The following is a 60,948-nucleotide window of genomic DNA, read 5'->3' as shown; positions in this document are numbered from 1 at the left end:
ATTAGGGAAATGAACTGTTGCAAAATGCCAAATATACTACCCTGATTGTAAATGCCTACATATATATGGCTCAAAAATAATACAAACATAACTATGATATAAACTATTATAAATATCAAAATAAGGCTTAAGATAGCAAGAGTTGACAATAAAGTGAATAAATTCTTCAGATTTACTTATAAGCACTTTTAACATTTCAGTCAGGGTATCATTGTGTTAACATGCAATTTCATATTATGGACCTAGAAGAATGATTGAGTCACTGAATGTAACACAGTGAGAAAAAAGAACCAATCAGATATATGAACATATAACTATTCATGACCACGGGTTAAGTGATTAAGTAGTGGCTACATGGGCATTGAGGATGGTCATTCATAAACCTTGTCAGTCAGTGGCAGTGGCTGATCAAACCACAAAGCAGATTTACTGAAAATGAGAATTTGATCTGGTGCATTTTAACATCCATAAGGTCTTCCAAGGGGCTTCCCTCGTGGCTCAGTGGAAAAGAATCTGCCTGCAATGCAGGAGATGCGGGTTCAATCCCTGGGTTGGGAAGATGCCCTGGAGAAGGAAATGACAACCCACTCCAGTATTCTTGCCTGGAAAATCCCATGGACAGAGGAGCCTGGCAGGGTACAGCCTATGGGGTCACAAAAGAGTCGGATACAACTTCGTGACTAAACAACAACAAACAAAGGTCTCTCAAAGCTGAAGTAAAAATGAAGGGGACTTTGGTACTCATGGCAGAGAAATTCCTTTCAGAATAGGGCAACCATCTTTTTATTATAGCTGTTAAGTGAAAGAAGGTCTCACATGTCAAGGTGTAGAGACTTTAGAGTGTCCCTCAGTGAATAAGTAAGCAGTGTATTTGCAATGCAATCTAGAAAAAGAAAACCTCAGTTTTACAATGTAACATATAGAGCCTCTTATTTCACAATTGTATATGGAAAATTTTTCCTACATAAATGGCAAATAATTGCAAGAAACAGAATTAGGAAGAAAGAAGACAAGACTGTGAAAAAGAACTTGTCAGGTACTGGCCCTTCAATATTATAGAAAGAACTTTGTGAACTCATTACCACCTACTCATCCACAAAATAGGATGCATTAGCATTATTATCTCAGCTCCTTCTCCAGCAAACTAACACAAAGGAAAACTAAACATGCTTGAGCTACAGCACTATAAATATTTCTCTATTGGCTCTCATTTCCACAGACAGAATGGGACTTAAGTTAGTCATTATGCATTATGGTCAGTATGTTATACAGTATTGCCTCTTTGAAGATTCTTTTAACCTGTGGAAACTGGAAAGAAAACCTATACATGTTGACTTTATACATTACTGCATTGACACAGCATTTTTAACCACTAGGAATAATGCACCTTAAGATTCATCTGCCTTGTATTATTAAACTTTCTGGGTAAATTGATAATCCTTTTAGTTCCAGGACTTAGGCTGGCTAAGAACTTTACACTGATTCTCTCTCAAACTCAAAAGCTGTCCCCCAGCTACAGATGAAGCCTGGTCCATGGTGCTTTCCCTCAGTGGTAGGTTTTATTGTTGAGTCCAGCTCTCCTCTTTCATAGGTCCCATGTCTCCTGGAGAGCCCCTGCTCCAACATCCCACATCCCACCCCCCCAACCCTGTCCTATATTTCCATACCCATCTGCACATTCTGGATCTGGACTCTCCTATACTTAGAAGAGTCATACAAATGGCGTCATCACAGCAGAAGAATGGCGCAGTCCTTGGATAGCAGCATATGGCCCCTGCTGAAAGTAGTGATGATACCGGGGCATGTGGAATGAGGGGAATGTTGGGCCACTCCCCTGCATGGAGCTGGCAATGGCTGATGGGGTCAGAGGCATCCCAAGTCGGCTATATGGTGGCAGAGAGCCCTGTATGGGGTGAGGAATGGGTGTTGCTATGGATGCCGTGCTGGTGCCGAGAGCAGTCAGGGACTGTGGGTGCTGAAATGCAGGAAAACTGGATGAAGACGATACCCAGGAGCTAAGAGACAAATTATCAGATGTTGTAAAGGCTGATCCTGAAAGGAAAAAAAAAAAACTCATTAGACGAGAAACTCTACTTCAACATGCTAATCAAGAATTACATTATCTGTAAGCGTCAATTTAAAAAAATATATATAGATATAGATCTACAGTTTTAAAGAGAAACAGTTCAATCAGGAGGCATCTCTACCTTTCCACACAAGAGGATATCATTTATAGCATATATGGAAGAGAGAATTTGATAAATAGAAAAAGACCTACTCATTAGATTCCCTGCATACTCTCTAAGAGTGGCTACAGTGCTAGCACCCTGCCTTAAGATAATGACCTGATTCCCTTTAAAGAAGTTCCAAATAGCTGATCACTGTCGTAACCTCCAGCATCCCCATAAGTAAGGCTGGACAGATAAGCCTCAACAAAGCTACCTGGTTGCCAAAGCCATTGTGAAAACCCACAAGAGTGCTTTTCTTTTCTTCTTTAATTTTTTTTTTTAGCTTCTATAACCCTTTTCTTTTTGAAATAATGAGAATATTTACTATGTTGATTATATTTAAGACAGATACACAAAAATCAAACATATTTTAATGTGCCAGCTATACCCAGAAGTTGAAATGTGGGAATAATAAACACTACCAAAAATAAACAATAAATACTTAGAAATGACTCTAAAAAATGCATGATACTTACTTCAAGTTTTTCACACAACTCTACTGAAAGATGGAAGGAAAGGTTTTAATAATTGGAGACACATGCCATATTCTGGGATGAAAAATAAAATGTCTCTTTAAAATTCATTTATTCCCAAATTAATTTATTGGTTTAGTATAAAGCCAATGAATGGCTTCCCTGGTGGCTCAGATGGTAAAGAATTTGTCAGTAATGCAGGTGACCTGAGTTCAATCCCTGGGTTGGGAAGATCCCCTGGAGAAGGAAATGGCAATCCACTCCAGTATTCTTGCCTGGAGAATTCCATGGACAGAGGAGCCTGGTGGGTTACAGTCCATAGGATCACAAAGAGTCAAACACAACTGTGTGACTAACACCTTAACTTTCAAAGCCAATGAAATGCCAAACGTTTTTCCACGTTCAACTCAATTTGCAAAATTATCAGGACAAATAATGTTTAGAATATTAAGATATTTTTAATTGTAACAAGGATAGATTTTCCCTACCAGATATAAAAACACATTATCATGTTTTAAAAACAAAATACTGTGTTTATGAAAATAGCATAGTACTGAGCAAGATTAGAAGCCACATCAATAGAAAATAACAAATTGTCACAATATAATATATACGTGTATACTGTATTATCATATACTTAGTATATTGTAGGGGGACTTCCAGGTGATGCAGTGATAAAGAATCTGCCTGCCAGTGTAGGAGATACAAGAAATGTGGGTTTGATCCCTGGGTTGGGAAGATGCCCTGGAATAGGAAATGGCAACCCACTCCAGTATTCTTGCCTGGAAAATCCCATGGACAGAGGAGCCTGATGGGCTGTATGTAATCCATGGGGTCACAAAGAGTCGGACATGACTGAGGGACTAACAGACATTCAAAGCCTGAGCACACATGCACATCATTACAGACTATGAGGAATGACAGCTTAGTTTCCATAATTTTTTATTAGCTAATTAACAAGTTGCAAGAGTAAGTTTTTCTTATATCACAATATCTATCCAGAAGTTTAAACAAAGGTTGACAGTGAATTTTCCAACTGCATAATTACTACTAGCTCATTTGGATTTATTTACAAGAGATGTCATACATTCTGTCTGTTTATGCTATTACTTATCATGGACATAAAAATATGTCCATATAAGACTCTCCCTATACAAACATCCCTGTGCCTAGGCACCCTCTAGTCTCTTTTGTCTGAACTCCCAGATGCAAAGGGCTCCTCCCTTAACATCTGCAACAGAGGAACTTTTTAATACTCCCGGACTCTCACCACCCAGGCCACCACCTCCACACAATACGCTCCACTAGGAGAACCTTCATTTTTCAAATATTTTCCATTCTAATTATTGATCCTAATAAGATATTCCTGATAGAAGTAAAACAGATATATTCCCTGATTTTCAGATTGTAAAACAGATTCAGAAAGACTAAGAAACTACCCCTCAAATCCACTAGTTCTTTGGTAGTAGGTAACAGAGAAATCGGAGAAAGCAATGGCATCCCACTCCAGTACTATTGCCTGGAAAATCCCATGGACAGAGGAGCCTGGTAGGCTGCAGTCCATAGGTTCATGAAGAGTCGGATACAACTGAGCGACTTCACTTTCACTTTTCACTTTCATGCATTGGAAAAGGAAATGGCAACCCACTCCAGTATTCTTGCCTGGAGAATCCCAGGGACAGAGGAGCCTAGTGGGCGCACAGAGTCAGACATGACTAAAGTGACTTAGCAGCAGCAGCAACAGAGAAATAACTCCTAAGCCCTGACTCAGAGGCTCAGTGTCCTTTAACTGGAAAACAAGCCACAGGAAAGCTTCAGGCAGCATAATCACTTAAGAGGTAAAGGCAAAATAATGATCAGCCTCAGGCTATCCCTTCCTGAAGAGGCTCCTGAAATACCTTGGGGCCATCTCTCTTCTGAGGACTAGAAGTCTCATCACCTCCCTGTCTTTGTTCTCCATTGGGCACTCTTGCTCCTAGCAGTTGCATAGCCTGGAAGCAGTCTTACCTCGATTTTGTGTTGTCTGAACCTCATCCCCCAGCACATCCTCTTCTCCTCCATAGGTACGGATGGGTGAGCGGGCATAGGAATGCTTTTGAATCAGGCTCTCCACACTTTCCCTAGGTTAGAGAATGACACATGGTGAGTAAACCAAAAAGTTAAGTAATCAGAGGAGAGGAGTCTTAAAAATGATTTACTGGTCAGTAAAACCCATTTTTATGCGAAGAGTTGACTCATTGGAAAAGACCCTGATGCTGGGAGGGATTGGGGGCAGGAGGAGAAGGGGACAACAGAAGATGAGATGGCTGGATGGCATCACCGATTCGATGGACATGAGTTTGAGTAAACTCCGGGAGTCGGTGATGGACAGGGAGGCCTGGCGTGCTGCGATTCATGGGGTCACAGAGTCGGACACGACTGAGCAACTGAACTGAACTGAAAACCATTTTCTCAAAAAAACCACCACTTCAGAGGCAGACAACATTCAAAACATACACATTTCATTGTAGACGCCTCAGAAACATGACCTCAAGCATACAAATATGAGAAACTTTGAATTTGTTTCTTATAAATACAAAGAAACAAATAGGACAGGATATGGACAGTCCTCCAAAATTCTACAAAATTAGGGGCAAATGTGAACAAGGAGCTATAAAACATAACCATAGGAATATAGAGTTTAAATGATGTTTAAAAAAAATATAACAATGAATTTACCACAAGGAGCTGCAGCCCTGTGACTTTATCAGTTAATGAACACAAAACACTCACCTGATATGAACGGCATTAATTGAACATCTGATGAAATACTGGCCCATAGTTCAAAATATCATTAGTCATACAAATACTCCGTGTTTACTAATAAAACCAGTAAGTGCATAGAGTATATGATAATTGCTGAGTCACTTACTCAAGGTCTTAATTCACTATAATATTAGAGCATGACTGTCTTTCTGGGTAACTTGGGTCATTAAGAAAAAAGTCAATTGAGATGCACAAACTTTAATAAAATGACAGCTATAATATTCAAGCTGGTAAATCTGATTAATCTAATTCAAGCTTTTAATCTAAGCCATGTGTCATACTGTTACTATTTAAAATGAATTTAGGAAAGAATTAGTTATTTTCACATGAGAAAAGAACTTGCTTCAGATACCCTGGAAGACAGCTTCTCTTTGTAAAGTTATAAAGGCTTGACCATCAGTGGGCTGAAATCATGGATGATGTATTTCTAAAGTGTATTCTACTGCCCATCCTAGGCATTTAGACTGTTCTCTCTCAGCATTTAAGTTCAAAAGCAGAGTGTAGTATCTGCCTCTCTAAAAATGCCCTAATATAAAATCATTTAAACCTTTTTCACATACACCCAAGAAAAACTGTTTAAATAATATAATAAATCATGGCTTTGTGAAATATTTTGCTTCTCTATAAGAAGTATATTATATTCATTTTTTCCTTGGAAAATCACTGGTAGCATTACTTATTCTCATCTCTAAGAGGGAGGAAAAAAAGGATTTTATTGAAGTGATTTATTTGTGTCAGGCCTGGAAGTGAACTGAAAGCAATGGCAGTTCTTATATAAAGGATGGCATAATTAAATTATTGCCTTTTAAGTGATTGAAAACAGTGGTGCAAATCAGGGCCATCTCTTCGAAGATGTTACAAAGAATAGACAGCCCATGTTGTTTACTTTATGTCTAATCCCTGTTTCCAGTAGGATGAAAAGTGCAAAGAATTTGTTTAGCCTGGAAGACTATTGTGAGGATTTCTAGACTACTGTGCTCTGGAAAATAAGGGATGACTCATTTAATGAGTTAAGTGATTTAGGTATTACAAGCTAGGACAGTGCCTTGTAATGCTCAGTTCTGTTATATCCCAAAGCAAGAGACAGTAGTTACTTTGGATTTTAATAGATAAATAAACTGGGTAACATTATTGAAGGTTGACTTTTCAATATCTAACACTAACTTATTTTTCCAGGCAAAAAGAATACATCATTATCTTAGGTATCTTTAAGAGATCTCTTCTGACTAATAGGTAAGCATCAATTCCAAGAATAATATACATGTGAAGGACACAATCATAGCCAGAAGGTGGGCAAGATAATAGGATAACTGCAGTTATAAGTTGATTCTGCAAAAATGCTCCAGAAATACTAGAAGTCATCTGAACTATTTGTTCAAACTCCAGATAAGCAAAACCAACATACTCTCATCAGTATTGTGAGTTGACTGCCCTTCCTCTATCTCTGAAACTTCAGTACAAATTTCTTAATGCTCAAAATGCAAATCTTCCCTTTTCCTTCACACTCTCCTTTGCACCACTGCTGTACCTAATATATTCCTCTTTAAATGCATTTACTAGATGGATGGCAATTATGTGTTTGCATGATCATCTCTACCACTACACTGTTGGCCTCTGATTGAGGGAGAGAACAATGCTTTATCTAGGCAGTGGTTCTCAAACTTTAGTGTTTTATGAACTGTTTATGTCCCCCAAATTCTTGTTGAAATCTTAATCCCCATTGTGATGATTTTAGGATGTGCATTCTTTAGTAGACAATTAGGTCTTAAGGGTGAAGCCCTCATGATGGGATTAGTACCCTTGTAAGAAGAGAATTTGCTTTAGCTTTCTTTTCCTCAGCCGTGTGAGGACACAGTGAGAAGATAGCTGTCTATGAACCAGAAAGCAGGTCCTCATGAAAAACTGAAATCTGCCAGCTCATTGATCTTAGACTCCCCAACTGTGAGAAATAAATGTCTGTTGTTTAAATCACTCACAGTCTATGGCATTTTTGTTATAGTAGCCCAACCAGACTAAGACAGTGTTCATCAGAATTGCTCAGAGGGCTGGCCAAAACACAGATTTTTGGACCCCACCCTCGAGTTTTTGATTTAGTAAGTCCAAAGTATGATTTCCAGTGTGTTTTCAGGTAACACTGATGCTGCTGATACGGAAGTCACACTTGGAGAACCACCACCCTAGTGTAGTAGTTACTGGAACCTGCTTAGCTCAAATCCTAGTCCTGCCACTTGTTTTGTGTGCCTTTGGGCAAATCATTTCACTTCTCTGTGCCTCAGTTTTGTTATCTGCAACATGAGGATATTAGGTCTTAGAATTATTATTAATTCTAATGGGAGGGAGGTCTGGGAGGGAGGGGACATGGTGTGCCTATGGCTGATTCTTATTGATGTATGACAGAAAACCACAAAATTCTGTAAAGCAATTATCCTTCAATTAAAAAATTTTTAAAAAATCTCACTAGGATTACGTGATACAGGCTTTAGACATTAGTCATCCTTGTTACTCATTTCACTTTTGTTAAGTAGTGCAAGTAATTAATTTTCTGTTCACTGGAAACTTCTCACCAATTATCTTTTGTAATTGTTGTGTTGGTTGTAATTGTTGTGTTGGTTGTAACAGAGATGTGGAGGATTTGGTATATTTAATTAAATCAATACTAGACTGAACTCAAAGAATAAACAAAATAATATGACTTAAAAAAAATATTGAATGAGTTAAACACACAGAGTTTATATTGGCATTTGGCATATAATAAATGCTCAGTAATGTTTATAGGTAACAAAATTAAGTTACTATTAAGTATCAAAATCATATTCCTAAAGCTGGCTACATAATCATAATCATTTTAAATTAAATTGAGACTTCTAGTTGCTATAACATGCTATTCTTCATTTAAACCATCCTATAATATATATGGGGTCGCACGAGTTGGACACGACTGAAGCGACTTAGCAGCAGCAGCAGCAGCATAATATATATGTCACAGAGAAAATTAAGTAAAAATTAAATGTTATTTCAATTTACATTCTAACTTTCTCTCTTTCTAAATATAGACCTGGAAAAAAGCTGCATTCAGGGATAAAATGTCAGATTTATTAAAATCAAATCTAATTTATAGGAAACAGAATATTTAAAGTTATCCTTGCTCATGAGTTTTCTCATGTTTATATCATGTCTTACTGAGCCTTTATAAATAACTTCTTGTCACAATATTTTTCTAAAGATTTATGCAGATAATGTTATAAATTACCATTAGATAATATATCAATATTTGTTGCTTCCACAAACTACTTAATAAATGAAAACTTTAGATAATATAATTGGAGATGTATTATAAATCATTAATTTTAATTTGAGAATAGAAATACACACAATGTACTTTGGAAAAACAAAGTAACTCTAATCTTTTTAAAAGCTCTTTCAGATTTTTGTATTTGACTTAATCTTACTAATTTTTCTTTTCAATAGTAATCTGTGTTTCTGGTTTTATATCATTATTAGCAACTTAAGTAAACTGTACCACTGTTGGGGAAAAAATAGTTCCCTAAGTCTAACCTTTGTGACTAGAACAAAGGTCCCAACCAAAGTACAGATTATGCAGCCTCTAAAAATAAACTTTAGTTAATTGTGAGGTAGGGAACAAATATCCTTCTTACAGATAGAAAGACACAAGCAAGAAAAAAAGAATAAATTACGACCATGAATCAACTGTGAATAACTTTGGTACTCTATCAAATTCACTGGTTTGTTTGACACTGTTTTGTAATATAAATGTTTCCTCTTAGAAGCTGTGAATAAATGAGCAACATTTTAAATGCAGGAACATAGATTGCTAGTTAAAAAAGTTTTGTTGTAACTACTTGTCATTCTGTTAAATGTCATCTCTTCTTTTTTGTGGTTATTGTCATCAGACTATTTCAATTTATTACACTAATAGATTTTATTTAAAAGCAGGCCTTAACCTGGCTACCAAACAAAATAACTTTCATTTTATACATACAGTCTCTTACACTAACTCTGTCTTCATTGGAGATGATGAAAAAGAAGTTTCTTTAATAAGAAGCTGTGTAGTCAGATTCCTTATCTGAGTCTGGTCTCTGCTTTCTCCCATTTAATGAAGGTATAGCAGGGAAATGGTGGGCTGGATAGATGATCTCTAAGATCTATTATGGCTCTAACAATTTATGAACCTACAAATATATAAATAGAAGTAAATTTTTTAAAGAGTCATTTTGAGAAAGTCCAGGACTCGTTGCAAAGAACCCTGAGTTCTAACCCCAAGTCTTCTACTGACGAATTGTTTGATCTGGCAGATCACTCTAGGTCCCACTTGCCTCACTGGTATAATGATAGGGAAACTAAAAATAGTTAAAAATCTTTCTGTGGTTCTTTTTGTCTTTAGTGTAGATTCTACTAGAGTGTTTTTGTTTTGTATGTTTTTGTTTTGGTAGTCATACCACCAACCTAATGATACACATTTAAGTTAATGTTTTATTGTATTTTTTATTTTTTGGAATTTAAAAAAGCATAATTTTCTTATATGGTTATTTAATAAATGATTTACATGATTTCAAGACAAATTTAGAGCACATGGCGTATTCAAAGGCAAAAAAAAAAAAACAAATACACTCTAGTAGAATCTACACTAAGGACAAAAATAGCCATAAAAAGATTTTTAACTATTTCTAGTTGTCACATTGTTGGAGATAACTTGACATACATGTTCTAAGATTGCTATACTTCTACATGCTGTGGGATAAAGCACAGGAGCAGTGACAGAATATTCTCTCATAATTCCTGGTGTCACAGAGCTAGAGGCTCAGCATGAATGAGAAGAGATGTAGGTGTAAGGTCAGAGGGGTTCAGTAAAAACCTTATCATTCTGAGCAGAAGTGGGAAGGATTAGTATGAACTCAAGTAGGATTTTACCTTTAAGGTACATGTAGGTACACATACACACATACCCTTCAAATGAGAACAGAGTCTGTCTGGGGAGAGGAGGATTCTGAGAGGTGGAGACTCACATTTGACTTATTTAAAGTTTGAGCACTGGATTTTTACACATTTAAAATATCATTATTTTTCCATTTTATAATGCAAGTTTGGGAAACATTGGGAAAAGTATTTTCTACTTCCTTAATAATAAACTGGATTATGTTTTAGAAGCTTTTCTAACACTTACTTTCCCAAATGCCTTTTATACTGTTTTCTAAAGGCCCTACAAGTTTCTAGTACTCTGAAAGAGAAAAAAAAATTACAACCTATTTTTCAATTATTCATAATTTATGAGGCACAAGACAGAAGATATATAAAAGTATCATAGATAATTAAAATTTATAGATAATTTTTAAAAGTATGCATCTCCAGGTTGTTACTTTGTCATCCTGCTTTGCTGTCTTTCTTCTGGCTTGAACTACAGGTACTAAAATGATCCTAAGAACATGTCTCAAAAACTACCACTGTAAAGACAGGAAGGATAAAGTATTGGCAGAGATCAGATCTCACCAGCTTTGTCAATTAGCATCACCACATGGGCCTCATAATGAAATTATGAGTTTCTTCATTTTAAATATCATCCTAAGAAGGTAAAATTTCTGGGTAGGAGTTTTCCTCGCTGCCATCATTTCCACAGGCCCTTAAAGCTCTAAGCCTGGGATCAGCAAATTTTCTCTGTAAAGGCCAGATGGGAAACATTTTAAGCTTTGTAGGCCTTAGGATCTCTGTCAGATATACTCAGCTCTGTCTGTCATTGTAGCCCGAAAGCAACCACATATACATAAATTGAAAAACTTGATTGTCCTTTAATAAAAATGTATACACAATCAATTTTAATTTTATATTATTACATGTCACAAAATGTTATTTTTATAACTTTTTCAACCATTTAAAATGTAAAGACCATTCTTATCTTGAGGGCTATACCAAACAGGTGGTAGACAACAAGAGTTTTCCAACCCCTGCTCTAAGCTATTTAACATATTAGAGATGGGCCCCACTTACCCCACACAGCTCTTTATGAAAACTTTACTGCCTCAGAAACTCCACAAGCCAGCTCAGAGCTATGTTAGAACCAACTCTACTTTCTTTTTGGCACCAGAAGTCCTTATTTCCTGTGAACCTCTTTAGCAGATCTGCCAAAAAATAACTGATGCTCCATTGCCTGATATAGATAAAACTATAAACTTTCAGAATATCAAATTTGCAACCCTGTTTCCAAAAGTTTTCTTCTTTGGCTAAACTAATAGAGAGTATTTGAGCTCTGAGCAAAAGGACCTGATTCCCATTGGGCTTGTGTCCAAATTTCATGTGTTTGAAAGTTTTGTTCAATGCCAGGGAGTTTTGAACATATTTTACAGAGACGCTCAGTGTGAATCCTGAACCACTAAGGTGAGATAAGCCTATGTATTTCATTCTCTGCCCCACTGACATGACTGAGAAAACAAGGTGGGGTTCAGGAAATTAAGAGTGCCAGCTGCAAACTGACATTTTAGTCACAGGGAAGGAAGTGGAGGCAGCATCAAACAGCTTGGGTTCATTGCTTGATACGGAGGAGAAGGGTACCTGGGGGCAGTGAGGGTGCAGTGGGGAAGAAATGAAAAGCCCTCTGTCAGAGCTTAACCTAAACCCCACCTTGGACCATCAGAGTTCAATGACAGAGGCAGGTCTTTGAGCAGCTGATGAAAAGCAGATTCTCACTCTGCTGGAGGCTTTGAGGAAGGAATCCCACAGCAGCACTCTCTCAGCTGCACACCGTGGCTTTGGTACACTGAAAGGTGCGGAGCCAGTGACCACCATGGGCTCTGGAAAAAGGCCATGAGGTGGCTTTGTTGGGCATGGAGTGGGAGCTGCTGATTTCTAGCTGCTGAGGCAGACAGGGTAACTTGATCAAAGTTAATGTAAAGTTAAAACTCCCTTTTCCAAGGCTATCTCCTCCTACCTGTAACAACTTCCTAACCCAAACAGAATAATTATATTTCCACATGGACACAGTCACAATAAATTTAAATTATTACCCCTTTTTCAGTCTGCACCTGAAAGATTTTATAGATCCACATGGTTTTATTCACAATTAATCTCAGCTCCTAACACTAAACAGACACTCCATTCTATACATGAGCTAGAGAAAGATAAGTGGACATTACAAAAATACTCTGCAATCCAAAAGAAGAAAACTAATTTTAAAAAACGTAACAAGCAATCTCTTTTGAAACTGCCTTGTTCCAAGAAACAGGGAGAAGTATTTTAAGTCTCTAACTGTACGTTCAAGTTTTTAGTGAGATTTAAGAACACCCTGTATTGATAAAGCAGGAACTTGCAGACATGAAAAGGAAACAGTTTGGAAATGTAAAAGTATACTTGAAAAATGACAATATAGTAATTACCACATTTTAAAAGAACTTAATAAGGAGAGCAAACAGAATACCTGATGCCGTGGAAAACAGACTCAACAAATTAGAAGATTCATATAAGAAAGCCTTCCAGTATCAGAGTAAACAGTTAAAAAGATAAAAATTACTAAACAATAGATAAGAAGTAGGGAATTGATGTAACCTATATAAATAGGAATTTTAGTATGTCTGAATAGAGCAGACAGATTAGAAGCCAGAAGAGGAGAAAAAAAATTTTCTTGAGATGAGCAACAACTTGATTTTTCAAATTGAAGGGCTCAATTGTATTGTAAATACAAATGAAAAAAAATTTACAGTTAAACAAATACTGGTACAATTTCCGAATTTCAAAGAAAACTTTCTAAAAGCATATTTTATCAGACAGAAAAAAAAGGCAACTGTCCCACAATGGAAAGACAGTGGTTTAGCATCAGCTTTTACCCTATCTATAGTATTTAAAAACTAGACAACAAGGAAAGGTTGAAGAGTTCTGAGGAGAAAAACTGTGACCCTAGTCAGGTTTATAATAATGGCAACAGATCCTCTCAGATATATAGGAACTAATAAAGAGAATAACCCATATATCCTTCCTCAACCAATTATTCAACATTTATCAACAGCTGAGAAGAGTCTGAACACAATTTCAGTAGTGAGTACAACAGAAGTGAACATTAAACAATGAAATGAATAGGACTAGAATTAAATTTAAATCATTTCAGTTGATAGATTTCTGATCCTTACATTAAGAAAAAGAGTTTAAAGAGAAGATGAAGAAGATACATGAATAAGAAGCTGGATTTTAAGTCCCAGATTATTTAAACCAAAACTAGAGGTTGAGGGAGGGGCACTACAAGGAAATAATCACATAATAAATATCTCCAATACTCTGGCCTGGGGAATTCCATGGATTGTACAGTCCATGGGGTCACAAAGAGTCAGACATGACTTTCACTTTCACTTCACTTTCAAATATCTCCTATTTTACAAGAAAAGAAAATGTATAGTTTCATTCCTAACAATAACATAGAAATATCAATTTTACAATTATGTCTTTCAGAATTTAAAAGCATAATTATATTTAAAAGAAATACAATGAATAAGAGAAAGGATTTTGGTTTCAGACAAACCAACCTGGGTGTGAGGCTCAGCTGTCACAAATTACACTATGTGAATCATAAAGTATTAATCTCTTTAAGCTTCAGCCGAATAGGAATAATAATCATTCTTTATTACAGAATTATTTTGAAGTATAACTGAAATAAAATGTGTCAACTATTATAGCCCACTGCCTGTAACACATGGTGACTATGGAATGTTAACCATAATAAAGAGGGGGAAGACTTGATAAATTTACAAAAGACAGGAAGAGAAAATAAAAGGTAAAATGAATAGCTGAACTTAACAAAGAGCAGAAACAGTTAAAAAGAAACAAAACCAAACATATCAGCAGTTGTAACACTTGGGAGATAGACAGAATTTTTCTATTAAAACACAAAGACCTTCAGACAAATTATTAAAAATACAGGTAGTCTGTATGACATTTTACAAAAATACATATCATTATTTACTCAATAAATATTTGAGTGTTTACTATGTACCAGGCACTATTCGAGGTTCTGGGGATATAGTAGGAAACAAAAGGCAAAGCACTGGACCAATCAGATATTAGGGGCTGCATATTCTAAGCAGAGGGTGAGTATAAAGGCCCTAATTGAGGCTGAGATGGACCTGGCTATGTAAAAAAAAAAAAAAAACAAGCAAGACAAAGGTAGATGAGTTCAGAAAGATAACTGGGAGGGCTGGGATCAAACTATGGCACCTTCCAGGCCTTGTCTGGACTTTGGGTTTCACAGTGAATGGGAAGATGAGTCACTGGAAAGTTCTAAGCAAGACTGATGTGATTTGACTGACTTTTTTTCTTAAAAGATCATTCTGATTGGTGAACTGAAAGCTGACTTAAGAGCAGTAAGAATGGACATAGAAAAATCAACAGAAAAGTAACATCTAGGAAACATGATAGTGTCCTAGATAAGGGTGGTAGCAGCAGGAAAGGTAAGAAGTAGTTGGACTTCTCTGGGTATGGTTTGAAAAATTAATCAACTGTATGTAGAAGTGAAAGTCGCTCAGTTGTATCTGACTCTTTGCGACCCCATGGATTATACAGTCCATGGAATTCTCCAGACCAGAATACTGGAGTGGGTAACCTTTCCTTTCTCCAGGGGATCTTCCCAACCCAGGGATCAAACCCAGGTCTCCCACATTGCAGGCAGATTCTTTACTGGCTGAGCCACAAGGGAAAGTGAGAGATAAAGGCAAGCCAGGAAGGGTGACTCCCAGTCTTTTGGCTGAGCAATGGGAAGGATGCAGCTGAGAACGGAACTGTAAGAGAAGCACAGATGTAGAAGAGTATGATCGGGCATCCTGTCATAGATGTGTGAAATTTAAGGCACCCTTAAGGGAGAGGGAAAAAGAAAAGAGACAGCCAGAGCTTTGACTCTAGAGAAACCAGAACCAGAGATGTAAATTTGATAGAAGTCAGCATATAATGGCATTTAAAGGCATGAAGCTAACTGCTCAGATCACTCAGGAAGGGGATGTGGACTGAGAAGAGAAGAAATCCAAGGACTAAGGCCTGGACCATATTACTGTTTTACAGATAGAGGACAAGGGGGAGAACCAAGAAGTGGACGGAGAAAGAATGGCCACTGGAGTAGAATAAAAACCAGAGATTGTGAGAGGTCTTGGAAGCAAAGAGGAAAAATGGAAGAATAAATGGCAAAGAGGAAAAAGGGAGAGAATAAATGACAATGTCAAACCCCGGTAACTCTACTTAAGGAGCTTCACTATAAGAAGGAGTAGAAAACTGGGAGAATCAGTAACTCAAAAGACACATGGCATCAAGAGGAGGCTGTTTTTTACTTGATGAAAGAAACGGCAAGATATTTGCTTAATGATGCAAGAGAAGAGGGGTCTCTTGCTGTTAGAACAAAGATTTTTAAAAATTAAAAGGCAAATAAAACCAACAAATGTTAAGGTATAGCAATATAAGGTTAGACAAAGCAGAACTCAAGACAGGCATTAAATGGGATAGAAGTAAACGCACATCTGACTGATAAACTATGGAACAAACCAAAAAAGTAGTTAAAGGTATTCACCCAAAGAATTCCCCAGATGAATTTATGCACAAGATTGTAAAGGGTCACTTCTTTGGATTTAAACTGATCAAGCAATAAAAAGCAGGAAGATATTTCAATTCATTCAGACTAGCAGAAACCTGATACTAAAAACTGACAAGGAAGAAGAAACAAAATGTATCTCTATTATGAAGACTGATACAAAAAGTCTTAAGTGTTAATAAAGTATGGGTAAATTAAATTCAGCAATGTATTACAAGAAAAACAGAATCCAGATAGGATATATTCCAGAAATACAAGGATGGAAGGATGGCTCACCATAGACAGTATGACTAGAATTAATCCTGTTGTTATTTACAAGTAGAAAAATAATTAAAACTGTCTCCATGCATGTTAAAAGTGTTTAAAGTCAGTAACATTCAGAATAGCAAAAAGTTCTTAATTTAGGCATGGAAAGGTATTACCTCAGTATGATAAAGAATACCAATCCAAAACCAAAAGCCAATGAAAACCATATATAATGATAAAATACTAGAGGCATTACTAAATAAGTCAAGAACAAGAGAAAAATGCTAACTATCACAATTATATTTTAATAGTGTTCTGGAAATTTTAGTCAATGTAATATAACAAGAAAAAGACATTGTAAAAAGCATGACTATTAGAAAGAAAAAGATAAAATTGTCATTTTTGCAGTTGATATGGAGAGCTAAGTGGAAAACTCAAGAGACTAAGAAAAATTGTTAAAACTAATGTTTTTTAAGTTCAGTAAAATGGCAGGATGCCAATGACATATAGGAATCAATAACTTTTTATAGACTAGACAGATTTCTAATTAAAAATTCTATTTTCAAAAGTAAGCCACCCCCATGGCTGATTCATGTCAATGTATGGCAAAAAACCACTACAATATTATAAAGTAATTAGCCTGCAACTAATAAAAATAAATGAGAAAAAAAAAAAGTAAGCCACCCCTAAAATAACCTTCTAGTACACACAAGACAAAAGAAAGCTATCATGAGCCATATATGTAATTTTAAATAGTCTGTCAAAACTTTAAAAAGCAGATGAGATTAATTTTAGTAATTATTTAACCCAATATACCTGCAAAATATTATTTCAGCATGTTACCAATATCCTAAAACTTGTTGAGATATTTTCAGCCTTGTTTCACACTAAATCCTGAAAATCAGTGTCTGTTTTGTGTTTTTGTTTTTTGGGTACTTACAGTACTTCTCAATATGGAATAGCCACATTTCTTCACTAACCATCTATGGCCATTGGCTATTAAATTGGACAATGTAATTCTAATAAACCTAGCTATGTGCCTGAAAAAAATGTGTAGGACTTACAGACTTGAAAATACCCTAACTTCTAAAGAACATAAGAAGTTTCAGTAAAAAGACAAACATATGATGTATTCTTAGAAGTCTCAGTACTGTAAAGACATCATTTTTTCTCCCCCAAATTATTATACAAGTTCAACACAAGCCCAGCCAAAATTCCAATGACTTTTTCTTTTAGAAAACTGGACAAAATGATTCCAAACACTGGAAATATAAATGTCAAACAGTATCAAGAAAACTTGAAAATGACAAGTAAAAAGATCTGGAGTTTGTCATATCAGATACCTGACTCCTCTTTTTTCCTGTTGCCTGGTAATGTTTATTCTACCTTCGCTGTCAGTATTCAGTACTATATATTTTCTAACATATTCCTTTCCCACTTACTCTATTTGTACAAAACAAAAACAAAAACCCTAACAGAAGAAACTTAATTTTGAACATTTAAATATCTTCATAGTCATTTCTCCTTTCTCAGAAGTAATACCATGCTTTCACTTACTATCTTTCTTTCACTTAGAAAGTGTCCCTTCACTCCCCCAAAAAGAAAACAACTGACAGACTATCTGTAAGTTATATTTACTGTATGGCACTAGCAGATAATTCTCTCCCTGAACTAAATAGCTATAAATCAGATATTGAGAAACACTTTTGGACTTTTGATTTGCTTCTTAGCTGTCCATTTGTAGGTATATGTACAAAGCATCTAATGAAAATACCTTCTACTTTTGTTAATGGCACTAGTTTTCCTTTACAAATGAGGGTGATGTTGTCCTTGGGAGTAAGGCTACACGTGAAGACTGTGAGACATTAGGTATCTGAATAGAACCTCATAAAATGAGAGTGAGAAAATCAGAATGGCTTTTAGAGTATTTACAAAGCTTGTGCAGATGTAGAAGGAATAATACTGTGAGTTTAGAGGTATAAGGCATACAGATTCAGTCCTAAAGGCATTTTTGTTTGGGTATCCCATACAGGAGCTGTAAATCTGGGACAGGAAACTTGAAATCATTAAGGTCACGTATTTATAACACCATATTCAATTAGGTTAGAAAAGTGCAATTTCTGTCATCATGTCATAAAAAGATGTGTTTTTCTCTCAGATCTCTTATTTTACAAACGCTCTCTATATTGTTACAAATAGGACTGTTTTCCATCAGTTACAAGGGGCAATTCAATTACTAGATGGTTTAGTGCAGTAACTGACTCCAGACTAATTTAATTTCTTTAGGTCTCCAAAGATCAATTGATCTGATTTGTTCCATCCCCAAAGGCTGTTTAGGAAAAATTCAGACTTAAATACCTGGAAATGAAATCCAAAACCTTGGCCAATTTCACACTACTTAGGTCATCTTGCAAACTTGGAGCTAGTCTCATAAGATGCTCTTTTAGCCCTCAGATGACTGAAAGCTTCTAAGTTTCATGTACATGTGAGTGTTTCCGACATCAGGATGTTTACTCAGTTAAGTGGAAAATGTGGCTGCATGCATTATCAAGTCCGTTACTCTAAATGGCAGTCAGTCTGGGTCCTTGTCTCTCATACACGTAAGTAAAACAAAATGGGCTATTTTTATTCTAGAAGTATTTTATTAAGATTATTGAAAATAACTTGGATGGGGTAAAACTATGCTCATCTCAGTTCAGTTCAGTTCAGTCGTTCAGTCATGTCTGACTCTTTGCAACACCATGGACTGCAGTATGCCAGGCTTACCTGTCTATCACCAACTCCCAGAATTTACTCAAACTCATGTCCATTGAGTTGGTAATGCCATCCAACCATCTCATCCTCTGTCATCCCCTTCTCCTCCCACATTCATCATTCCAGGCATCAGGATCTTTTCAAATGAGTCAAGTTTTCACATCAGGTGGCCAAAGTTTTGGAGTTTCAGCTTCAGTATCAGTCCTTCCAATGAGTATTCAAGACTGATTTCCTTTAGGATGGACTGGTTGGATCTCCTTGCAGTCCAAGGGACTCTCAAGAGTCTTCTCCAACACCACAGTTCAAAAGCATCAATTTTTCGGTGCTCAGCTTTCTTCACCGTCCAACTCTCACATCCATACATGACCACTGGAAAAACCAAACCTTTGACTAGACAGACCTTGGTTGGCAAAGTAATGTTTCTGCTTTTTAATATGTTGTCTAGGTTGGTCATAACTTTTCTTCCAAGAAGCAAGTGTCTTTTAATTTCATGGCTGCAAACACCATCTGCAGTGATTTTGGAGCCCAAAAAATATAAAGTCTTGTCACTGTTTCCATTGTTTCCCCATCTATTTGCCATGAAGTGATGGGACGAGATGCCATGATCTTTGTTTTCTGAATGTTGAGCTTTAACCCAATTTTTTCACTCTCCTTTCACTTTCATCAAGAGGCTCTTTAGTTCTTCTTTGCTTTCTGGCATAAGGGTGGTATCATCTGCACATCTGAGGTTATTGACATTTCTCCGGGCAATCTTGATTCCAGTTTGTGCTTCATCCAGTCCAGTATTTCTCGTGATGTCCTCTGCATATAAGTTAAATAAGCAGGGTGACAATATACAGCCTTGACATACTTCTTTCCCAATTTGGAATCAGTCTGTTGTTCCATGTCCAGTTCTAACTGTTGCTTCTTGACCTGCATACAGATTTCTCAGGAGGCAGGTCAGCTGGTCTGGTATTCCCATCTCTTTCTGAATTTTCCACAGTTTATTGTGATCCACACAGTCAAAGGCTTTGGTATAGTCAATAAAGCAGAAGTAGATGTTTTTCTGGAACTCTCTCGCTTTTTCAATGATCCAATGGATGTTGGCCATTTAATCTCTGGTTCCTCTGCCCTCTCTAAATCTAGCTTGAACATCTGGAATTTCATGGTTCACATACTGTTGAAGCCTGGCTTGGAGAATTTTAAGCATTACTTTCCTAGCGTGTGAGATGAGTGCAATTGTGCGGTAGTTTGAGCATTCTTTGGCATTGCCTTTCTTTGGGATTGGAATGAAAACTGACCTTTTCCAGTCCTGTGGCCACTGTTGAGTTTTCCAAATTTGCTGGCATACCCAGTGCAGCACTTTCACAGCATCATCTTTTAGGATTTGAAATAGCTCAACTGGAATTCCATCACCTCCACTAGCTTTGTTCATAGTGATGCTTCCTAAGGCCCACTTGACTTTGCATTCCAGGATGTCTGACTCTAGGTGAGTGATCACACCATTGTGATTATCTGGGTCATGAAGATCTTTTTTGCATAGTCTTCTGTGTATTCTTACCACCTCTTCTTAATATCTTCTGCTTCTGTTAGGTTCAAACCATTTCTGTCCTTTATTGTGCCCATTTTGGCATGAAATATTCCATTGGTGTCTCTAATTTTCTTGAAGAGATCTCTAGTCTTTCCCATTCTATTGTTTTCCTCTATTTCTTTGCACTGATGACTGAGGAAGGCTTTCTTATCTCTAGTTGATATTCTTTGGAACTCTGCATTCAAATGGGGATATCTTTCCTTTTCTTCTTTGCCTTTTGCTTCTCTTCTTTTCACAGCTATTTGTAAGACCTCCTCAGACAACCCTTTTATCTTTTTGCATTTCTTTTTCTCTGGGATGATCTTGATCACTGCCTCACAGTGTCACAAACCTCCATCCATAATTCTTCAGGCACTCTATCAGAGTCAGTCCCTTGAATCTATTTCTCACTTCCACTGTATAATTGTAAGGGATTTGATTTAGGTCATACCTGAATGGCCTAGTGGTTTTCCCTACTTTCTTCAATTTAAGTCTGAATTTGGCAATAAGGTGTTCATGAGCTGAGTCAAAGTCAGCTCTGTTTTGCTTTTGCTGACTGTATAGAGTTTTTCCATCTTTGCCTGCAAAAAATATAATCAGTCTGATTTTGGTATTGACCATCTGGTCATTTCCATGTGTAGAGTCTTCCCTTGTGTTGTTGGAGAGGGTTTTGCTATGACCAGTGCGTTCTCTTGGCAAAACTCTATTAGCCTTTGCCCTGCTTCATTTTGTACTTCAAGGCCAAATTTGCCTGTTATTCCAGGTATTTCTTGACTCCCTACTTTTGCATTCCAGTCCCTTATAATGAAAAGGACACCTTTTGGGGGGTGTTAATTCTTGAAGGTCTTGTAGGTCTTCATAGAACCATTCAACTTCTTCAGCATTACTAGTCGGGTTATAGACTTGGATTCCTGTGATATTGAATGATTTGCCTTGGAAATGAACAGAGACCATCCTGTTGTTTTTGAGATTGCATCCAAGTATTGCATTTTGGACTCTTTTGTTGACTATGATGGCTACTCCATTTCTTCTAAGGGATTCTTGCCCATAGTAGTAGATATAATGGTCATCTGAGTTAAATTCACCCGTTCCAGTCCATTTTAGTCTGCTGACTCCTAAAATGTCAATGTTCACTCTTGCCATCTCCTGTTTGACCACTTCCAATTTGCCTTGATTCATGGACCTAACATTCCAGGTTCCTATGCAATATTGCTCATAGGAACAATAGCATCGGACTTTACTTCCATCACTAGTCACATCCACAACTGGATGTTGTTTTTGCTCTGGCTCCATCTCTTCATTCTTTCTGGAGTTATTTCTCCACTGATCTCCAGTAGCATATTGGGCACCTACTGACCTGGGGAGTTCATCTTTCAGTGTCCTATCTTTTTGCCTTTTCATACTGTTCTCAAGGCAAGAATACTAAAGTGGTTTGCCATTCCCTTCTCCAGTGGACCACGATTTATCAAGACTGTCCACCATGACCCATCCATCTTGGAAGGCCCTACATGTCATGGCTCATAGTTTCACTGAGTTAGACAAGGCTGTAGTCCCTGTGATCAGATTGGTTAGTTTTCTATGATTATAGCTTTCAGTCTGTCTGCCCTCTGATGTATAAGGATAAGAGGCTTATGGAAGCTTCCTGATGGGAGATACTGTGGGGGAAACTGGGTCTCATTCTGATGGGCGGGGCCATGCTCAGTTCAGTTCAGTTCAGTCGCTCAGTCATGTCTGACTCTTTCTGACCCCATGAATCGCAGCATGCCAGGCCTCCCTGTCCATCACCAATTCCCGGAGTTTATTCAAACTCACATCCATCGAGTGGGTGATGCCATCTAGCTATCTCATCCTCTAAACCTTTAATCCGATCTTCTGTTGATGGGCTGGGCTGTGTTCCCTTCCTTGTTATCTGACCTGAGGCCAAACTGTGGTTGGAGGTAATGAAGATGATACTTTGACAGCAAAGGTCATCTAGTCAAGGCTATGGTTTTTCCAGTGGTCATGTATGGATGTGAGAGCTGGACTGTGAAGAAAGCTGAGCGCTGAAAAATTAATGCTTTTGAACTGCAGTGTTGGAGAAGACTCTTGAGAGTCCCTTGGACTGCAAGGAGATCCAACCAGTCCATCCCAAAGGAGATCAGTCCTGGGTGTTCATTGGAAGGACTGATGCTGAAGCTGAAACTCCAATACTTTGGCCACCTCATGCGAAAAGATGACTCATTGGAAAAGACCCTGATGCAGGGAAAGATTGGGGGCAGGAGGAGAAGGGGATGACAGAGGATGAGATGGCTGGATGGCATCACCGACTCAATGGACATGAGTTTGAGTAAGCTCCGGGAGTTGGTGATGGATAGGGAGGCCTGGCGTGCTGCGATTCATGGGGTCGCAAAGAGTTGGACACGACTGAGCGACTGAACTGAACTGAGTGAAGATAATGGTGACCTCCTTCAAAAGTTCCCATGCAGGCACTGCTACAGGCAATGCCCCCAACCCTGCAGCAGGCCACTGCCGACCCACTGCCAGATGCTCATCTAGTAAAATACAATTATTTTACATTTTCAGATTTTGAAAGTGCTTTCATAAATGTCATCTTACATGGTCCTCATAATAAAGTGAGCAGCGTTATGTTCTCCATTTTCTACATGAGGAAACAGACTCAGGGTAACTTCTGAGGATCACTTAGAAGTGATCTTACTTAACTTACTTACTTAAGATCTTATTTAAGTGATCTACTTCTCTAGGTAACTTCTCTAGGATCACTCAGCCAGGAAAAGGCAGAGCAGGGACTCTAACCCATGGCTTTGTCTTCACATACCATGCTCAACCCCTGACCTGAAACAGAAGATATGAGGCACACTATAAAAACACATCTCTACTGTCCCACTGAACCACTCTTCATTTTTGCCTGATACCTGATTAGAAAAGAGAAAAAATTCACTTATTATAATCCCACTTGCATAAATCTGGTGTGAATCAGTGCCTTTGACACTCTAGAAACAGGAGATGAGAAAGATCACACCTAAATGGAAGTAGCCTTTTTAAAACACCTCCTGGTGGCTCAGATGGTAAAGTATCTGCCGACAATGTGGGAGACCCAGGTTTGATCCCTGGGTTGGGAAGATTCCCTTGGAGACGGAAATGGCAACCCACTCCAGTACTCTTGTCTGGAAAATCCCATGGGCGGAGGAGCCTGGTAGGCTACAGTTCATGGGGTCACAAAATGTCTTTGTAAATGTGGACTCCTTTGTCACCCACGCTGCTAATACCACTTTCTCACTGATTTGGATGTTATGGCCTATTTGCATGCCTATATTCTACCTAATCGAAGAGTTACCTTCTTGCCATCCATTTTGCAAGGGATTTTCAACCACAAGCTCAAGTTCCTTTCCCTGATCTCAGTACCCCCAATCACTTGTCAGGCTCTTCAACTAATTAATCTTTTCTACTCAAATGCCTGCCCAACTTTCAGTCTCTCCTGCTGGATTCTTTGTCTCCCCACTGAGCTTCTATATCTTTCCCCGCAAAATCAAAACCACACCTTTATGCTCTGGCATTGGGAAGGATGATGGAAGGATCAGATATTGCTAAAATTTATAATCCTTTAATTTGAATTGCCAGGACAGGAAAGAGAAGTGCTGAGGTCAGGACATGTGACCATGTGGTAGATAATGAAGTGTGTCAGAACCATGTAGCAGTTGGTGGGGAAATCACATAAAGATCTGGAGATAAAATAAACCAGAGGGCTGGTAGTTAGGGTACTCCACCTGTCTATAAAGATACCAGGACATATAAGAGATTAAATACAGAGGATGAATAAAATCTGATGATTTAATGTATAAAATGGCGGCTGTTTTATAATTTAAATTTGCAAAGACAGTAGAATTTAAGTGTGTTCACCAAAAATAAAACAGTAAGTACAGAAAGTTGCATAGTACGCTTAGGAGTACAAATAATCAGTTAGGTTGAAAAAAAATCTTTTCTTTGAAAAAAACATTTTTGACATTCATATTGGTTAACTGTGCATCTCAATATAGTCATTACTCATCACACATCACATCACATTACTCATCACAGTCTCACACTGTGTGAACCATTTTAATTAAAAATTAGGGTCAACTACAGGCACATGATTGTCACTTGCCTTAAAGGTCCTGTTATCCAATAGCTTTCCTATTAAACACAAGCATTCTACACTGTAGATAAAATATGCACCTGGATTTAAACTGCCTCTTTTTCCTTCAAAATTCCAAACTACCTTTATACTCTTTATGTTAGCAAATATATCCACTTCAGAAAGCAAAGGCTATTAAGATTCTATTTTCTCTGTGGATTGCCACTTAAGACATGAAGCTTAATATCATCAAGAGGACTGAGTCTTTGATAACAAACAAGCCCTATTTTTTGCAGTTGAATTAATGTCCTGTTCAAAGAAACCACTGCACTCAGAAATGGAGCATAGAATAGATCCAGCTGCAGTGGCTGTCAGAACTTCAGCAGTTGCATATCTGTAGGGTTTATAACCGGAAATGAAGGTCAGGCAGAGAACCGGAGACTATACAGAGTATTGGAGACTATATACAGTAAAATTATGTCTCTTTGGTGTTGCAAGGAGTGTGCTCTTACAAACTAGTGCTTTTCTTTATCTTATCTGGGCAAAAAAGTAAACAGAAAATTCTCATTACCTCTCAATGTCCGTGAGCCTGGAGGAGTCCCGGAATCCTTTGGCAAAAGGGTTACTATCTATTTTCAGCTTGGTTATCTGGAAAGGGAAGATGAGTAACAAAACAGTGTCATGTCTGTGGTCAAGGAAACAAAATCAGAAATAAAAAGTTTGTTCATTTTCCATCATAGCACCCCAAGAATGTCTAAGAATATCTTAATGTCACTCAGTATTGTGATAAAGGTTGAAATTGCTAAAGAAATTCACAAATTTGGGTGAATTGGTCAGAGAAGGCATCAAGGAAAAGGAAGTATTTGAGGACAGAGTATCTGTTCCTAAAACAGGCTGGAAGTCAATAAATAGAGACAGTTAGAAATGGGGGCCTTTTATGAACAGTGTGCCTGATGTGAGAAGTATTTAAGAGTAGTGAAAGGTTAGGGTGGACTAGGGAATGAGGAAACTGTCCAGAATTGGACAATACCTGCCAGCATGGGTGGGTAACGGGGAATGAAAACAAGAATGTTGCCTCATGCCGACTTGACAGCCTCATTTGTTAATACCATGGGCACCAATATATACCATAATATACCCCAATAATAGCTTCATGTTCAACACTGTACTGAAAAACATGATATAAATACATGATATAAAGTTTTCAGCATATAAATTTACCCCATTCCCTTTCCATCTGACTAAATTAGAATCAAATTAATGGGTCTCCTGTTACCCTCCCATAGAATGTTACAGACTCTACGCTTATTTGGAAAAAAGTATTTGAAAAAATAGTCTTATTTCCTAATAAGAATCATAGTCTGAAGTATTAAGTGTCTATGCTATGCTAGCCATAATTCCCACAGTACACAATATTAACATAGAAAGATTCATTAAAACATATGCACTTCATGTTTCAGGGAAAATATATTAGGTACAAAAAAATAAGTAAATAAAGGAAACACTAATTAAAAGATATTTGACTTGCAAAATTCCTGAGTATCAGAGCTAAAAGGCATGGAGGAGAATGTAGGACACAACTAGTTAGTAACTGAGTTAGAACCACAGACACCTTTAAAGAGAGTCATAGCTCATTTGTGTCCAAAAGAGAGCCCACATTCATCTTTGGAGAGAGGGAGAAACACACACAGCAATAGTCTTAACTGAAAAAAAGTTAGAGGTTGAGGGAGGCATGCCTTCTTCTTTCAAAGTAAATAGTAAACACAATTAAAAACAGAATAACAATTAACAACAGTTTGAAATATTGTTTTGCCAATACTTTTCCTTTGATCAGAATGTATCTACTGTTCACTTTAAACCATTAACACCTAAAGAATTGCTTTATTCATTACAAAAGAAAATCATTGTTTTTCTTTCTCAAGTTTTCTCAGTCTGTGCTAAGCAATGTGCAAAGTACAAAAAGCTCACTCAGAATAGAACTTCCCACACTGTCCTGGCCAGAGAGATGCTACTTCTCTAGCATTAATGTTGGCAAGTTGTAAGATTGATTCTTTGATATTAGTTTTTTTTCTTATAAAAGTTATTTATTCTTATTTTCTAGCATATTTTATTTATTTAAATTTATTTTTAAGGACACCTGGCAGTACCTCAGAAATTCTTATTTTTAGCCTATGATATTTACTCTAGAGCAGTCAAAAATAAAATTGCTAATTTCCTTTTTAGCTTAGTTAAAGGAAAATGGTAAACAGTGAAGAAAATAACCTAGATAAGTAAGAAACCTGTTCTTAATGGACGGCAACAGGACTTTAAGTGTGCATAGAAAGAAATATACAGGAACTGCTGAGGTTGTCCCTAATGTATGGCCATCAATAGTTTGTAGAGAACCTCTCTCACACTCAGCCACCTCTTTAGTTAAGGGTATGGATTTCTAAAGGGTGAAGTCTATTTTAACCATTCTTTTCAGACTAGGATTTAGTACTGAAGGTCAATTTTCAGGGCAAAGGCAAAATATTTTGTTTGAAATAAATTATAAACATAAAGTCCAAACAATCAATATATTCTAGGATTATAAATTATCAACAAGATTTTTGAATCCTCAAAGACAGGATTTTTTTCGTCTCTTTCTACTGAATAATTATAAATGAAATATTTCAGATTTCCAAATTGCTTTATAGTTCATGAAAACACTTTCACAATAATTCATCAACAAAACTGAGAACATGCAGTCCCTAAAATTCCACGGAGCAGGCAGAGGGATACACAGCTGACCAGAACTGGAAGTCATTTAAGTGTTACTAAAAAGGATGGCACCACATCCACTGCAGTGTTACTGACATTAAGGGTGAACCAAACCCAGAAATTTTCAAACTGAAACTGTGAGGTAGATGAATAAAGTTAAGGCTCCTTTCAAGTTTAGTTCCTACAAGCTCATTTGTAAGATTAAAAAGTGAATGGATTTGCCAGTGGATAAAATTTTCTGAAGACAGAAGCAAATAATATCTGGTGGAGAAACAATTTTGAACAGAGCCCTTTTGCAACCATCTCAGGAATTCCCTGGCAGTCCAGTGGGTAGGATTCAGTGCTTTCACTGCCAGGCCCTGGGTTCAGTCCACGGTCAGGGAACTAAGATCCTGCAAGCCGTGCAGTGCAGCAATAAAAAAATGAAATACAATTTTTAAAAATGTGAACCACATCAAGCTTTCTTTGAGTCTTCATAAACTAAAAGAATATAAAATATTATCCATATAATAACTAAAGACCGTCTACCCACTTTGTCCCTGAAAAGGATTTTGAGAATTGTATTTGTTGTTATTTGTATTTCCAAAAGATAAAGACTATTAGCTTAGAATGTGATGATTGTGGAGTTTCTGTAGAGAGTAAATACTTTCAGTGTGTGTTGTCAGCTAATGTGTCACAGTATCTAGTATTACCACCATAACTTTGAATGAGGAAGTAAATAAAATTCAACACAGGTTTTCAGATTTCTTTGGAACTTTCTTTCATTTATTAGAATCTTTCTCTTTGTAGTATCTTTATAGTCCTTCTTTCATCATCCCCAAGAGTACCAATGGTAACTTTTCTACTTTATAGTTTGATATAATTTCAAACTGTAACTTCAAGAATAGTATATACAGCTAGATTTACCAATTGGTTCACACACTTTAGTGTGCTAGTTAGAAAAGGAGCTCAGGACATTAACCCAGTATTTACTTTCTCTATGGGCCGTGTTACCTAATTCCTGTTATCTAATAATTACTTTTGAAAGTTAGAGGATAAAAGCTGAATAGATCTCTTACTACAGTTGTTTGGGGGCCCTGAACTAACCACTACAGTCTTGAACAGGCTTTATGAAGTACTGATTAGCCACACAGGAACTGTGGGTTAAACTTCTTAATGAGCTCACTGTGGTATCGCTAGACTCAGTGTATCAGGCTGCCAACAATAAGTTCCTGAGAAATGTTTGTTGAACTTTGCTTCAAAAACAAGCAGTCAGAAATATGATTTCATGTTTACCAGTTATAGACTAAGCGAAATTCTTTTTAAGTTTATATAAAAAGCATTTCATTTTGTTTTCTATTTTCAGAAAAAGAAATTTTTAAATAGCAAAGTTTTAACATTCTAGTTAATCATACATTTTTAAAAGTTTAGGCACAGATTTTATCCCATAGATATTTAAATAAAAACCAGTAGCTAACAGAAATTCATTTTTGCAGATATAGTTTTACATCCTTTTATGAAATTTGGGAGAACTGAAAAAGTGATACATTTGAGAACTGATGAAAGAAAGGATCTGAGTTATATACAGTGATTTCAGTTGGACATCATTTTCGTAATATAAAACGCCTGCAGCTTTTAACACCATTGAACAATGTCACCCATGTCAAAGGTAAAACTAAAAGAAGGATCCCAAAATAGTCAATTACTAAACATAATATGTGTAGAACCCCATGTGAAACTACTGAAATGTCTTTATGAGTCAACAACAAATTTTAAAAACGCAGTGTTTTTCATTTTGTGAGGAAAAACAATTAGCAAGTAAGGACAGTAGTATGTGCTTAAGAAATCCTGCAGTTTCAAGTGTATCTACACACATGCAAATCACAGACTGAACGTGAAAAGTGAAAGTGTCAGTCACTCAGTGTATCTGACTTTTTGTGACCCCATGAACTGTAACTCGCCAGGCTCCTCCGTCCATAGAGTTCTCCAGGCAAGAATACTGGAGTGTAAAACAAACAAACAAAAAAAGAATACTGGAGTGGGTTGCCGTTCCCTTCTCCGGGTATCTTCCCGACCCAGGGATCGAACCTGGGCCTCCTGCATTGCAGATAGATACTTTACCATTTGGGCCACCAGGGAAGCCCATTCCAGAAAAAATATACCCCCCCTTTTTTTTTTTCATGTATCATCTTGAAAATATGGATCATAATGCATTTCCTAACCACAAAATTCACTTTTTCGACATCTCCTTTATCTATAGATAAGTGTATGCATAAATAGAGGGCAGAATTTTACACTGCCAGCTGCACCAAACAGAAAGGGACTTTTTCCAATAGTTATTATTCCATGTGGTATCACTGGGCTCTGAGGAGAGCTGAGGTTCCCAACCACACGGTGAAATTGGCCCTCAGAGACCATTTCTCCAATTATCAGGAAAAGATCTGTCCAAAGGCATTTAAAAATGAAACCTGACCTACACTTCAACTCTACAGCAATGGCCTGCCTGCTCAAAAACAATGTATGACCTTTAAATCTTAAATTATAAAATAGTTTGTTGAGAGTGTAATGTATTTAGCTTTAAACTAATAATGTAAAGAAATGCAATCATTTCCTCACAAAAACCAGAGGAAAAAAATAGGAAAAAAAGTGCCTTTATCATTTCTCACAAATAAAACTACCAGATACAATAAATGAGAAGCTTTCTCACAAATTCTATTGGAAACTTTGATTTTGCTGTTAATATATATGAAAGTAATGTCTACCCAAAGTTTAAGAGATATAAATATGATCTTAAGTGTGAAATTTTAAATCTTTTCTTTACTTTCTGTTATTTAGCCATGAAAAACTTACTTTATATTATACTTAGTACATATTTAATTTGTTTAATTCCTATATATTTATTTTATGTTTATTATAGGCAAATCAGTAGACAAGCATGATATAGCAGTGTTTATTTCTATGCTTCTACCTTTAAAGCCATAACCCCTAGCACAATGCCAGTGTAGGGGGGGTGGGATGTACACATACATACATACACACACACACACACACACACATGTGTGTGTGTGCACGCACGCGGCATTGTGCTAGGGATTATGGCTTTAAAGGTAGAAGCATAGAAATAAACTCAGACCTGGCAGGATCTATTGAGAAAATCAGTTCTGAATTTAGTCATTTTTATTGTGGATTATTTGGCAATGAGATGATATACTAATCATATTAATCACTACACTTAATGATGCAGTGAAAGCTAGATAGGCACTGGTCGGTGGATTTTTGAGTCCACTTATAATCTTAGCTAGAAATAAACACTTCTCAAGAGGGGTGACTAGTATTGGGATATGTGGTTATTAGAATCTTAACCTGTTTTAACTAAGTATTTTCAAATCCAGTTTCCCAGCCTTGACACCGTCAGTGGTCACTTTCTTAATCTTGCAATCTAGCATGATGCTTTCAAAAAGTAGGAATTAACACCCAAAAGGAATTGTCCCACTTCCCAGATTTGTGACCTTGGGGTAGTGTATTAACCATTCTGAACCTCAGTTTCTTCATCCACAAAATCAAGCTCATAGGGCCTTATTCAGGGGATTAGTATCAGAATTAAGTGAGATATTGATTAAAAATATATAGAGATTTTTTTTTTCTAAGTTAAAAGTAACATCCAAACCATGAACCTTTGGTGAATACTAGTTTAGGGGAAGGGGGTAGGGGTTATAAAGACATTTGTTGGTCCATCCTGAAATTTTTAATACAAACTCAGTTTTAAATGTGTTAAAGATATTGTGGTTACAAAATAATCTTATTGTCAGTCTGGGCTTGTAGAAGTACTTACAAGTAAAGTATCATGATGCATACAACTTAGTTTCAAATGACTGAGAGAAGGGGGAAAGTATATACCTAAAGAGAGGTTGAGAAATGGAGCAGGGAAGGTAAAAAACTGGAAAAATGTTAATTGTTGAATCTGGGTAGAGCATACATGTGCTTCATTTTACTATTTGTTTAACTTTTGGATTTTGAAAATCTTCCAAATAAATGTTGAGTGGGAACAAAAGAATTCAATGAGATAATGTCACTAAAGCATACAGCTCCTGTAAGAAACAGCTAATGCCAGCAGATATTCTGTCAATTTAGAATGATGACCATCTTGTTACACTGACTGCTGTCAGTGTGAGGAGCTCCCTGCACAGAGCAGGTAAGCAGTGAGCACATGCTGAGAAGAAAAGAAATTAACGTAAAGAACTAAAACCCTTTAAAATAGGATGTCTTGAATCCATCAGGGTCACAAGCTGAGAGGAGGTGAGTTTTGCTTTCTTGGGGACACCAAGTACCTAAAGCTTAGAGGTTAAGAACACTGACATTTAACGCCTAACCACCTGGATTTAAATCTCTGATAGAAGCAGCAAGGTCTCATTGGATAAGTTATTTAACTCCAGGCCTCAATTCTTTTGGCTATGAAATGCAACATAAAAATACTGTTGTTCCTACCTCAAAATATTATTGTGAGGATTAAATAAGACAATGTACTTTAAATGGTGCTTTGCACATGGTAAGTACCCAAATATTAGCTATTATTATAATCATGTAGATAATAGCCTCCTGTTCCATTTTATGTGATATGAGAGATCCTGCCAATATTTATTCAGGATTGTGCTTTTGCCAATTAGACCAAATCTCAGATGTTATACTTAAAATTCCCTTAATTTTGTTCTGTCCATAATTTTCACAGATGATTTTCATAAAAGCAATGAAGTTTTCACATGACGAATTTTTGTTTCATTCTCAAACATCAACAGGGTCTCTTGTATTTCCCTAATAGCTCAGATGGTAAAGCATCCACCAGCAATGCAAGAATTCTGGGTTCGATCCTTGGGTTGGGAAGATCCCTTGGAGAAGGAAATGGCAACCCACTCCAATATTCTTGCCTGGATAATTCCATGGACAGAGGAGCCTGGCAGGCTACAGTCCATGCAGTTGCAAAGAGTTGAACACAACTGAGCAACTAACACACACACACACACACACACACACACAATGTTATATGAGTCTTTCCCTGGTAACTCAGTAAGTAAAGAATGTGCCTGCAGTGCAGGAGATGTGGGTTCGATCCCTGGGTTGGGAAGATCCCCCGAAGAAGGAAATGGCAAACCACTCCAGTATCCTTGCCTGGAAAATCTCATGTACAGAGGAGCCTGGTGGGTTGCAGTCCATGGGGTCGCAAAGAGTCGGACACAACTGAGTGACTAATACTTTCTTTTTTCAAAGTTTATAGTATAAAAGCTACTAATTCAGTTAATATAAGTTGAATGAATGTTTCAGGAATCTTTCCTGAACCTGTGACATATATATACATGTGTCCTCAAATAAACTGAAAATGGGATTGTTGATGTCAGTGTTCTAGATTCTAAGAAAAGTAAGATTAGTGTTTTAGGCCTCTGTGGGCTTCAGTCTATACCCAAATTTTTAACTTGGGCATTCTCTGAAAGTTGCCACTCTTATTTTAGGGATAATAAAAAAGTTATAGTACTTTGCTTTCACTTAAAGATAAATAGTATAATAACATTCATACATTGATTTCATTATTTATACATTATTTCATTTTTTAAAATGCCACTAATTTTGAAAAATCCATATGGTGACAAATCCTCTTTGGACATTCCAGAGACAGTCTAATAGTCACAACATGCCTTTCTGATAGAGTGCCTTAGAGTTTCCAAAGGCATGTTTATGCACAGCATCTCATTTGAGCCTTACAGGAATTCCCTAAGATGGGCCAGTTCTTAGTCCCAGTTTATAGGCAAAGAAAATGGCAGCCACAGTGATGAACTGAAGTCTACTCAAAGTCATATAGAAAGCCTTCAAGTTTATGCTGACCATGAAAGAAGAATAAATGGGGAAGAATCTTAATAGCACCCAGTCCTTAGCAACACTTTGATAATTATTTACCAACTTAGTCTAAGCCTTAGAAATGCATAAATTTTAAATATGATTTACAAGAGTATAAAATATAAAACTCAATATTATAAATTAGATATCTTGATGTTTACATAATACAGTTTATTATCTAAAGAGGTATTTAAAATCATTCTACTATAATTAGCCTGAATTTCAGCTGAATAAGTCTCACGAAATATCTAACAAATCAATAGTTTGGATAGTTGGCTAGACTGTGTGTGCTAATTTAGCAGAAAAACTTTAAAACTTTTTAAAAATTTTTAATTAAATTAAAATTTAAAAAATTTTAATTTAAAATTAAAATTTTTAAAAAAAAATTTAAAAGAACTTTAAAATTTTATGAATTCATGAGTATATGGTTATGTACATCATGAGGCCCTACCAAGAGGAGGTAAAGGAAGCTGGTAAGAAGTCAGTTTGGGATAGGTTTTGGCAGGAGAATGGGCCGTAAACAGCTTGACTGGGAAAGTAACGGTTCTAAGAAACACAGACCTTTATAACACTGAGCTGCAGTCACTCAACATACTTGGAGGTCCCGGGGCTGAGTCTCCATAGCTTTCTTCAAAGTAAACTTCCATTTTGAGTACTGGGATAGCCCTTCTCTCCAAGAAGATAAAAGCATCTCCTAAAACCTCATCTTTTTTGGCAAAGAAATTGTGAAGGGTACACTCACCAGTTGATTCTGGTAGGCAGTGACTGCTGTAAAAACTGTTTCTGGGAAGATGAATGTTCTGAATTCTTCAGACTTCAGATTGAGTAATGAGGCTGTGTGGTCTTTCTTCTTAATGATGTGCACCCGTGGCTGGTACTTATGCATTGAGTTCAAAATTATCTACAACAAAGAATGGCAAGCACAGTACTGAAATTTAGGTTTTTATTTTGCTAAACAGGCCCAGTTACAATGAGGCAAAGAAATAATCATAAAATCTACAGTTTCAAATGCAGTTTTAAGATTAAAATCGACCCTTTCCATTCTTCAGGCAAGTAATTTGTACATAATACTGCAGAGTCATCATTGTGAATCACATTTTACCAAAACAACTGCAAATAACACAGGTTGTTTCAAGTGTTCTTTCTAAAATTATAATAGAGGAAAAAGTCATCTGGAGGATAGGTTTATTTTGAAAAAAGAAAGTTTTTGTTTTTTAGTCTGGTTAGACCAAAGGCAGTATGTCTCTAAATTTTCTAAAGTAAGAAATTACATATTTGAGGAAGCAGACTGTTACTTGGGACAGTTAGGGTTTGGGGGTTGAGGTGGGTGGTGGATGGTAGGGAAATGAAACTTAAAAGGCGGTGAGGTGTGAGATAGACTTTGGTTGGAATACTGAATCCGATACTTTCTCGCTCTTTTAATCTTGGGTCAAGTGATCGTACCTTTCTCACCCCATTTTCTTAAATGCAAAAGCATTTAAGTTTTAAACTCACAGGAGTTGTGGTGAGAATCAGATGATGTAACTCTTGTAAATCACATAGCAAATAGGAAGTGCTCAGTAAACATAACTGTATTATCATCATCATCATGTCTGATAGCTTCATTGATTCCAACTTCCAGTTACAAACTAAATAGGAATGATAATGACAGCTGTCTTCCATTCTATAGCTAATAAAAGTTGCCCAATACTTAGAAATCAGAAACATACCCTTGTTTACAAAGGCACTATTTTTCATGTATCATTTAAATAAAATACAATTGCCATTATGAAATTTGAACAACAAAATTTACTTTCAGATATTAAAAGATTTTCTACATCTTCCCCCAATGCCACACCCAGACAGCTACCTAAGTATACAAAATTGAGTATGTTTTTCTTGGGATAACAGGGCTCACATTGTATGCCCTTCGCCTCAGGAGCCTAGCAGAGAGCATGGTTCTCAGAGGAGGTGTTGGATACATGCTGTGGCAGGACCAGGGTCAACAGCATGCAGTATTGTCGCTCTCTTGTTTCCTTGGCTAACTTGGGTGTGGGTGAATGTTAATGCTGGTTGACTTTAGGAGAGTTAAATACTAGTCACTGTGAGATAACTGATATAGAATCAATCTATTTCTGTACTGAGATATAAACCAACAGAGTTACAGGGCATTAACTGGCATTGAATTTTGAACATGCCATCTTTTTATGATCCCAAATCTGAATAGGAATTACTGAAGCAAATGAGAGCTTCAAATGAATCAAAATAACCTTTAAAAAGTTATCTCTTTGTATAATGCATTTATTCCAAGGAATTCAAGAATCTGTGCTCAGTCCTAAAACTGGAATAAACTTGAAGTGACAAAGCCAAACATTTGCCTCCTGAAACTGGTATAAGAAAAACCTGAGCATTCACTTATATGTTGTACTAAGAAGATAAGAGTTTTCAAATCACATACGCACACACATACATACACACTGGAAAAAGCCCTAAGCTTTAAATAAGGTCCCCTCTTCCTTATTTATACCAGCCTTAGGTTAATTTCCTTTAGGAAAGGGTATCGGACAGACTCAGACCTGAGACTGAGTCTCAGACCCCAGGGCTTCTTGAACCTCTGCTCAGGCTTTCATGGATCTAAGAAGTACTGATAGAAATGTAGACTTTATTTCATTGGAGAAATAAATTCCTGGAAATAAGAAATTTTCCTATTATAAAACCAAAAATGTATCTGTAAAGAGGGGCTTCTTCAGGGCTGATTCAGAGAACTTGTCTAAACAACACAAGATCTAAAAAATTTCCTTGTAGTTTTCAGAACATACTGTTTCTAGTGAAAAAGAGTTATATTAAATAATAAAATTTTAAAGCCAAAGTGGATATTAGCAATCATCTAAGATTTAGGCAAACAATTTGTCACGATCTGATCTTGGCATAATCAGACTAGAACCCAGAGCTCCTGAAGTATGGCTTAGTGCTGTTCCTCTTCATGAAACTGATGCTGAAAGGAAAACACACCAATTCTGGACAACCGAGTTGTACGTTAACCTAGTTACTCTGACTTGGTCAGGAAAAACAAAGTCTCCTGTGGGCATATGAATGGTGGCAGTGCCTGAAGTGATTTACTTGGTTTTAGGTTCAATCCAATTTTTAGAAACCATGTCTAGAGCTCTCTAATTTATTATCTATGTATATGTAACCATTTTTTTTAAAGTTTTGAAACTCTTCTTCTAAATTGCATAGATCCAATAAAAATTAAAATCTTAAGTAACAAGAGCCTTAATAAAAGGGATAAGAGAGAGAATAATTATATCAGAATATCTAAGCCAAGAAGAGGAATTATGAAAATACCAACTTGCTTTCTGGCATACAGGGCAAAGGAAAAAAAAAGAAAGAAACAGCATTCTCATCATCACAAAGAAGCATGCATGTCTGTCTGAAGTTTCCTTAGCATAAAATCTAAAACACTTTTTAAAATTTAAATCTTTACTTAAGGGCATGAAATAACATCACAGATAGTTCCTTAAAGAGCAGTCTTAGCATGTGTAAAATCCTGTGTCAATGGCTGTTCTATTAAATGTTGATAGGAGCTCAGAATTCCAGTTTCTCTTTTCTCTACATTTTGATGAATTCCTTATTGATACATAAAATCAAATCATTTTGTTTTTAACTGCAAGACTTCTCTGTGTTCTAAATATTCATAAGATTCACTACAGAGGAGATATATAATAAGCGAACAGCACTTTTCCAAATTTATTTGTACATAAAACCCTTTGGTCCCATTGTATCTCATAAGAATGTATTCTGCAGAACACACTTTGGGAAACCTCCATAGGAGGTCTCAGCCCCATTCCCTTTATGCTGTGTTATCTATCACTGATAGAAATTAAATATTTAATCCCAGAATGGGCCATAGTAACCTCCAAAATGCACATGCCCTGTGTTTAGTTGGCACAGGTGGTAAAGCATTTGCAGAAGTGTGATTCCAAGGCGCCAAAGGTCCCTGACCCTCTTACATAGAAATGGCATGCAGCATCTCTGTATGTGTAAGGGTTCCCCAAAGAACACAAGAATGTTCTCACAGAATGACTCAGAGCGGGAAGGTTGGAGGGGAAAAGGGAGAAAACGAAGAGACTTCAAGAGAGAGAGTTTCACGTGGCTTCTCCATTCTAGCCCAGGGAATCCATGCAGTCCAAGCACTGTACTTACATGGCCATGCTGATCCAGTTCATTGTTGGTGAGTTTCACCTTTTCAAAAGACACCATCTGTTTGAGTAGCTGCTCGCCAGTAAAAGGAGAGTCTGGATGTACATACAACCTAAGAAAATTATGACAGAATTTTATTGAGACATTTTAAAAAAATCTCTCTGTGGGTTTTAAAATATCCTGATTCTAAAGGAACACAAAAATCTCATATAAATGGTGAACTTTTATTTGCCTCATTTAATCTCAAATTTAATAATACAGCAATGCCAAAATAATGCTAAAACATACAGATGTGTTTCTTTGTGTACCAATGATTTTAAAGGGGTAATACTTAATACATTTTCTGTTATTAATTTTCAAGGGATAATACTTAATACATTTTCTATTATTTGCTGAGCAAGTTGTTTTTTTAAAGGTGTTTTTTTTTTTCCATCTACTTAATCAACTACTGGTCTGCTTCTGTCAAATATAAAATTCAATTGTAGGTATTTTCAAAAGAAGGTCTAGGTTATACTAATTGCATAATGAGTTCCTAGTATAAATATTGCTAAAAGGCAGTGAAGACAAATAATTTAAGAGGAAACAATTCTAGAGAATCTATCCATTTAAACTCGAAGGTGGCTCAGTTTAAAGTTTGTTTTCTTTATAAGCATGACAGAGTAATTTTAATACAGTGACCCAGGGAACTTTTATAAGCATGACAGAGTAATTTTAATACAGTGACCCAGGGAACTTTTAATAGCTCACATAGTCTATTTGCTTCTCCTGGTACCTTAATATTATTTCTTTCATCATTACCTCGTTAAGTGCTCGCTAATGAGAGTGAAAACAAGTTGGGTAAGCTTCAAATTATTTAGTGTATTTATCTGTAAGTAGACTAAGCACTCCCCCCTCCCAAAAAAAAGCTTTGATGGGGGGGAAAATGTACTTATCAGGTGTTTGTCATTTATTGATCAGCTGCTATGTTTTTGGCTAGCTTTTACCTACTGACAGTTAAATGCAAGTCATTTGCTTTACCTGCAAAGCTTTAAACTAAGTACAACCCTTTGTAAATCACAATCCTAATATCCACTCAACAGAAGCTTTTCTGAAGTCATGGGAGATCATAGAACTAATAACAGGAGAAGGAAATGTCCTTGATTTAACGGGATAAATTCCTTTATCCATGCCACAGGTTATTTATATTTATATTTTGTAGAGAATCTTTGTAACTACCATTAAACATACATATTATGGAGGGAATAAAGGAAAGGAAAAAAGTTAAAAAAAAAAAGCCTTTCCTAACAATATTCATGTGAAGAATAAGAAGTCTATGCCCTGGTTTGTCACACAGAGGACTAACAATAGAAGAATTGGAATCATAGGCTGCAACTCACAAAGCCCACCAGAATCTAAGCAGAAAACAGGCTAACAGTACTAAAGATTCTTACCAGACCCATACAAGAACTTTAAAGGTTTTAGGTATTTGTCTGCCTGAATAATTTTTTAAAGGAGTGCTCAGAATTGCCTTTCAGTTGAAGTATTCTTCAGTGACACACCATAATATTAAATCGCTTTTCAAGTATCACCCTTCCAAGGCTGTTACTCTATAGACACAGTTGTTTTACTAATAAGCACCACATCCTGATTAGAAAAGACACTGATGCTGGGAAAAATTGAAGGTAGGAGGAGAAGGAGACGACAGAGGACGAGATGGTTGGATGGCATCGCTGACTGAATAGACATGAGTTTGAGCAAGCTCTGGAAGATGATGAAGGACAGGGAAGCCTGGCGTGCTGCAGTCCATAGGGTCACAAAGAGCCAGACAGGACTGAGGGCCTAAGCAACAACAACCACATCCTACCCACGCCTCCAAAGAGGACTAAAAATATTTAGTCCTAAAAGTTGATGAGACAGTCCCTCTTTATGTATCAATTTACCACATATAATAAGATTAATAAATATTAATTTAAATATCAACTTTTTTAAAAAAAGGAAATGTCCTATATGAAAAAAACATTATTTAGGTTATGTATAATGTCTTGCCCATTACTATGATCAAATGATACTGTCAAGCATCATTTCTTCTGATTAGAAACAAGTGACTGATGGATTTTAGTCTAAAATAAAGTCTTTCAAAGAGCTATAATTGCAAGGAATTTCTACCATAAGTGCAAAAATGATCACCTCCCAAATTCTTTACCTTTCCCATATGTAGCTAGAAATTATAGCAGTGTCTTTTAATAGCAATAAAAAATAGTTGCTTGTATAATCTAGAATATTTCTATCCTATAAGGCACAAACATTTTAATCTAATATCAATATAAATAAACTGAACTAGGATGAATGAAAAAGCATACAGGAAGCCCCGCTTCTCTCAAGTCTCGTGGGACTTAAAATTCCAGCAATAGCTTAAACATGCTTCAGTTAAGATAGTGTATTGGTACATGCTTTCTTTTTCCAGCCAGAACAGATTAGTAACATAAACAAGGCATGTCATATTTCCAACTGGCCTAAACCAGTTCCCCATACCTTTAGATAGGAGGAAAATGTATGCTAAATAAGAGTGATTAACTTCTTAGAGGAAGGACTTAGAGAAAAAAGAAAAGGGGTGGGGGAGGCTGCTTGTAAAAATGGTTAGGAATCTGCTAAAATACTCGGCTCTCTGTCTCTTTTCTTTCTCTCTTTCCCCTTTAAAAAAAAATTGTAAATATTGGAAAGAAGCTCTAGATTAATGTGAACTGGCTAGTTAATAGTAAATAGTAGAGAACACTAATTATATTTAAATATCTATTGTAAATTTGTCATTTACAGTCACTCAAAATGAGTGTCATTAAAATTTGTTTTTAGTCCTGATTATTATTTAATATATCGATTTGGAAAGGCTGGGATCCTTCCTAGTCTCTTGTGGGAATGGAAAACTCAGAGAGGCTCCTTTTAATCTTGTCTCTAGTGTACTTAACAGACTGTAAGCTTAATAATGTGATCGACTACTAAGTAAGCTTAATATTCCATTTGAACTATATGTGTAAATTATCTGTGTTGATTCTGTGCCTTGACTTAAGACTCCAAACTATATACTTAAAAAGAACCATACTTTGAACCATAACATCAAAGTTCCTTAACCCGTACATTTAAATAAATCCTTAGCCTTGATATGAACTGCCTATCAATTATAAAAATTACAGTCATAAAACAACTTTAAAGCTGTAAGTTTTGGTTTTAGAGCCCTAAATGTATAATCAGCTATGTAAATGTAAAGTGTAAAATGTAAAGATTCACTGTTTGTATTAAACAGTGCCTGTTAGATTTCTGTTCTTCAGCTAGTCATAGTAACATAAAGTAAAAATGCCATTTCCTTCCCTCCAGAATGCTCATTTGGGCAAAGCAGCAGCCATAAAGGTTGCATGTGATTTGTTAAACAGGGTTCTCCTGGAAAAACATTACCAATGACTAGCACAAAAATGGACATGTTTTGTTTGGGTCATTACCTAACATATTAATTGAATAATTTTTCAGTAAAAGTATATTAACCTGATGTTGAATTACATTTATCCACTAATTATGGAGGGGGGGGAGAGTTTGTTGTTCATACTTAAAAATCTCTGAGCCTTTTACTAGTCAAAAAAAACCCACATTTACCAAAATGATGTTTACTATGTGAAGTTATAACTACACTATAATAAATATCTACTAAAAGCTACAAATACACTAAAATGCACACTTTTAAAAAGAATTTTAGGGCAGTCACTTCATCAGTAGGTTTATTCTGTTGGGTGTTAGCCAAATAGAAATGAGGGGTGTCATATGAAATGGGTCCAGATTTCTAACAAATATTCCAACTGAAATTTAAGAAAAGCTTTGAAATGAATTATGAAGAAAGATAATATTAAAGGCAATGTTCTGAGTACAAACTCTGCCTTTCTCAGAGATTAATCCATATTTTGTATAGTTAATCCTGGAGTGCCTGGGCTCGGAACGCCTTCTTACCAGAACTCACGGCTTTAGAAACAGACCTGCTGAAAATTCAAAGAGCCAGGGCAGGAGACATTTTGCTTGGCTGAAAATCTGGAGACACAAACCTGGCTGGCAGTGGAGGGTCCGCTTTGCCAGCCACCAGCCAGGAGGACCGGTGGTAGGCATAGCGGTACCTCTTGTTGTCCACAGGGACGATGTCCATCAGGACTATGTACTTGGCCTCAGAATCCACACCGGAAAAGGACACACGGATGGTAGGAAACATCCTCCTGACACAGTGAGACAAAGAGAATCGCCAGAATTAGAGAGGAAGAGAGGTCCCTTCCCTCTCTACCCAGCCCCCAAACTCTTTGTTTCCTGTAAAGCCACAGAGATGTGAATACAGAGACTGACCTTCTCCCAAGCCTAGATAATCTTAAGTGTCATCTCTACAGGAGTCCTCATTAATACCCAAAGGTCTGCAATTAGGGGAAATCCTGTGCTATATCATCAACCCCATTAGGCTCTGAACCGATGTGAGCCTAAACCGATGTCTCCAGAGCAGACAGAGTCCTGTAACCTCCTTGTGTTGCAGGGAGAAAACTCACCCCTGTCTTAGTAGAAAGCCAGAGCGGAGTTCTCAGGTTGGTTTTCTTTTCAGCAGACTCTGAGAGGGTGCGTCCCAGAGACCTGAGAGCTGGAGCCTTCGGGCGCCAAGGGGCCACCGATCCCTAGAGCCTTAGCCCCAGTCCCAGGAGCTGCCTTCCTGCCTTCCCTGAGTCAGCCCCGACTTCGGCGTCTAGGGCCCCCGCACCAGAGCTCCTTCCTACCAGGAGTGTGGTCATTTCAAATTTCATTCTATCTCCCTGATTTTAATTTTAGTTTTTAATGGGAGCTTCTGCAAATAAAAGGAAGATAAAAAGGTGATAAAAAGGAAGCCACCTGCCTCCCTCACAACACGGAGCAGCCCACCCTGCACGGGAACAGCCCGCCCTCAACCGCAGCAGGCACAAGTCAAGTTCCCGCTTCCCTCCATATGCAAACTTAGCACCCAAAAGACAACAGGCTGCAGGGAGCAAGAGAGCCCAGTCTCTTGCCCTTAGGGTGGGGGCAGGGCTTCCTATAGCCAGATCCCAAGAAAGCAAATGCCTGGACATCTGTCTCAGTTGATCTTTCCAAAAGCAAGTCAGTGGAAGGAAACCCTCCTTGGGCAAAGCATCCCCTTCAAGCTCAGTACCAGCAGTTTCACCCAGTTCCTGGAGACTCCCTATGCCACTCAGGGCACCGTTCCCTCCTCCCCACTGCTCAGCCAACAAGGCCCTCCTGCTACCTGCCAGACTTGGTGATGATCATCTCCGTGCCTAGCTCATGGAATTTGTCCCAGAGCTCCTTGGTCTCCAGGCTGCAGGCAATTTTGGCCATTTCCTCGCTGGGGATGATGGGGGTGGTGGGGATCAGTGGCTCAGTGCACAGAGAGGAGGAGGAGGGGCTGCTGCTGCCCGCACCGCTGCCACCAAACTCCCCGTGAGCATCTAGGCTGGTCAGCTCTCCCAGGGGCTGAGCGCAGGAAGACTTCTCAACAAATTGTTCTGCAGGCAAAAAGAATTGAGAATGACAGCTCATTCTGTCAATCAAAGATATAAGGAGGACAGCAGCACAACTAAAATAGGTACCCAGATTTGACTTTGGAAAAGTTATGCTCAGGATCTCCAGGAGGGCAGTGGAAACCATTCACTACATAAACCAAGCCTGAGAGTCCTGTGGAGTGGCACGGCTCCTGCTTGCTTGCTTACTGAACCAAATGAGTGAGTTCTAGAACCATGGCTTGTTACCATTACTTGAAACCCACTTTGGAGAAGAAAAAATGTGAGGAGTGGATACTGGGGACGACAATGATCATAAAGAATTAAAAACAAATATTCCTGTTGTTATCCCTCCACATTCTTCTCAGTTTGTGGGCCCTGGTACCAGTTCTTCCTCTCTGACAAAGAGGAGACACTTTTTCCACGGAGATCAAAGCAGCGAAAATATCAGCTCCTTCCTCACTTTGAGAGGAACCTCCCTTCCCTCCTGGAGCCCTCTCCCCATAAGACAAAATGAAAAGGGGGGTGGTGTTGGGGATGTGGTTTTTTAAAAAAAAAAAAATTAAGTCACTTCACTTCTTTGCCCGGTTCTCAGTTTCCCAGACTTTCAGATGTTAGATTGGAACATTTTTATAATTTCCCTCTCAGTCTGAGATCTTATGAAAGACTAACATATTGCTTGTTAAATCACGGGAGTATGCTCTCCAATTTTTTGGACTTGGCTTGAAACAATTACTTGAGGGACAATGTGTGTATTTTCTCTCTCTCAAAAAATGTTCTGTGAGGAAAAGAACCCCAAACCCAGACTAGCAGAGTGTTAAAGTAGGAAGAACAGTTTTCCATCAACCATCAGGCTAGAATACCACTGCCTATGAACCAAACATTCTCCTCCACAGCTGATAAGGGCCTGGGACTACACCAGTCACTTTGATGGAATACAGGGGGAGTTTTGTAATTGGCCCAATTATCTTGCGTCCCTTAAAAAAGAAACTACTTGAATCGACAATGTGAAACTGAACTCCAAAACAACTCTGTTCTAAGTGCCCTCAAGGAATTGAAATAAGTTCTAAGTACACATACACACACACACACAATGTTTTATTTCTCTTTGACTTGGGGCAGGCAAGCAGGAGGTAGAGAATTTTAACCTTCTCTTACAATAATAATCCAACTCATGAAAAAATTTTTAAATAAGAATAATCAAATTAATTATCATATCCTTGTTTTCAAATTCAAAGAGAACCATGCGATCACAAAATTATATTTTCTACTAATATTTTCAGAAACACATTCACATAACATCTTTATAGGGAATTAATAAGTAGCCTTAAAATTTTTCTGACAATTGAAAAAGGCAAATTCCCCAAGCTCCAAACTAACCAGTGTGTGAGGGTTGGGAAATGGAAGAAGAAAATGATACAGAAATGTTCTAACACAATGTTTTATGTCAGTTGTATCTCAATTTAAAAAAATTTAATGACTTAGTTGTCTGAGGTGGTTCTTTTGAATAGACCTAATGTGTTTAAATAAGCAATCATGAGACACCTCTGACTCCCACCCTATACTTTCTTTAGCATCTCGCTAGTGTTGCATTCTCTCTTAACAGGTATTTCACGTGCTGGAGTCCTCGGCTTATAGTCAATAATAGTGCTCTGTTGAACTGGCCCTAGAAAGGGACTAGGATGCCTTCAGGTTCTCTCAGAGTCTGTCTCAAAAGCCCCAGGGGAGGAAGGATGCTCATTTTACAGACTGGAATGAGGTGGGGGTACTTTGAGCTGTGAATGGTTTTATAGTTTAGAATTCAGAGGAAGGTATTTTTCCCCCCTCAGGAAAGTAGAGAAGGAAGCAACGTTGAAATGACAGTAGAGCTGAAGCTAGCATGTTTCCCAGTCTACTGTACACCTGTCAGAAATTTTAACCTGAAATTCTCTTTTCTTGCTAGCTGCCAAACAGTAGTGGGGGCATTTATTTATAAAGAATTTGGAGGCCTCCTAAACAGGAGTGGATACTGTCGGGAAGGGCCACAAAGTTAACTTTGAAATTGGTGATGAATTTTTTCCTAAACAGTTGGAGTTTATCTGATTGGTTATTTCCATTTCTTTGGCAGGTTTAGATTTACACGGGAGGTTAGATAGGAAGAACCAGAGAAAGAGAGTGAAAACCACGGAGGAGAGACTTTTTGACATGTTTTCTGCAGACCTTCCTGTTTCCTTTGCCTTGGTTCTAGTTTCTGCAGGGATTCTAGCTCTCTCTTCTCTCTGCTGAGGCCCCTTATTTTTCTTCTCTAACATTTCATCTTCCATATTATTATTGTGTTTCAAGGTGTGAGATGTTAAAATGTTGAGAAAGGACAGGGAGAAGAAGAAAAAAATTGAAGTTAAGAAGTTTTAAAAAATTACCCTAAGTTTACTTGATGCTTTTCACTATTTTAGGACTACCAGATGATCAGAATATGAACTAAGTATTACCCAGGGACCCAAAAGGTGATGATGAGAACACTTCTTTCTCCCAGTTGTGAAGGGACTTGAAACACATCTCCAGCAGTTTCTTTCTCACACAATTCCTTCACACAATTCACTCATGCTAAGGGTAGTATAGTCACTTTTCTCCCTTTGCTCTGAGCATAGTGTCTTCTATAAATGGTAAAGGTTGTTACATAAACAGTATAGCTAAAAGTTGAGGAATTTGGGAAATGGTTACTGGCTAATGTTTTTGCCAACCTCCACTGAAAGTGACAGCAGCTATGAAATGATGCCTCACTGATATATCTGGAGCTTCTCTGAAGAAAATGGTTCATTCGGGTAGATCTGGCTTATTCTACAGCACCTGACCGGGGTCTTAAGGAGCTGACTTTGTGTAATCTATTCAAGTCAGGAAAAAACAAAATTAAACTAGTTTCTTGTGAAGTGACAGTCTCCTTGGTTGCAAATGCACAAGCAGGTGTTAGATGCATCATAAATTCTGTCGAGTCTTAAAAAGGGGCTTTTATCATTATTCATCCCTAAATCTTTTATCCCAAAAATGTTACACACACACACCCCGGATGTTCGACTTGACAAAAGCATTCTAGACAAATCGGTAAGGAAAGCGATGTATGAGGTATGAAACTGGTTGCATATAGCAACACTGTGAAGTCCCCAAAGAATCTGGGCCTAAGAGGGGAAAAAAAAAAAAAAAATTCCCACCCTCAATATAGTCTATGGTCAGAGCTGCCGCGCGAACCGGAAAAGGTGGCCACCCTCAAGAACGTCGTGCAGCTAGAGGACAGAAGGACAAACAAATGTGCCCCCCACCCGCCATGCCTGCCCATCCCGGACAGTCTAGCAGCCCGACTTACCCAGTGGTTTGATAGTGTTCTCCGTTGCTTCCTTCTCTTTGGAGCCGCCGCTCGACATCAGCGCGGCGATGGAGAAGGCGTTGGCCCTGGAAGAAAGCTGGGGCTTGGGCGATGCCGTGAACTCCATGGCCCCCAGTGTGCGGTCCTGGCCAGGGACCGGGCCTGCCGAACTGCTGTCCAGCTTCCCCAAAAGTGACAAAGACCGAAACACAGCGCAAAGTTTCCAAGTGCAGCCAGAGGGGAGCCAGAGACTCTATATGAGTCAGCCCCAACCTCCCAAGAGCTCCACACCGGTGTCTCCTTTCCCCCACCGCAAGAGCCTAATTTAGCCGCTGAGACTTCGAACTAGCCAGAGAGTACCAATTGCGGGCTCAACCGAGTGTGCAAGTACCGGGACGCTCCGCAGGGGCACAGGCTGCGCCGCCGGAAGCTGAAGACTTGCATGAGCTGCGCTAAGCCCAGAGGTCCTGCAGCACCCGCTCCACGTCTTTCCTCCCTCCCCACTCTGGGGACAGTCAGAGCGGCTCAGAGTCGCTGAAAGGGGGCGGATGCCTGGGAGCCTGAGCGTGGCCGTGCGAGCGCGGCGGGGCGCGGAGGACACTGCGCCCGGGCGCTCGAAGCCCTGCGCCTTAATTTGCTGGCAGCGGCGATCCCGGCGGCCTGCAGCCAGTCAGCGCTGCCACACGTCACCGCTTCCTGATTCCGCCGCCGGGGGCGGGGCTGCGGGCCGGGTGGGGAGGGTGCGCCCGGAGCGCGGTGTCCGTGTGGCCTCACGCACAGCCCGGTGGAACCTGGCATCCGTTCGGGGAATGGGGTGCCAGCACCAGGCTAGTGCAGCGACCGCAGATGCAGCCCGTCAGGTCTCGCAATTCCGGAGTGGGAGGGAGGTGCTCGCTGTCGGGAGGGGGCATTTTTGTCTCGTCTTAAGACCTGGGATCCTAGGAGTGGCCCACTGCGGGAATCTAGACCAGAGGAAGCCTCGGGGAGTTCTTGATTCTCCCATTCTTTTTCTTACTGGTAATCAAAGTTCCAAAAGAAAGTTGGAAAGTGCTAGAAGTGGGACAGAAACTGGCGCCGTAGAGTCGGCGCCTACCGGATAGATCCCATTTGCCCGGCAGCGTGAAGGGCTGGATCCCAGAGCCCGATGGGCTTCAGAATCGGACTGCTAGACAATGGGTCTGGAGAGAAGCAACCTTGATAACGATGCGCTAAGGGTGGGCTGTAAGCATTTGGCCAAGGATGCTCTCAGAACCACGGCTGCTTCTGCACACTGGTGCGCCTCTCGTTCGGGGTTCCTATTCCCAAAAGGGACTGGAAAATCAGGCCTTGACGGAAGGGAAGGTGAGGGGAGATCGATGTGCTGGTGGCGCGGCACCCTGCGGGGACCATGCGACGCGCAGTGGGAGAGTGCGAGCCCCGCCGCGCCCGCGCTTGGCGGACGCCAAGCCTTCAGTCTTCACAAACTCGGACTTCCCACGGCCTTGTGGGGGTCGTCTTGTTGGCCTTGCTCAGCTTGAATAACTCAAATTCTCCAAATTCGCGGGGTAATCCGCTTCACTCGGAGCCGTGTAAACTCAGGCTGACACACACACTCAAGCTGTACATGTAAATATTTGCTCCCCTTTCCAGTCGGTCTGGCGATTAGGAGCCTCTTGGTAGGTCTTTAAAAAAAGAAAAGAAGGAAAACAGCCCCCCATTTCTCACCCCCACATTTTCCTCTCTCCATGGCACAGACATTCTCCACCCCTTGAAACAAACTTACGAGGGGAAAAAGCTGAAACTCAAAAGTTGAAATCAGGCATGTAAGTAACATGATGACAGGTGGGGGACTTGTGAGTTAAGACTGTCTTGTCAATATGTCAATAGTTTCTAACAACATACTGCATAACAGTGACTAAGGAATAATTTTGAAATACCTCTGTGTACACAGAACGTATGTGTACATTTGGGGGAAATTCGTAAAACTATAGATTTTTGTGCTGGAAACGATTTATACTGTCTAGCCCATGTCTATTTGCTTTGACAGTGAGAAACCGAGTCTGGCTAGCAGGGTGATGCATCTCCCCTTAAATCGCCCCAACCGGCTAGAAGCACAGGACCTGCACTCCAGGCAGAGATCTTGATCACACCCCAGCCCTGCCGCTGTGCCTGGTCTCTTCACACCGGAGATCCATAGTAAAGTAACGCTGGTTGAGAATGCTTTCAGCTTAAACCTTAGTAAGATAGAAGCAGCACCACTTCATGTGCCTGAAGGTTCGTTTCTATTCTTGAGTCTCCGGTCCTTTGCTGCTTTTGGACAACCCAGACCCTTGGATTAACAAATCTTCCCCCCAGCAGGCAAACACACTCCACCTCAATCAATGCAACAGTGACATTTCCCTTGTTTAAATGTAAGGCACACAAGCTTGTTCCTGTCCTGTCTCAAATGCTTAGGGTCTGGCCAGGAAGGAAGAATTCTGTCAAGAGCGGGTGTCTTTGGGAGGGGGGGGGGGCGTTGTTTGTTGGGATGAGAGATGGCATAGTGAGTCTAGAATTTCACGCTTCAATTGAGCATCGAAAATCTTATTTGCTGGTTTTAGTTTTCAAAAACTTATTGTGAAATTATACCTCGATTAAAAAAAACAATGCATTTCTACACAGAGGAAGCATCATATCTTTTCTTAATTATCTTAGTGGTTGAAGCTGGAATTTGAATAATTTCATGACAGGGACATTTTTAGAAAATTTGGCAGAGCAAGGGGGAAAATGCTTTGCCCCCAGTCAGTTTCCACTTTTCCAATTGCCCACGCACTCAGTCCGGTTCTGGGTCTTTGGTGGGCAGCGAACTTGGACTGTTCATCCTTCTAAAGACAAAATGGGAAGCTAAACTAGCTAAGCTAGTGCGCAGAGGCAGGCGCCAAATCAGAGAAACTGAAAAGTCCACTTTAAACAAACTCGGGGCTCGAGAGGTGAGACTTTTGGGGATCCCTAAAAAGCAATGCATCTTGTTGGTGTTGAAACCGCAGCAATAAAAATGTATACTGCAACATAATTATCTGCGGCGCACTGTCCCTGCTCTTAGATTTATTGCCTTTGCAAATCAATACTGTGCTGTAAAAGCCGGGAACCGGTACTTGGCAGGAAGGTGCCATCATAGAGTGATTAAAAGCCCACCCGAAGAGAAGATCGCCCGGTTCTGAGGTCCCTTCGTGTTAGCGCGGGTTAATAGGTAAAGCCACCGAGGGGGTTGAAACTAAGTAATCACATTAACACTTTCCAGAAGGTCCTTCTTAGGCTGACGTCAGGCGGGGGTGGGGGTAGGGGTGAGACTGGGGAAAGAGGGGTCCGGATAGTCCATTGCACTTGGAGAAGACTTTGAATCTTGACTTTAACCCGCTTTAGCCCCCCGAGACTCGGTATAAGTTACCTCAATTTCTTAAAGCCTTAGTTTCATCATCTAAATTAATTTATTCCTACCTGGAATATTGCTGTAGGTTAAACTAGATAAAGTTCATAAAGCGCCTGAACAGTTACCCCAGTATAAATGAACTATAAATACAGAATTTTATTGTATTTAATTTTTGAACTGCAATTTTGCGATCTCAGAAATGTTTCTTTCGCATGCTCACATGCAGGTAGCTGTGCAGACAGTTTTGGAGTGTATGGATTGGGGTCTCATGGTGATAATGGACGATTATTTACAACTTGCTAAACTTTGGAACTCAGGAATTAAAATTTGAGGTTATATGCCTGAAATTGGTTATACGGAGTTTGATTATATGGAGGACCGGAAGATGTCTCCTCATACACAGCGCCGCTTCAAATTTTCCTCTGTAACCCCCGAAACTCAAAAGTTGGTCGACTTCAGAACTGTGCAGGAAGAAACGGTTTCACGATTTCGGCCAATGGCTTCTCGCTTAAATGAATGTTGAAGCTAACGCAGAACCCTCCGCTGACAGCGGTAGGAACCCTCCACCGGCATAGGAGACGAGAGCTGTGCCGGAGCCGCAGGATCCGGTGCCAGACCGAGAGCTCCGCCGGGTACCCGAGGGCGAGAAAGGAGACCGGTTTCTCAACACCCGGGCAGCTCTACTCTCGAGATCCCGTCCCCATCCTGTCCTCCGCTCTTTTTGGTAAACGCCTTAAAAGCAAAAGAAATGGGCCTCGGTGCCTTTGGATTCCTCAATTCGGTTTACCGAACAGGAAACCCACCCGAAGTAGTGTGGGGAGCGCGGCCGCAATCCCTTGAAAGCAGCTGCTACACGTCCCGGGGGCGCGCCGAGAGAAGCGCGCATCGTCGTGCCGCGTAGGGAGCGCGCATTGCGGCCTCGGATTTCATTGTGCGAGGAATGGTGTGGTCCAAACCTTTCCTCAGAGGAACCGTGGAGTTCCTCTGGAGTTACAAGTACACATCCTGATGGAGTTAAGTTTTCTTGAATCCAAGTGTCTGCGAGAAGCTCCCCGTCCAGCTTTGGCTGCAAGAACGGGCCGGTCCTCCGGAGCTCCGGTCCACCCCGGAGGCCCCAGGAACGGGCGAAGCAAGGCACCCCGCCCAATTCCGTTTCTAAGGGCGAGGCAAAGATAAGTTTTTCAAGAGGCGCGGCCAGAGTGTGTCATCTGACTGTCCCTGTGTGGGGATGGGTGGATAGGTGGGTGGGTGGGTGTTCGCACGCGCGCTTACACGCGGCCGGGACTTCACTCTGGCGCCGAGCTGTGGAACCGAGGAAAGGGATGTCGTGTGGGCCTAAGGCAGGTCGCACGCATCTCCAGGGCCTACGTCCTCAGATAGTGAAGGGAAAAATTCTTCGGGGGCCAGAGCCCCGGGCACTTCTCAGGCTCAAGGAGGCCTTCGACTGTGGGTGCGCGCCACCACCAGGCTACTGGAACTTGCACTCCCGCGGCCTTCTCGGGTTCCCATGGTGTGGCGCCACCAAGCCTAAACGCGGAGATCAGGTGCGGAGCCCCAGAGCCTCCTCAAAGACTGTTCCCTCAGGGCTGCGACCCTCCAACTCCTTCTCTTGACCACTCGCATGCTTGTACATACCCCAGGAGCTCGAGGCTGCAAGCACCGCAGGCCTCCTCCTGACCAGGGAAGAACTTGTGCGCTAGAATTGGGTGCACAACTCGAAGCGTGATCCCAAGAACAGCAAAGAAAGATCTCTTCTGAGCCTGTGAGCTAGGAATCCAGATCTGTTCTCTTTCACCCCTTCTCCACCGTCCCTGCTCTTCCTCCACACGTGCTCCCGCCCGCCTTCCCAATCCTTTTGGGACATCCTCACCTTCTGTCTCTCAAGGCCTGGCTGCTGAACAATCATGTGTTTAACACTTAGATATTTCGTACACCATGAATTTTTGCATGAATTTTTATTCTTTAACTTACTGCATTAAAATATTTTTTGTTAGCCTTAAATTTTAGGCTTCATCATAATCTCGGCCGACTTAGGGAGGTTAAGAATTTGATCGAAATTATACTGATAATAAGCAGTAGAACGGAGGTTGCCAGGCAAATCTCTAGTTTCGAAAGCATCCCCTCCCCCGTCACTATTATCACGCACATGGGACTGACTCATTGGGAACTCCCGCTAGGAGGAGGAAAGCGGGCAGAGGATGGTGCCCTGCTTCAGGGTGAAGGTCTTCTTGGCCAGGTCCCAGGTGCCCTGGTCTAGCAGTGTGGAAGCATGAGGCTTGCGTGGATAGCGAAGGCAGTAGCCAGACAGGACACGACTGAGCATGCTTCCTGAGCTGTGGTTTCTTAGGTGTTTAAAAACAAACTCAAAAGTAAGTGAGGCAACTTCCATAAAAGAGCAACCACAGCTCTCTTTTGAGCGCTACTCCTCCCGCAAAGCAGTGTCAGTTTTGCAGATATCATATATCACCTAATGAAACTTAACAGCGTTTACTGCATTTTGGAAGGTGATCCAGCTTTCCAGCAACTAAGTGATTGCTGGAGGAGGTTCTGCCTTTGTTTTTCAGGAGCTGGAACCTGCTGTTTGGTGACAACTTGCCCAGGTCCTTATCAAGAATTTTGGGAGCTCAAGGCAGGGAAGACCCAGGCAGGAAGTAGTCCTGCAGGGTCTCTGCAGCCTGCTCCCATTGCAAGTCTACCCAGAAGCAATTTGATTGAAGCTCATCTTAGTATCTTCCCTGTGGAGGGCAAAATACACTCAGTAACGACTTGGGTGCCTGTTCTCAAATGTCAACATGTTCTAGACGACTTGAAGCATGTGTTAATGTAAGGGAACAAAGATGTATGTATCTCACAAAAGATAGAGTGCAGAGTATTTGTTCATTTATCTGATATTACCTGGTATTTACCCTGGGCTGGGTACTGTGCTTAGTTGGATGAATAAACCACTGATCAGAACCCTAATATTTCTGCCTTGTGCAACTCATAGTCTGGTGGGAGACAACAATAATAAGCACATAAAACTGCTCACAACACACACACACACGCACACACAGTAGAACTTGTGATAAAGACTTGTGGAAACAAGGAGCAGCGATCATTGCCGATTAAACCTATCTATGGTTATGGACATTCCCTCCTTCTGGACAAGGCATTCCTTCCTTATGGGGGGGGGGCAGGGATGGTGTTGGATAATTTGCATATGATTCCTGCCTATCAAGGATTCAAAACCTAGCTGGAGATTATAAAAGAGCATCAATGTGAAAAGTATACATCACAGTCCTCTCAACATTGAACTGAAAGAACTCTTAGGATGTAGGGGCATAAAGGCAGACTAAACAACTTTAATTTAAAAAGCTTGCAGAAGAAGGTATGGGGCCTGGCATTAGAAACATTAGAAACACCAGTTTGGAGAAAATGCCTCTATTTCCATATCTGTAAAAACAAACTACATCAAGTGTGTTGTGAAGATTAATGTCTTCATGAGGGTAAAGGACTTCACAGATATTAGTATTACCCAACTCTGGAACTTGGGCAAGGCCCCTTTTCAGTTTCATACATATTACACATTTGTAATGGATACAGATTAGATCTGATGGAGAACTGTGTTCAAGAGCCCCAGTTTCCACCTTGGAATTGTAAGGAATGTAAGAAAAAGCTTTCTCTCTGGGGTCTGTGAAAGTGTCTGGGTCTTATTCAATTTCTGTGGTGTAAGAGAAACCCATAGGTTGCCATTAGGAAGGGGCCAGGTCCCTGGGGATGCTCAAGACACTTGGCCTCTCTGTCCTGAATGCCCTCCTTGGAAAGGCTTGGAGGTCCATAGTTGGCCTCTGGACTGCATTTCCTTCCATTAACTCACGTGATTGGAAGGCGTTCTATGTACATTTCAAGCCTGGCTGCTAGTTTTTCAACGCATTACAAAGAGCTATTGCGTACTAATATGTGCTAGTCTCTGCAGTAGGCTTTCCAAGAAATAAGTAATGTTGATAATAATAACAGTCTCGTAGCATTATCATGTACATTTTAAAGTTGCAGAAAATGAGGCTCCGAACGCTGAACGCGAAGTAACTCACTTGATCTGGGCACACGAACGGATAGTTTCATGGGGAAGAGCAGTTGATTTTGGACTGTGTGGGTCGAGTCTTTCGGCTCCACAATCTTAACCTCTAACCCACATCGAATGCTGTCGTTAACCTGGTTAGTTTCCAGTTCTGGAAACAGAGGCAGTTCGGAGGAAAGGGCTAAATTTTTCTCAGTCTGTTTGTAAATAACAGCCCCAGAAACCCGTAAACATCTGCCTTTGTTGTTGGTCCACCTGCTCGAACGTTGATCCTTCAAATATGAGCAGCTATAACTCGCTTGCCCATGGTCCACTCTCCCCGCGCGCAAAGCAGAAGGAGGGCCAAGTAAAGGTCTTTCATTGTCGCACGTAGACCGCGAGTCCAGGCGCTTTGTCACTATTTTCTTCTTTTCTGGGGTTAATTACCCATTAATCTACAGGTTTCGAGGAGGCGGTGAGGGGGATGGAGGCGGGGCGGCCTTGGAGATCGTGCACAGCTTGACTGGCCTCTGCGTACCCTGCAAGTATGGGAGGAAGAAGAAGCCAGCTTTGTCCTTTGCTAGTCAAATGACCCTGGGTTATCTGGACTGCTCTAAGCCTTAGTTTCCCTAGCGCGAAGCGAGAGGCTCGCACAGTGCCCGGCGCCGGCTGAGCACACTGGGAGCCGCGGCCCCAGTAAGGCCAATGCGATGGCAGGAAGCCGACACTCCGCAACCGAGAGGCGCAGACTCACCGAGCCCTGGGGCTTGCAAGGCTCACTGTCGCCTCGCGGATCCGCTAGTTCTCTCCCTCCAATCCACCCTCTCCTTTGCGGCTGTCATAGGATCAGACCTCCACGTTGGAGAGACCACGACAGACCAGAGTGACGGGGACAACAGCACTGTATGCCCGACTCCACCAAGTTTCATCACTTGGTGACGCTAGAGATGGAATCAGATTCCTAAAGATGCTTCCTAAAACGACGCCGTAGGGGTCCCTGCGAACGACCGAACAGAGGAGAAGCAGACCCTAACCCACTTTTCTGCTAGCGGTCCTCGGGCCACCCTCCCGCACACGCGGTTCCAACCCAAGACCGGAGGCCCAAGACAGTACCCTCAGCTCCAACCGCCGCAGTCCGTGCGGCCGGGACGCAGACATTAAAGTTAGAGCTCCCGCCACTGCCAGTCCCTGCCTAGTCGGCGCGGTGACGGTGGCGCTGGCGGCGGCGGGGGCCTTCCCTTGGCTGCCCCGCCATTTAATCAGGGCTATTATCAGACTGGGCTTGCAGGATGGCGCCGGCCGAGCTTTACCCCCATTAGCGTAGGGCAGGGTGGGGGCTGGGTCCCCAGACCGCCGTCTGTCCCAACGCAGCTGCAGCGCTTCTGGGGCGCTTTGAGAAAGGCCGAGCCGCGGGGTCTGGTGGCGGCTAGTGCTGTCTCAAACCACTTCTTCTCAAGCTGACAGTTTATTAGACTTTTATTTCCTACCTCCAAACTCGACCTTTACTAGCTCTTTGGCGTTGGAGCAAATCACTGAACTTTTTTGAGACTCAGTTTCTCATCTGTAAAATGGATCTGCTTAGATACTTCGCTCAAGGTCCTCTTGAAGATAAACTCAGATGATGCATCTAAGATAAACTAAGAAGGTTCAGACCACAAATGGTGTTAATACTATTATTACACTAGAATTTTATCTGTTTTTTTTTAAAGCATTCCCCACCCCCACCCCGGCCCGTTTAATTAAAAAAAAAAAAGTGTAGAGGGACCAAAGAAGTCCAAAGACTACTTAAAGACTTGCTGGATTTGTTCATGACTTGCTGGGATCTAATTTCTCCTCTGCCACTTGCTCTCCGTGTGACTTTGGGGACTTCATGTCTCTTTGTGCCTCTTTGCCTTAGCTGTAAAATGGATGGAATACCACCGCCTGCGTTATTAGACTGTTGGGCACATTACATAAGATGATGCATGGGTCTTCCCCGATGGCACAGATGGTAAAGAATCCACCTGCAATGCAGGAGACCCAGGTTTGATCCCTGGGTGCGGAAGATCCTCTGGAAATGGAAATGGCTACTCACTCTCATATTCTCACCTGGAGAATCCCATGGACAGAGGAGCCTGGCTGGCTACAGTCCATGGGTTCGCAAAAATTTGGACACGACAGACTAACACATGCACGTGTAGAATGCTGAGTAGGGTCTCCTTAAGCATAGGTTACTAGTTATTAGCAAAGTGTTTTTACAAACCACATTCTTTAGGTTTGTTTTTAATCTTCCTACAAGCAAGCAACTGTCTCCTGATGTTAAGGAATATTCATGTTGGGGTTGGGGTGTCAGGTTTAGGGCTGAATGTCAGGTCTGGAAATGCCAGGAAAGAGAATCATACAACTGTGTCTTCTAGCCTCTGAAGTTTCCTCTTTGCATTCCCATCACAATGCCCTATTGACGTCGTCCATTTAAAGATAAAAGTCTCAACAGCACAATCAGTCACTGTTATTTTCAGATGGCTGCTAAAAAATTAGCACTCTCGGCAACCCCAGTATTCTCGACAGTAGTTTCTAATCAGCAAAATATAATTAACAAAGCAAGACTAATTATTAAAGTGACCTTCTAAGTAGTGAATGTTTGTGAATATTCTTAAGCGGGATGTGCCAGGCACAGAGCCCAATCCTTAAGGACTGTGCTCAGCTTCAGTCAGCACTGGTCTCACCTCATCGGTCTCCCCAAAATCCTAGAGGTGCTTTTGAATTGACTTTGTTCATCTGACATGAAGTAAATGGCCCATGTAATGGTTATTTCAAGAGCTTATATGTGCTTGGCAATATCCTAAGCACTTTACCTGTATTATCTCATTTTCCCCACTTTACAGATGAGGAGACTATAGAATTTCATGGACAAAGGCACAGAGAGGTTATTTAACTTACTATAAATCACACAGCTAATAGTTGGTGGAGTATAGGTTTAAATTCTTATTTTCCTTTCTCTTGTGCCCCCATCTCCCAGCACTTACAGCCCCTTCTCTTTCGCAACTCCAAAAACACTTAAACCAATGTGTCTGGAAGAAATCAAGCAAACAAAATACCTCAGAAAGTTCTGTGCTTCTAAGGAGGCACCTAGGGATAGAAGCTACCATTCGTGGCAGGATTCTGAAGGCCTTTACTAGTCAGGATGACTTCTTGTCAGTCACTTATCCTTTGTGCCACAGTACATTCTTCTGGAAGATGATTGAATGCTTCTTATATAACTGCTAGTTATAGTGTATAAGTAACATTTGTGTGTGTGTGAAAGTCGTTCAGTTGTGTCCCACTCTTTGTGACCCCATGGACTGTAGCCTGCCAGGCTCCTTTGTCCATGAAATTCTCCAGGCCAGAATACTGGAGTGGGTAACTGTTCCCTTCTCCAGGGGATCTTCCCTACCCAGGGATTGAACCCAGGTATCCCAAATTGCAAGGCGGTTCTTTACCATCTGAGCCACCAGGAAAGCCCTAAATAACATTTACCTAGACCTAATGTATATCAAAGTCTGTGGTAAGTGCTTTTATATACATCATTTCATTGTAAAATACATTTCATAGATTTTATTTGATAGGAAATATTTTCTGCATCACAGGGCTTTTGTGATGACCCAATAGATCACATTATTAGGAAGTATTAAAAAATAAGACATTATTATAAATGGCTATTCTTTAAAAATTCTGAAAAAAATGCTTTTTTTGAACAGTGATCTTTCACTGTGAGGCTCAAAGTCTACCTGAATCCAAAGCACCTAGGAATTTTGTGTATTTCTTTCTTCTACTCAGAGTGACTAGACTCAGGTCCCCTGGTGCCTAACAGAGCACCCCAAGAGACTCCTGAATTTCTAGTCTTTTTCATGGCACTACAGTCTTCCTATTGACCACATTTAGCTTTGTATTTGACCAGAGCCAGTGAGAAACAAGAAATTCCCAGCACTTCTGAGAAGCCATCTGTGATTAATCAAGATATCCCACACTGAAACTTACAACTTTCATAATTTCCCACCACACCTTTAACAGGAAAGGGTGGCTTCTTATTCTGATATGTCTGTTGTTTCTGTCAAGAGTAAATACTAGAAAAAGCATGGCTGACTCTGCACAAGTTGAGAAAAAAAGAACCACCAGCAATTACCCCCTATCCCAGCCCACCCCACCACACACAAACACGTTACTTAGAGGGCTGTGAGGTCCTTAGGTTGGATTACTATACAGCAGGGATCAGGACATTGTGGAATGTTTGAAAAGGCCAACGGGGTCAATAAAATTCAGCCTCTCCCATCTTGTGGATGAGGAAATGGAAAATTGAAGCCTAGATCATAAAGTGACACACCCAAAGTCACTTATGCTGCTGGTCATATCCTTGAACCAGGTTGCTTGATTTCAAATTAATGTTGATTCTTTGACAGGGACTCTGCTTAGGGGCAAGAAAGCCTTCTTGTTATCTGTCATTGTTTCCTAATTTATGTAGCTACACTCTCTCATTCAAGGCTCACACATATTGGGTTTTGGTGATGCTCATGAAGTCCAAAGAACCCAATCTGAATTCTGCAGCAAGGCTTCATCTGGGCATGAGCACAGAAGAAAACTCAGAATCCTGCTCTTGGCATCCAGCTTTGACTTCTAGAGCAGTTCCTCGTCATCTGGATTGTATTGTAGAGCAGTCATCTTTGGATTTAAGATTGCCAGGCCTACAGGATTGATTTGCTCATTTTGCTGGGGGTGGTGGGAGGGTGGGAGAAGAAGAGAAGGATTTACATATGACCAGATAAAACGCAAGTATATGAAACACAATTTTAAGGAAGGGGGAGGGGTTGAGATAATGTGTACACTGGTTAGGATTCTATGTTGCTCAGTTCAGTTCAGTTGCTCAGTCTTGTCTGACTCTTTGCAGTCCCCATGGACTGCTAGTGGCAAATTTTTTCAACTTAGTTTAACAATAAAAGGAATTTGTCAGCCTATCTATTTAAATAGGTAAAGTGTGATTCAAGGCACAAAGGAAATCTTTTTCTCATATCTGGCTTCTTGGTGTTGGTGGTAATTTTTCTTAGGCTTTTTTTTTTGAGATCACAAGATAGCTGTCTGCTGGTCTCCTAGCTATGTTCTTCCTTCTTGTACCTACATATTAGGAAATAGTCATCAAAGGAGTCCAGAAAATGTCATTTATATCTCATTGGCCCTGGTTTAGGATAATGTGCCTTGAACCCTTCAAACCATGATCCAAAGGATTGGGGTTCACTGATTGGCTTGTTTGGGAGTTTGTAGCCCATAAAGTTTCAGGGTAGTGGAAGTCCTCCCAAACCATGTGACTGAGACCAGGAAAGGGGTGACTTCATTAAAGAGAAATGAGGTTACTATTGGCCAACATGAGCTTGGGAAACCTTGCTTAAGAAAGTTTTCTTTCTTTTTTTTTTTTTTTTTTTTTGCTTTTCAGGAGACTTGGGAATGGTTTCCCAAAGGAAGCTTATGAGAACCCAGGTTGCTTCAGATGTTACGTATTTTTGTACATCTTTCTAACAACAACAAAAATTTTATCATTTTCAAATGGTATTTAAAAAATCAAAAGAATAATAGTATTTTGTAACATATGAAAATTATACAAAACTCAAATTTCAATGTCCACAAATAACCCCTGTTTGCAGGGGTTAGCAAACATTTTCTGTAAAGGGCCATATAGAAAATATTTTGGCTTGCAGGCCATATGGTCTCTGTTACAATTATTCAACTCTGCCATTGTAAAATAATAGCAGTCATAGGCAATATGTAAACAAACAAAGTGGCTGTGTTCTGATAAAAATTATTTTTATGGACACTGAAATTTGAAAGTCATATAATTGTCACTTGTCACGAAAATTTTTCTTAAATTGATATTTTCAACCACGTTAAAATGTAAAGATCATTCTTGGCTGCACTGTGCTAAGTTGTTTCAGTTGTGTCCATCTTTTTGTGACCCCTGGACTGTAGCCTGCCAGGCTCCTCTCTCCATGGGATTCTCCAGGCAAGAATTTTGGAATGGGCTACCATGCCCTCTTCCAGGGGATCTTCCTGACCCAGGGATTGAATCCGCGTCTCTTAACATCTCCAGTATTAGCAGGCAGGTTTTTTACCGCTAGCACCACCTGGGGAAGTGGTATTCTTGGCTAGCGAGCTATATAAAAACAGGTGATTGGTCAGATTTGGCCCATGGGCCATACTTTGCAGGCCCATTTTACTGGCTGCCTTTGTAGGCCAACAGCAGAGCTGAGTAGCTGTGACAGAGACCACATTGCCTAGGAAGCTTAAAATATTTACCAGTTGGCCTTGTATTAAAAAACTTTGCTGCTGCTTACTCTAGAATGATACTTTTCACACTTTAATTTACATACAGAGCATTTGGGGGTCTTGTTAAAATACAGATTCTGATTCTGCAAGTTTGGGTCAGTCTGCATTTCAGCAAGTTGTGAGATGGCCCACATTTGGAGGATTTTTTCAATCCTTCTTGGGGCCTCCTATAACAGAAAGCTGAGAGGAACTCTTCTCTCACTCCACACCCACTTGTTGAATTAAAATCATTTTTTCAGAAGGCTAGGGATCTGCATATTACATAAACAGATTTTAACTCTGTGGTTCTTTTTGAGAAGGATTAATCTAAATGCTTTAATGAAAATTCAGTAACAAATTCACCAAGGACAGGATTAGCCTAACAATTGACTTCAGAGCTGGTGAGATTTTGGTGACATTTGTTCAGCCAAGGATTAATACTATATTTTTAAAAATTTATTTATTTTTTTTTTTTTTTAAATTTATTTATTATAGCACACAGGTTGTTTATTTGTTGGTTAGTCTCCAAGGAATGAACGCTGCTTATACTATCTTAATTTCCTGTGGAGACAGTGATTTAGGTATACTGATTGCTGGTTGACTGGCACATACACCACATTTTCCCCATTTTAGTTATACATTTATGATCTGCCATATCTGCTAACGTATGTGCATGTGCATGCTCAGTTGTGTCCAACTCTTTGCGACCCCGTGGACTGTAGCCTGCCAGGCTTCTCTGTCCATGGAATTTTCCAGGCAAGAATTCTGGAGCAGGTTGCCATTTCCTTCTCCAGGGGGGCCTTACTGACCCAGGGATTGAATGCACTTCTGCATCTCCTGAATTGGCAGGCA

The 60,948-nt window shown here is 39.7% G+C and overlaps 1 protein-coding gene across 2 annotated transcripts; it reads right to left on the bottom strand.

The window, feature by feature from the left end:
• Window positions 1-1,192: 1,192 nt before the first annotated feature.
• On the bottom strand, window positions 1,193-46,953 carry TBX20 (T-box transcription factor 20). Of its 2 annotated transcripts, XM_043463220.1 has the most exons (9): window positions 46,758-46,953; window positions 46,367-46,452; window positions 42,777-43,035; window positions 41,572-41,736; window positions 37,514-37,622; window positions 34,074-34,232; window positions 25,302-25,378; window positions 4,709-4,821; window positions 1,193-2,052 (listed from the first exon to the last, which is right to left on the bottom strand). In XM_043463220.1, exons 1-9 carry the CDS (start codon window positions 46,808-46,810, stop codon window positions 1,712-1,714), a joined length of 1,362 nt encoding a protein of 453 aa, XP_043319155.1. In that variant the 5' UTR covers window positions 46,811-46,953; the 3' UTR covers window positions 1,193-1,711. The 2 variants fall into 2 exon arrangements, with proteins under 2 accessions (XP_043319155.1, XP_043319157.1); XM_043463222.1 differs by having other exon boundaries at window positions 46,367-46,899.
• Window positions 46,954-60,948: the final 13,995 nt, after the last annotated feature.

Source organism: Cervus canadensis, chromosome 3 (genome assembly GCF_019320065.1).
Source record: "Cervus canadensis isolate Bull #8, Minnesota chromosome 3, ASM1932006v1, whole genome shotgun sequence".
Lineage (NCBI taxonomy): Eukaryota > Metazoa > Chordata > Mammalia > Artiodactyla > Cervidae > Cervus > Cervus canadensis.
The sequence above is the reverse complement of the archived record's forward strand: the minus strand, read 5'-3'. Positions and strand labels throughout refer to the sequence as shown.

Excerpts from the sequence above, each read along its gene's own strand:
- TBX20 (XM_043463220.1), bottom strand. The coding sequence starts at position 46,810 with ATGCAAGTCTTCAGCTTCCGGCGGCGCAGCCTGTGCCCCTGCGGAGCG. Across the intron at positions 41,737-42,776 it reads ATCATCACCAAGTCTGGCAG|GAGGATGTTTCCTACCATCC; the intron begins GTAGCAGGAGGG and ends TCACTGTGTCAG. Across the intron at positions 4,822-25,301 it reads AGGCTCACGGACATTGAGAG|GGAAAGTGTGGAGAGCCTGA; the intron begins GTAATGAGAATT and ends TCTCTAACCTAG.